The sequence below is a fragment of the Hermetia illucens genome, chromosome 7 (assembly GCF_905115235.1).
Source record: "Hermetia illucens chromosome 7, iHerIll2.2.curated.20191125, whole genome shotgun sequence".
Classification (NCBI taxonomy): Eukaryota; Metazoa; Arthropoda; class Insecta; order Diptera; family Stratiomyidae; genus Hermetia; species Hermetia illucens.
The window spans coordinates 4,973,004-5,033,951 of NC_051855.1; the positions used below are offsets into that span (position 1 = coordinate 4,973,004).

General features: G+C 41.7%; 4 protein-coding genes across 7 annotated transcripts in view; 1 reads left to right on the forward strand and 3 right to left on the reverse strand.

Annotated features, from left to right (window-relative positions):
- LOC119660921 (5'-nucleotidase domain-containing protein 3) overlaps nt 1–13,005 on the reverse strand; it is a 21,584-nt gene extending 8,579 nt beyond the window's left edge. Inside the window, exon 1 of one of the 2 annotated variants that reach the window (XM_038069896.1) lies at nt 12,561–13,005. In XM_038069896.1, the coding sequence (XP_037925824.1) occupies nt 12,561–12,783 (223 nt within the window). In that variant the 5' untranslated portion in view covers nt 12,784–13,005. Of the gene's footprint in view, nt 1–11,702; nt 12,260–12,560 lie in introns of those variants that run through there. The other variant, XM_038069897.1, reaches the window with a different exon arrangement.
- A 28,780-nt stretch (nt 13,006–41,785) lies between these two features.
- LOC119660897 (ubiquitin-conjugating enzyme E2 J2) lies at nt 41,786–43,723 on the forward strand. 2 transcript variants are annotated; one of them, XM_038069831.1, is made up of 4 exons: nt 41,786–42,323; nt 42,386–42,674; nt 42,733–42,803; nt 42,867–43,723. In XM_038069831.1, exons 2-4 carry the CDS (start codon nt 42,395–42,397, stop codon nt 43,239–43,241), a joined length of 726 nt encoding a protein of 241 aa, XP_037925759.1. In that variant the 5' UTR covers nt 41,786–42,323; nt 42,386–42,394; the 3' UTR covers nt 43,242–43,723. The 2 variants fall into 2 exon arrangements, with proteins under 2 accessions (XP_037925759.1, XP_037925760.1); XM_038069832.1 differs by having other exon boundaries at nt 41,786–42,229; nt 42,324–42,674.
- A 633-nt stretch (nt 43,724–44,356) lies between these two features.
- Nucleotides 44,357–47,627, reverse strand: LOC119660715 (26S proteasome non-ATPase regulatory subunit 2). Its single transcript, XM_038069357.1, has 4 exons — nt 47,336–47,627; nt 46,587–47,273; nt 44,882–46,526; nt 44,357–44,815 (listed from the first exon to the last, which is right to left on the reverse strand). The coding sequence occupies exons 1-4, from the start codon at nt 47,417–47,419 to the stop codon at nt 44,514–44,516; spliced, it is 2,718 nt and encodes a 905-aa protein (XP_037925285.1). The 5' UTR covers nt 47,420–47,627; the 3' UTR covers nt 44,357–44,513.
- An 8,020-nt stretch (nt 47,628–55,647) lies between these two features.
- LOC119660721 (hepatoma-derived growth factor-related protein 2-like) lies at nt 55,648–59,093 on the reverse strand. Of its 2 annotated transcripts, XM_038069372.1 has the most exons (4): nt 58,638–59,093; nt 57,536–58,525; nt 57,112–57,202; nt 55,648–57,047 (listed from the first exon to the last, which is right to left on the reverse strand). In XM_038069372.1, exons 2-3 carry the CDS (start codon nt 58,383–58,385, stop codon nt 57,144–57,146), a joined length of 909 nt encoding a protein of 302 aa, XP_037925300.1. In that variant the 5' UTR covers nt 58,386–58,525; nt 58,638–59,093; the 3' UTR covers nt 55,648–57,047; nt 57,112–57,143. The 2 variants fall into 2 exon arrangements, with proteins under 2 accessions (XP_037925300.1, XP_037925298.1); XM_038069370.1 differs by having other exon boundaries at nt 55,648–57,202; nt 58,638–59,091.
- Between the last annotated feature and the right edge of the window lie 1,855 nt (nt 59,094–60,948).

A 60,948-nucleotide genomic window follows, 5' to 3' on the forward strand; every position in this document is an offset into this window, starting at 1 on the left:
AAATCCATCACCAAGAGTGCACAGATGCGTTGCGAACATCATTGGAAACTACCATCTGTCGAATGATATGCCAATCGAAGAATCCTCGAGGTGCTGAAGCAGAAACTTGCGGTATGCTCCAATCGCATCAGTAGGTATCAGAAAAGCTTTCAGCGAAGGACAGACAACACCTTGTTCTTCCAGAACCAACGGGGATTCTACAAAAATCTCACCAGCTCAGATAGGGAAAGTAACCTCGATCTGGATCAGGCAGAAGACTTCTGGAGAAGTGTTTGGAGCGAATCCAGCCGTTGCAATTTAGAAGCAGCGTGGCTCCCACACCTTATGCGTTCATGCGAGGCCCTCCCCGAAATGACCATGCCTGACGTAACTGAAGTCGACGTTGAAGCAGCCAGGCAGGTAACTGGAAGGCGCCAGGAGTTGACAAGATTCACAACTTCTGGCTGAAGCGGTTCAAGAGCACTCACAGGATATTGGCAAATCAATTTAATCAGATGATTGCCGATCCTGATTTAGTTCCACCATTTTTCACCAAGGGGATAACTTTCCTCATCCCCAAGGAACAGGGTGTCTCTTGCCCTTCAAAATGTCGACCAATTACTTGTCTTCCTACCATCTACAAGGTCTTCACTTCGGTTCTGTGCGCGAACATCTTAAAACATCTTGATGTTCATAAATTGATAGCTGAGGAGCAAAAAGGATGCGCAAAAGGCTCCCGAGGCTGCAAAGAACAGCTTATAATCGATACGGTAGCTGTAAAGCAGGCTGTCCACCAAAAACGAAACATCTCGACAGCCTACATCGATTATAAATCAGCCTTTGACTCCATATCACATTCGCGGTTACTACAAGTGTTACGCTTGTATAAAATCAACCCGAATGTCGTTCTTCTACTGAGAACAGTAATGAAGAATTGGAGCACGAAGCTATCGGTATCTTCGCAAACATCAGGAGAGATACCAATCAGGCGTGGCATTTTCCAAGGCGACTCTCTAAGCCCACTGTGGTTTTGTTTGGCTTTGAATCCGCTATCCCATCTTTTGCATGAAAGCAAATACGGGTTCCAAGTCAAGCATGGCATATTGTCGAAATGTACATTAAGCCATTTGATGTGCATTGACGACATCAAATTGTATGCCAAAGACGAGAACCAACTTCGCTCCTTGCTGGACATCACCATCCAGTTCAGCAGGGATATCGGCATGCAGTTGGGTTTGGAGAAATGTCGCATAAAAACAATTGTTCGGGGAAAACACACCGACAACGAAGGATACAGCCAAAATAACATCCGAATTGAGGGCATGGATTCGGACGACGTCTACAAATACCTCGGCATATTGCAAGCAACAACACCTGCTGTGGCAATTATGAAATCTAAGTTGCTGGGGGAATTTGAGCGGCGTCTGGATCTTGTCCTTAAAACTGAGCTGTACGGGAAAAATAAAATCATGGCAATCAACACCTTCGCCATTCCCGTCCTTCTATACACTTTCGGTGTGATACAGTGGAGTAATACTGATTTAGAAGCTGTCAATAGACGGGTAAGGGTAGTTCTTGCAAACAACAACATGCATAATAAAGCTGCCGAAAAATTGAGGATCACTATCCCACGTCATCAGGGAGGAAGGGGGGTACTCGATTTAAAAACGTTGCACTACAATCAATAGCATTCTCTTCGTGAGTTTTTCTATGAGAAACAATCCTCTAGCCAAATACATCAGGCTACCGTCATGGCAGATAATAAATTATCTCTTTTAAACTTGAGAAGCAGAGAATGGGATCCCATGTCGAATGTTACTTCAGTCCAACAGAAGATCGACATGTGGAAAGAGAAACCCATTCACGGAGGTCATATCAAAAATTTGTTGTTGTCAGACATTGACATCGAAGCCTCCAACAAATGGTTGACAAATGGTGTACTTTTCTATGAGACCGAAGCATTCCTAACTTCAATTCAGGATGCTTCGCTCCCAACAAAAAATTATAAACGGTACATTTTTCACGACTCCTCAATCACCAACTCCAGTTGTAGGTTATGCAACTGTGAAGAGGAGACCATCCAGCACATAACATTTGCGTGCAGGATGTTGAGCGGTACCGAGTACACCAATCGTCATAACTCCGTCTGCAAGATTCTCCATCAAAACCTGGCGTTGAAGTATAACTTAGTGGCAACCTACCATCCTTACTATAAGTATACTCCGCAGAGAATCTTGGAAAATGATCGGGTCACACTACTGTGGGATCACACTATTGCCACCGACCACAGTGTTAATCATAACAGACCCGATCTAGTTCTGCTTCTGAAGGAAAAACGAGCGTGTTTTATAATCGATGTAGCCGTACCGTTGGACCGGAACACTGTTGAAAAACAGCACGAAAAAATCCGGAACTACAGCCCCTTGGCAGACGATATGAAGCAGACCTGGAGACTACAAAAGATCGAAGTAGTCCCAGTAGTAATTTCAGCGCAGAACTTACATAAAGCGCTGAAAACGCTCGATCTTAGGACTGGACTATACATGAAGATGCAAAAAGCGGTTATCCTTGCAACCTGTGCTATAGTCCGACGAGTCCTGTTCGGTAACAATCTGACCTAATGGGTTTCAGTCTTGATCCGCACTGTCTTCGATATAAGATCCATGTCTCTGTAGTGTAGAACCTCCGCGTCATTGGCTGAAGTGTTTCCGACAATCGGGATGTAGTAATACATTTTCGCATGGTCGCACACACTTTGCGTTAAAACGCATCATCGCTGTGATGCGGGCCTTTGGATGTTGCCTTCAGCCCATCCTTAGGCTGGTCTCCCCTCGGTCCGGTTGGGCGGGAAGAGGGTCCGTGGGCTTTTTTAACTATATATATATATACACTTAAAATAAAATTGTAGTTTGGAGTAAGCGACTGGTCTATCAATTTTAGATTTAACTACAAATAGAAGACAATATCTAACCTCTTGGAACTTTAATATTTCACTCAGATGTGACTTATTCTCATTAATGATGTCAGCATCTTATTTGCATAGCTTAAGATGCAGTCTTTTTGGTGCGAAATGTCCACGAAACTTGGTAGTATTATGCGCGATAATATCGTCTATGCCACTGCAAAATGGTAGCACTTCTAAAATGAACTAAAAGAGGTTTTCAGTCAATTTGAAAAGGTTGGTAATATACTATTAGTAAGTTTATTTGAGCAAATATCGGAATGAGACATATTTTGAACCCTAGATTTCATATAAGCGCATCAGCCTGATCCCTGTGAATGCGACCTGGAATGCGATTCTTGGGTAGGGTAGTTTCCCAAACTGAGTCCTGTCTCACTTTAAGTGTGCATACTTTGGTTCCTCACTCTCACATTTTGCAATTTATGCCAAAACTCTTATCATTTGCGGAAAGTATCATCATTTGATACCCCATGTGACTATATACGGTGAACAAAAATGTACGTCTACCCTTTGTCTATATGGGGGGCGCTCTTTAATAATAATAATAATCGTTGACGCAACAATCCATATTGAATCAGGGCCTTGAAGTGCGTTAGAGCACTTCGTTCAAGACCGTAACGGTAGACTAGAGCGTACTGTAGGGGGCAATGTGGTCAGCATTGCCCTCGCCCGGGATTATTACCCTGATTTGAGTCAAGTACTCATTTGCAGCTGAGTCGGCATATGACATCCAGTCACAATAACAAATCCCTCTGGATGTAGAGATAGCACTTTTGAATGTTTTTAATTAATTTAAGTAATTTTCTCAAGAAGTGAATTAATCAACCAAAAGGCTAGGAAGATGGTATCAATAGAGTGTACAAATTATATATAAGCAACAAGACCCGATATAAGTTTCCGCGTTAATTATCGAGAATATCAAACATTTAAATTTAACGTACAGTAGTAATATGATAACGATAATTCCATACTAATTGTAACGTTGATAGTGGATAGCAAATCCATAACTGGTTTTGTAATTCGATTATTTGATAATGTACTTTATTGGAGATCGAGAAAACTAAAATCTATAACAAAAGTCTCAACATTTGCAGAATATGTAGCATTGTTTATTTCCGCCACCTCATCTTAATATGTTAGGCATCGATTGGTACTTTTGGAAACTGATCTTATTTTTGGTATTGGGTGAAACATATGGGAGGACGCAAAATATGTGCCCAAAAAGTGTAACAAGTCTCGTTCTCAGAACCTATCCAGCAAAAAAATCTGAAAAACTCAACAATAGTGCACTATATAAAATCTAGGCATCGAAATACATCCCATTCTGATCCTTGCACAAATATAATTAATAATAGCATATTGACATAATTTTGAAGGCAATCCAACTATTACTAACAAAGTTATATATGGTTAAATTTTTCATAATAAGGTGAAATCACATGAACACAGGCGGATTTTTGTTTTCCTTTTTTGGTTCTTTTTAGTTATTTGTATATCAAAGTCAATTATTGATGACAGATGTGCTAATTAGATTTGCTGGTAGTGTCCAATAGGTTAGATATGTGTGTCCGTTAGTACCGGCGGTATTTATTTATGTATATGTATAAAGTTTGTCCTGATGGATATATATATTGGAAATATATCAAGGAATATTTTGAACTTTTAGCTATTTACAAAAGGAAAAACGTGTATAGAAATTTCCTCACATAAAATGAACACAAAACCTGTATCCCTGAAGCGTTCAGCTTCCGGTATTCCGACTTGGTTGTTTACTCTAGATAATTTGACTAAATGAGGGAGGATAGGAGCAACCCTGTAGGTTTCGCAAGTCAGGAAGTTACTGTAGAATTTCAAGTTCGGTCTTCTATGTTTGGAAACACACTTTCGGTATATTGCCCTTTCAAAGCGCAGAACTTCTTCAGCGACAGTGGGGGGAATGGTGGCCCATACAAGGTAGACATAGGTTAAGATAGGTCTAATTAGCGTTTTGTAGAGAAGGGTTTTAGTGGCTGTGAGTACCACTTGCGAGTTCTTTAATGCTGTAGTCGCTTGCTTTGTTAATGGATGATCTCAGGTGGAGGTTAAATTTGAATTTGTTATTGAAGGTGATTCTTACCCATTTTTTATGATTTTTTGATTTAATGATGGCCAAAATGTCTGAGGGGAATTATAGGTTTGTAGTGTATATTTTGGTGGTAAGGTATTAGCCCTTCAAACATCTTTCCCATGTTTGATAGGAATGAAATTGGTTTGATACCTTTGAGGGCACCAGGCAAAGAGCCAGGTTTTGCTATAGGTGTAATGTGAGCGTATTTCCAAGAAAGAGGGAAGTGACCGTTAATTAGGTAATTATTAAAAAGTATTCAGTTTTTCAGCACATAATTTAAAATGCCATCAGGCCCATAGGACTTTTAGTCGAGAATAGGGTTAGCTCTATTTCGCTTTGTGAGGTAAAAAGGGGCAAACGGTCTATTCCGTATTCTATTCGCCGGCACGACCTTTCAGAACTGACTAAGGAAAGATCCTTCCATTCCCGCTCATTTTTCGTTAACTTCCGTTGACATGGTGCTGTTCCCCGCAAGATTATGGGAGAACGTTTCGTGAACAAATTAATGAAGTAGCTAAAATGCGGACATTTTTCTTTCTGGTGAATGAAATTGTAAGTTGTCTATTTTTAGAAGTGAGTAATTGACATTAGGAGTTCTAGGGCCCTGACAGGCGGTTGATTATTTTGAAGACGGGTGGACTAGGTTTAGTTAACTTCAGCAAGATTTTGTAGGATACATTCAAACTTCTCTGCTTGTCGTAATAGGCGTTTAAAAAGTATTGAAATTTGTGGGCTAGCAATTTGCAAATTTCCAAAGTTTGTTGCTACCGAAACGTCAACAACGTCTCGGATAAGGACCGACGTAAGGGCTTAAACCTTTAGCTATCGAAAGCGGACTATGGTTGGTTTCTGGAATTTTCGCACGCTCCTCGATAACAGTACCGAGGGTCCTCAGAATGCTGGCTTTCTCCAACTCGAGCGGGAATCCCAACGATATAAGCTGGACATTATGAGTTTAAGCGAAGTAAGATGGTGGAATTCCGGAAAGTAGTCCTCTCCCTCTTGCCACACTAGCGGCAATGTGCTTTTGTACTCTGGAAAGTCAAGTGGTAGCAAGCGTGAATCCGGTGCAGGGTTGCTTCTGACGGCTGCCACAAGGTGCACTCTCGCCACTAGGAGCCGGTTTCTGACACACTTTTGATTGCAAGATTCCAGTCCAGACTAAGGAGCGTCACAACTGTACAGTGCTACGCACCAACGAAGACTTCCGATATAGTGGAGAAGGATGCTTTCTACGAGCAATTGCACGTAGTTCAGGGGAAGCTTCCTGAAAGCGACATTGCGATCATGATGCGAACGTGGGGGGGGGGGGGGGGGGGGGGAATATGGGATGGGCAAACATGGTCTTGGTAACCGTAGCGATGATGGTGGGAAATTCTCGAATTTCTACAAACTCTGATCCTCGAGCACTGAGTTTGGTTTCAACTGACCGACACTATACGAGCAATCAGCTTGACTACTTCGCGATCAGCATTAAATTTCGAAGTTGTCTTTTAGATATACGTAAAAACAAGCACGTTGACATCGGCCTCGGTAAGGTTCACCATTCGCTTGGGTGTTGCATGCGCCACTTCTCACATTGTTCGGGAGCTGTGACCACCCAAGTCCAATATCGACCGCTGTGTGTGTGTGGTCCAAATGTAGCTTGACAGTGGGGCAGCTATCTTGATGATCGGACGGCAGATACACTGAGTAACCCGCCTGAGAATATCAAGTGAATGAATGCATTGGGCTGACTACTTCGGTTTGGTATTTAAACCACATCACGAAAGAACTTGCATGTGGTCGCAGATCTTTCGATGGTCCTGTGAAGTACGTTCAAGGACGACTTCTCATCCACGATGACGACCAAATGAAGAGGTGGAAAGAACACTTCACCATGGTTCTTAACCGTATCACATCCGGTGAAGTTCCTTCTCTGTGGATAAAATAGCTATTTACCGTAACAACGGACTATTCCTCCAAGCAGAAGAGAGCCAGCAATGCACGCAAAGCGAGTTAAGTCGCTGCGCTTGACGGTATTCCGGCAGATTTGTTTATCGATGCACCTGCAGGTCTTGCAAATCTGCTGCATAGAGAAATCTTGGGAATCCGAGACCTTTCCCAGAGAGTGGATGAAAGGGATAATCTTAACGATTAACGATTCCGTTTTGAGTTTGAAAATTGGAGGGGTTCCTGCATGCGCCCTGCCATTGCAAATATAGTAGCTAAAATAATCCTGGAATGCATCAAAGAACATTTCGAGAGCTTAATCAATAGAGAGCAGGCTGGTTTCCGCTCCGGATCCTGTTATGTAAACGGAACGTTTCCTTCTCTGAACGAGTTTGTTTCTATCGCGCATACGGTGAAATTAGACAACCACCCATATTTAAAATACTTGATCGGCTTTTCGTGTTCGGCTAAGTTAACGCTCCCTTAGTCGCGCCCAGAAAGTAACGCCGATGATCGCGCGGCATCTGAGAGAAATCTTAATGTCATTTTAAAAATAAATACGTTTTTCGTTCAATGGCGGAAAAATAAAACGTATATTAATTTTAAAAATAAGTTTATTTCCATTTTTTTTTTCAAACTCACTGAAACAAAAAGTAGAATTATTAACCTTTGGAGTTCATTGAGCTATAACTAAATAAGCGACTAAATTAATTAAACATTTTATTCAATCTCATTTACTTGGGACTCGGCGCCACAGCTATTTTTGCAAACAAAGCCACAATTTTGAAGACATAAATATTGGCCACAAGATATTCAAGAACACTTGGACAATCTTTTCAGTTTTAAATCCACACAAGGCGCACAGCGCTTGCTGTTACCGGTACAAACTGCTGCAGAGGAATTGTTGACAACTGATTGCTAATTTGCGTATGAAATTTCACGAATTCTAAGGGGAATCAATTGCGGTAATTTGGTAGATACCGACCGCAATTTCAATTAACCGTCTATTAATTCCCTTTCAAGTTGGCGAAGAAATAAGCGACGGCGCAGTACATCATTGCCATTTGTCAAATACATAATTTGTGCATTGATGCCTGCAACATTTATCATTGAGAAAAACACTACCATTGGCCATCGCCTATTTCCGTTTTGAACGTTGTATGACGAGCACATTTTTTCTACCATATCCACTCCGATCTTATATTTATTATAATAAGTATTTATTTCTGGTTTATTTTTGTCTTATTTTTATTGTAATAAGTATTTATTTCTGGTTTATTTTGTCGATATCAAAGAAATATTTTTTTTGGTTTTATTTTTAGGAATGCACGAAACTATTATCCCTTCCCTTCGAAAACCGAATATACCGCTACATACCTTGCAGTTTTTATCCTTCATTTCACTAGGAGTCTGCCACTTGTTTTTTTTAAAGGTCCTACGAAGGACAACCTATATTCCTTTGCCAATTTTTCAACTAGGCTTATATCGCTGAACCAGTTATCCGCCGTTACATTGCACCCAGTATTTCTAATTGGAGCTATCAAACGTTCTATTACATCAGTGCTTTCATTATTTATTTGATATGGTCCCACTGTCGCTGAGGTTGTAAGTGTAGAACATTTTCGAATCTACTAATGCAAATGTAATGCCACATTTAGCCAGTTTTGAAGGGAGAGCTTTTCATCGATTGTTACATCTGCTCCCACAGAATAATTTGGTTGGTAATTTTGAACAAATTCTTAAAAAATATTTCATGTATCATATGTCCACCAAATTTCGTTTGAGTCGACTTAGCCGTTTTGGAAAAAAGTGCATGTGACTGACAGACAGACAGTAAATCAAGTTTAAAAAGTTTTTGTTTTGCACAAAAAACCAAAATACCTTATCTATAAAACTACAGGCATGCACGTTTTAGAATGCACGAAATTCACGAAAAATGGCAAAGTTTCACCCCCTATAAATTTGTTCATAATAGTTGAATTTTCTCCAAACTTGGCCAAATTCTGCACTATGTTATCTCTTACACCCATGCCTGCACTTCTGGGATGGACATAAGGCGGGGTTGCCGGGTAAATTTCTAAAATGTGGAAATATGCTATTAATAACTTTATTTGTGCAGATATCGGAACCGGATGTATTTTGAGGCCTAGGTTTCGTAGAGATGCATTAGTGTGATTTTTTTCAGATTTTTCGGTTGGATAGATTCTGCGAACGAAACCTGTTACACTTTTTGATGGTCATAATTTGAGCTCTTGCTCCTCTATGTTTCACCCGATATCAAATACGAAACCAGTTTCGAAAAGTACTAATTGAGCCTTTTCATTTGATACGCCACGTGGCCACATTTTATGAAAAAAAAATTATGCACCCTCCATTCACATGTGTGGAAACTTTACACAAAATGGCGGCACTTGCTGCATGTAAAGGGAACAACAGATCACACGCTCTTACCAATTTTCGTGACAATCGGTCTAGCCGTTTCCAAATAAATCGGGTGTGACAGACATCGACTCGATTCTAATAAGGTTTGGTGTTTACAGGTTCATGTGGGTACCTTATTGCATCTTATATATATATATTCCACATATCAATGAAGTATATTATAGAAATGACAGCCACGCGTAAAAATTAAGTTGGTTTTGCTCTAACGTCCACAGGAAGGCGTCAGTCCTTCCATTTATATAAGGTCCCCTTCATTATATTGGGGCGAACGTTTACATTTGGGTGGGCCGCAGTAGGCCACCATATCATCTGGCTCCCCATGAAGAGGAAAGGAAGACGGGGGCTATTCGTCGCGTAGATGTCAGTGTCGGCTCAAAGTTGATCCTCCCCCGTCCATTCCGCGCGCGTTAGTTTTTTATGATTTAGTCCACTCCGTTAGTTGGCCGATTAGCAGTTTGGCTCCTTTAGGATTGAAATCTTCAGTGGTATCAATCCGCCTCGAGATTTTACGTCTCTATTAGAGTAGTTTACCCCGAGTGGGTTTAGTTTTATTGACTCTTGAGTCAAGGCACGTAACAAAATCTCCGGCCCTCATCTCACGAACTGCTAGCATTCGGGTTAACTCCAGCACGTGTCGTCCGGTTCCATATATTGTCTCGTGTATTCGGTGTTCACGGCTGGCAAACCTGTTAGGGGAGTTTGGTTGGTTGACAGCCTTGGTTGGTGTCAAGGCGAAGCCACGCTGGACTCTCACCGTAACACTGTGCTTTGGACATAAAATGTTAACACGCGAGCGTAATTAACACTCTTCCCCGACCTATTTGAAGCAATTATGTACAGTGAGCGAAATTGAATACAGCCGAAAGACATACATGGCTGTTAAGAAAGCAATATTGAAACCCGGACACAGCAGAAAATTCGAGAACGCATATATGTGCAGGACAGTGCAATCTGCGGTTTTAATCTTGATTCATATGATCCAGCAGCTAGCGAGTCCATCACAGACGGAAGTATTCATACGATCCTCCAGCTAGCGTGTCCAGCACTGCACGTCTCAGAGACAAAAAAATTGTTCCATACGTTAATTATGAGAAAATTCATATGATTCAGTAGCAGGCGTTCGGGATTCAACACGGAGTGTGTCGGACATGACATCGTAGAAGCCAAGAACACTCGTCTCCCGCCTCGAATTTTATAGCGGAAGAAAGTTATTGGGCATATATGCCGAGCTTTGCATTCCAGTGAGATTTTTTTGTAACTATTTCGTGTTTGAATCAATGAGTTCATCAATACAAACTAATGCAAAATTAATGTATTGCATGTAAAATTATTATCGACAAATGCAACTACCATTCCTGCTAAATAACATTGTAATTATTGGTTTCCTTATCCAAGCTAATGATAAATTCACAGCTAAGATCAAATAGAATTTCGCATTGCATAGAACCACTTTATATTTGCGAAAATTATGCTTCGATGCTTGAGTGGTACATTTTGACATAGATTGGCTTCCGACGAAACAATTCCAAAAACAAAAAACAATTGATACGCACGGCTATGCTTCCTCGCTTCCAACGAAATAGATTTTAAGTTCGGCTGCTGGGACACCTTCCAGCACGGGGGAAAAATATTCTTCGCACGAGTTCTGACCTGTACTGTGTTGTGCAAATCCAGAACGCCTGCTGCTGAATTGTGCATATGAATACTCCCATAGTAAATGTATGAAAACAATTCTTTTGTGAGTATTCTGAGCAAAGATGGATACGCTAGCTACTGGGTTGTATGAATACTTCCGTCTGTGCAGTGCTGAACACGTTCGTGGTGGATCTTAAGAATACTCCCACAGCAAATGTATGGAAGAATTCTTTTGCGTCTATGATGGACACGCTAGCTGCTGGATCGTATGAATAGAACTTTACTCAGATGATAAGTTATAATGCACCAACCATTCCAATTAGCCTGTTTTGCATGTACTCTCACAAACTGCCCCTTTTGTGTTGATTCTGTACGTGAAGTGAAGTAAATAAAAGTTAAAAGGTACTCTTTCAAGAAAAAATGCCATCGGGGTGGCAATTAGTTAACGATCCTAGAAGACATAATTATGAAATGTAAAAATGATAAGATTAAAAATGATGACCACAAAGATATAAAGGAGAAAATAACATCCTACGGCCGGCGCTTTATACAAGAACTGGGGGAAAATTCCCGATTAAGTGCCACTAAATTAGCCAAACACTAGCCACTTTTTGAGTTTTTAATATCATAATTACGATTTTTTACCTCTATCCGAACTTCGATTTTGCCTACGAATATGGAGTTTCTTTTGTAATTCGCCCTCGGTAAAGGTTTTATTTTATTATTTTTCATCGATTTTCTGTGCGTTGTATTCAACAGACTGTAGGTTACGCTCTCATAAAACAAAAAAAAGGCATACATCTTCTTTTACACCCTTTCTGAACACGGTGTCCGGATTTCAATTTTGGTCACTGTACTCCACTTTTGCTGCTCGCTGTACCGGCAAAAGGCGGAAAACGTCAAGGGGAACACAATTAAGATGCGTGTGTTATGCGGACGAGACAAGCTCCGATTCGCACGCGGTTCCAATGTACAATGCAGATTTCAGGTCGGCAAAGTTCGCTCCACGATGGCAAGATTTCAGATACCTCCGGCTCGATTTCAATTTTTATGCAAGCAACATTAATAATTAGCACTTGCAACGCAAATAATCCCTTCCGTAGTTCTCAAAATTTATTCATTCAAATTAATTATATTCGAAAGTAACAGCCGAAAACGAAATGCGCCGCCAAATTGCAACTGGCGTAATCTACGATCCAATGAATTTTTCCGACGTGGAGCGAACTTTGCCGACCTGAAATCCACATCGCACGCATCCTAATTGTGTTTCCCACTTTTGTCTCGTGCGCACTACGCACGCACCTTAACGCAGCATCACAATGCATTCCCACATGCGGGTCGCCTAATTGCAGTTAAATGAGTGATGTTTTGCGTCAGTCGAATTAAAGCAAATCGCTAGTGGATATTTTTAACCCTGACAATGACTTAGCATCACTTAAATATGGAACAAAGACACCAACAATGGCAGCCAGATCAAACGGTACCCATTAGCTGATTACTTACACAAGAACTTCTGTTTCGTTGATTTGTAGATTGCGTCGTAATCGGTAATCGATAATTTCCGCTTCACGCCCGACCGACAAGCGGTGCTTTCATTGCTAGCGATACTCCAAGTCCCGGCATAAGCCCTGAACGCAGCATTTGTCAAGCCTACGCTCCCGCCGGCGGTCGTAGCCCAGCTGGCAATTAAATGCAAACGTCGAAGGAGAAGGGGCCCCAAAACCATTTGTTAAATCAATTTACGGGTAGCGCCAAATTCACAAGCCAATTACGTACAGAACGATGCCTTTGCAGGCTAGATATGCGACGTTGTTACTAGCAAAATTCGCGAAGCGACACAGGGTCTTCACCTCTGGCGTACGAGTATTATTCCTTGCGAATCGCGTTTTCAGGACGGCACAAAATCAATACCCAGCGCTCACGCTATAGCTCAGGCCACCACTGAATGCTTTCCTCCACGAGATTGAAAACAATTGGTGACAGCGCTCGGATGGTTGCGTCACGATCGTTGCGCATCTGTGAGAGTTTCAATTGAAATTAAGCATCACGTTCCTGGCGAGTAAGGGACGTTTTTCTAGTGTTTTAAATCTTAGCTCCACACACGCCAAGCAGATCATCTGTACCAATCGAGCAGAATCCTTAATATTAATAGTACAGGAAATGGCCTTGCATATTTGGGGCGAATTTTAAACCAAGTAATTGCATTCCAAGTTGTAGATTAATATTTACGTATCGCAGCTGCCGAGTTAAAATTGGAAGTATGTGAGAAAAATGATGCTAAAAGTAATTCAGTACCGCTTGGACATTTATAATATTTCTAATTGTGTTCTTGCGGTGTTTCTTGTGATTAAATTAGTAAAAATTATCATTAGTACTTTATTTGTCCATATACCGATATTTCGGGAGCCACTTGTTTCCTTCTTCAGTAAAATCGCCAAGGGACTGACGCTTTGGTATGGTGTATCAGTGGGGCAATGAGGACATGCGCAACGGAATCCCTGGAGGTCCTTCTGGGGTTAAACCTTCTCCGTTTGCACATACAGATGCAGGCAAGGAAGGCAATATTCAGAATGGAGGTAGTATGAGTGAGGCGGGGAGCTGCCTAAATCGAAGGAAAATTGATATTCTTTCTAGGCAGTATCCCGAATTACTGATACCAAGGGATAAGGAAGTTTGAAAAACGTTGGAGTAACAAGGCAAACTGGGAGAGCGTGGCTGCGACATGCGGCTTAAACCAGCAACTGATTACTTGGTACACTGACGGATCTCTCACAGCAGAGGGAGCGAAAGGCTCGGAAAGTGATGCAGCACCTGCAACACAGATAGGAGGAACCCAGACCATACAGCACAGTGCTGTAATTGGGGAAAGAGGCACAGTGGAAACTGCCGAAACTAATAAAATGGTTTCGAATATAAGCCGAGTGGGAGGACTGTCGATTACTCTGGCACAAGCGGAAGAGGAAAGACTTATTAAAAAATGCACAGCAATTGTGAAGCACATGCGATCTTCGACGTTCCTTCAGAAAAACGTCGGTAAGGGAGTGAAAAACGGGCTAATGGAACTGGAAGAGCTCCTGGACAGGATTTCATATTATAGGCGAACATGGAAAGTAAGACAAAATCCGCAGGAAGCAGAAACAACCGCGCTTCCCGAGGAGAACACCACGAGTACCAAACGGATCGCTGACAGCCCATTGCAGAGTGAACTTGGTAAAAAACGAAAGGAGGAAGGGACATCTGAAGGAGACTTCACTCAGGTACTCTCCAGGGCTGGAAAGAAGAAGGCGAAGAGGATCAAAAGACAACAACACGTCGCGCCATCAGAAAAACCTCTGCCTAAAACTAAAGCGGACACGAAGGATGGAGTGTCAAAAGAAAAGGTGGGGAGACGAAGGAGGACTAGACCGCCAGCTTTGCTTATTAAGCCGACGGAAGGCAAGACTTTTGCGGAAGTCCTCAGCGAAATCCGTTACAAAATCAAACCCGAAGACAACGGAGCGGAGGTGTCTTCCATACGTAAAACGAAGGGTGGTGGAGTCTTAGTCGAACTAGGCCCGAAGACTATAAATAAAGTCACGTTCTGTGAAGCAGTCAAGGGGCTTCTAGGAGAAAAAGCTTTGGTTTCTAGCCTGGAACCCACGTGTGCTTTAGAAATACGAGACCTTGACTGTCTCACGGAAAAGAACGAGGTAGAAGAGGCCATCAAACGCGAATGCCCGGAGGTAACCAATGTCCGGATTGGTATCACCTCCGCAAACTCACGAGGCCAAAAACTCGCTGTGGTGGAAGTTGCCGAGCACTACGCGAGGAAGCTTCTAAACAGCGGGAAAATAAGAATTGGTTGGGTAGTGTGTAGGATACGAATTCGGGCCGCCCCAACCAAATGTTACAGATGTTTGGATTATGGGCACACATCTGCAAACTGTCGGGGACCTGACAGAAGGGCAACATGCCGTAAATGCGGTCAGGCAGGCCATAAAGCGAACAGCTGCAATGAAAAGGAAAGCTGCGTTCTATGCAAGGACCGTGGCGCGACTGATGAGAGCATTGCGCACACTGCGGGATCGGGGCGGTGTCCAGTTTTCAGAGCAGAACTGGAAAGAGCTAGGATACGGTCAACATGATTCGCATCCTACAAATCAATATGCACCGGAGTGCAACCGCTCACGAGTTGCTAGCGCAGTTCGCTGCGGAGACCAAAGCTGATTTAGTACTCATCAGTGAGCAGTACCGAAACAAGGGCCCAGTTTCATGGCACCCAGACATATCAGGTACCGCTGCCATCTGGGTTCGGGACGGCACCCTCCTGGGGGTTCTTGCCCAAGGCCGAGGGGACGGCTTTGTTTGGATTCGGTGTTCAGGGATAACGTTTTTTAGTGTCTATCTTACGCCGAATGAGACGATGCCGGACTTTCGTCGGAGGCTTGAGGCATTGGAGGACGCTATCTTAAGCACGGATGGGCGGATCCTGGTCGGAGGTGACTTCAATGCTAGGGCACTTGAATGGGGCATGCCTCACACAGATTCCAGAGGGAAACGAATTTTGGAAATGGCGGCGAGAACAGGACTGGTAGTTCTAAACACCGGATCCACCCCAACCTTCCGGCGCCCGGGCTGCGAAGGAAGCATTCCAGACGTAACCTTCGCATCGGAATCACTGGTGTCGCTGGTGGACGGGTGGCGAGTTCTGGAAGAGTTTTCGGCCAGTGACCACCAATACATTGCTTTCGAAGTGGTGGACACAAACTCTCGGTGTGCGCCACCCCAGCGATCTTTCTGTGTATGGAACGTCGCGAAGGTGAACACCGGGAAGTTTGTCGAAACTCTGGGAACGGGTGGGGCCACGCTGAAGGGTACTCCTGGGGGCGGTGGCGCCGCTGCTGACACTGTCGTAAATTCAGTTATGAACCTGAGCCTCCATGCCCAGGAAGACATCGAGGTGCGGCAAACCTTCCATGTATTGGTGGACAGTGGAAATCGCAGAGCTCCGGAAGGAATGTCACAGGCTCCGCCGCTTAACACAACGTCTAGGCGACCGGGAAGAGGCATGTACCATAATGATGGAGTACAAATCAGCCAAAAGGAGACTCCGCAGCGCAATAAACAAGAGCAAAGCTCGCTGCTGGCAAGATCTGATCGACGAGGTGAACGGGGATCCGTGGGGACTCGGTTACAAACTTGTAACCCGAAAAATTGGGGCTCTGCGGAAACCCTGTTCACTTAAGGCCGAGCAGATGGACCGCATTGTGAGGGCACTCTTCCCTGCACACCCCGTATGGGATGGTGACGTCGGCGCGGAGAGCGCAGAGGACTGTCCACTTTTCTCTGTAAAAGAGTTGGAACAGGCAGTCCTCTCTATGAAAAACAAGAAGGCGCCAGGACCCGATGGTATTCCAGCAGAGGTGTACAAACTGGTATTCCAACACCGGCCAGGCCTACTGCTCGGTGCATTCAACGCTTGCCTGAAAGAGGGCATTTTCCCTGCTCGTTGGAAAGTTGCGAGGCTTGCGCTGATCCCTAAAGGGAAAGGCGATCCCGAACTGCCGTCTTCATACCGCCCGCTATGTATGCTTGATACTGCTGGGAAAGTGCTCGAAAAGCTCATCAGAAGTAGACTCGCTGAAGCGATACGCGCTGCCGGAGATTTATCTCCCCGGCAGTTTGGTTTTAGGGCAGGGAGATCGACAATTGATGCTGTCATGCAGGTCGTGGACGCCGTTCAACGAGCAGAGGCACATAGCCGCCGAACTCGACGGGTGGTGCTCCTCGTAACGCTTGACGTCAGAAACGCCTTCAATTCCGTAAGATGGAAAGACATTCTAGGCACACTAGACAATACCTTCAACGTGCCGAACTATCTCTTACGGATTTTGAGGGACTATCTGAGGAATCGCTCCCTGCTCTATGAAACACTAGAGGGTCAAAGGTGGATGGAGGTCACGTCGGGGGTAGCACAGGGATCCATCCTAGGGCCGGACCTCTGGAACGCTACCTATGACAGTCTGCTTAAACTCGACATGCCAGAAGAATCGCGCCTGGTCGGCTACGCAGATGATGTCACAGCGCTTGTTGCTGGACGCACTGTCGAACAGGCGCAAAGCAGACTCGGCATATTGATGCGACGGGTAAGCGGATGGATGACTACTCATGGTTTCAACCTTGCACTGGAAAAAACCGAAGTAGTCATCCTGACTAAGAAGAGAATTCCGACCCTGTGTCCCATATCGTTCGGCGAGTCGATAATCGAGTCAAAATCAGCGGTAAAGTACCTCGGGTTGACTCTTGACTCAAAGATGAGCTTTTCTGAGCAAATCCAAGCAGCAGCGAACAAGGCTGCGGTTGGAGTTTCGGCGTTAAGTAGGCTAATGGCAAACATTGGGGGTCCTACGTCTAGTAGGCGACGTCTCCTGATGAGCTCAACGCAGTCTGCTCTGCTCTACGGCGCAGAGGTATGGGCTGGCGCTCTTAACAAGGAGGTATATCGTAGACGCCTCGCGCAAGTACAGAGACGGGGAGCTTTACGAGTGGCGTCTGCGTACCGCACAGTCTCTGAACCGGCCGTGATGGTGATCGCGGGAGTTATCCCCGTTGCCCTTCTTGCTAGGGAGCGTCAGGCCATATACAAGCGCAAGGGAGATGAGCCAAGGGAGGTGGTTGCTCGCGAAGAACGGCAACACACTCTAGACGAGTGGCAGCTCTCTTGGCAAAATGAAACTAGAGGCAGATGGACTGCGCGGCTCATCGGCAACCTAGGTGCGTGGCTGAATCGGAAGCATGGTGAGACTGACTATTTCCTTACCCAATTTTTAAGTGGGCATGGAAGTTTTCAGTCTTACCTGCACAAGATTGGAAAGGCGCATTCTCCGGACTGTGTGTTTTGCAATGGAGTTGTGGACGATGCCCACCACACTTTTTTTTCTTGTGGAAGGTGGGATGGGGTTCGTCAGCAGCTCTATTTAAACACAGGGGATCTCTCTCCAGACAACATTGTGGAAGAGATGCTGAGGACTGCTGACAGCTGGAACCGTGTTGCCCATTACGTTCGGGCCCTTCTCGTTGCTAAGAAGATAGAACTCGACCGGTGGAGGAGCCGGATGGCAGGGAGTTCCTTGAACTGACAGTTCCCTTCCTCCTCTCCCCTCCCGTTGGTGAAAGGAATTCCCTGATTTGAAGGCTCCGCAAGGCGGGAGAGATCGGGGGCTGGCCCGAAGTAATGTGACAAACGGTTCCAGGCTAGCTCTCTGACGATGGGGAGGTGTTTAGTTGGTAGTCCGACGATGTACCGAATCGGGAGTCCAACACTGTGTGCGTAAATGCATTCACCTACCCTACCCAAAAAAAAAAAAAAAAAAACAGCAGAGGGAGCGGGTGCCGGTGTCACTGGTCCAGGCGGAAATATACGCCATAGATAAATGTGCCTCCTTTAATCTGCAAAGGAACTATAGGGGGCAGAACATAGCGATTCTCACCGATAGCCAAGCAGCGATCAGGGCACTTAGGTCCAACCAGGGAAACTCTAAACTGTAGTTCCTCGTGAACGTTGCATTTTGGACACTATGGAAAGTTTCTGCTTTATTGTATACGCAACTATGGGTACCCCACAAGGAATGGCATTGTTCCGATAAATCCTTTGCACCCTGTTCGCCACCCTGGCATTACCATTGCTGTTTCGAGTCACCCTAACAATGTCATGCCTGCCTGCCCCAACCATCAAAATCCACCATTTCAATCCGCCTCTCTTTCTTGATATACGTACGAATTCTTTTTTAGGACTGGTTGGTCCTTGCATCGACTCCCCAACCTCTGCCTTCATTCTACGTCGAATTCCTCCTCAACACTATTCAACTTGTCCACATAAAATTTGGACCATTCCGACTATGGATGGTCCCATTTTGAAAGTTTGTAATCAACAGACTAACTTCCTCTTTTGTATTGTTTCTAAATAGATGGTGCTAGTAGCATAATGGGTGGTGCAACACCTAATATTCCAGGCACTACAAATGGTACAACAATCGGTGGACAATTGAAAACAGCTGCTGCACACGATTATTGGTATTTTCGGTTACTTATAATTTAATTAACTTTCCCGATCTCCTATCGGGATTCTACTGTATTTATTTTAACGGTTTTTTACTGAACGGAGATTTCCTTAACTGTCAAATCTATCAAAAGACCATTCGAATATTTAATTCTATTAACAATATTTGCCAATTGTGTTGCCTTAGCCGTCTATACACCGTATCCATTTAGTGATTCAAATACGACAAATGCATATTTAGAGAAAATTGAATACGTTTTTCTAGTGATTTTTATAGCTGAATGCTCTATGAAAATTATTGCATATGGATTTGTATTGCATTCCGGTGCATATTTACGTAATGGTTGGAATATATTAGATTTTTTCATAGTTGTAATAGGGTAAGTATTTATTTTTACTTACTATATAATGTTATTTCATATTTTAAATAATAATTATTTCATATGTATTAACATTAGTATGATTTATTTTTTCAATTTTTTCTTATAATAACATTTTTTCCGAGTTGTCACAATTTTGACAGATGCAATATTTTACCTAATACTAGCACTAAGTGTCAAGCGATTAGGCTCGGACGATCCCACCTACTTAAAGATGCAGCGGCTCTGGCGGTGGTGGCCGGTTGTAAGTTAATGGGAGAACCCCTCGAGAACTCCCCACAACATCGTGCGCGTATGCAGAATAGTGTACCTCTGGATGGGTCGAAACAGACTGTGTGAGAGTCCCAGGACATCAAGGGAAGCCTTACGAGGTTTAGGTACCATACTTGTAGCTAACAATACTATGGGAATTACAACCACCTGCTCGAAACGATCTCCCGAACCAATGGCACATAGTTCACCTTTTTCTCCATGCATTTCCGTTAAACATTGCTATTTTGGAAGACAGCAACATAAATAATATACGCGGAACGACCCGTCTTTTCAAATAACGCACTTTAGGCTTGTTGTTTGGTATATGACAATCAGTTAGAACTTACCGGTCTCAATACATGCTGTAAGCAGAAGTATCAAGTACTGCCTGCGGCTTATATCGGTAAACCGGACCTGTTCCCATGATCAGTCTATGCTTGTATACAAGATTTTGTTGAATCACCTTACATACAGAATTATGCCTGTTGGCGTATTGCACCGGTGCTATTACAATGCAGCTAGAAATGAGATGGTCCAACGTTTTTAATGTCTAGTCACATATTCTGTACTGGTCGTTTCCCACCCGCTCTTTCATTATGTGCTTTTTATAAGCTCGGATGGAGATCATGCCTTCCTGAATGGCACAGATAAAACCCTCCGCCTCGGCCAAGAGCTTCCCAGCAGACAGTCATCTATTCGACAAATGGTTGCTAAATACAATTCGCGTGTTTACCATGCATTGCCTTCGACTTCTACTCACCGATCCGCTCTGGGTCCGACTTCACCCCACTCAGAGGATTGAAAGATTACATACACTCGGCTCGTCCAGCAAGGTCTAGATACTTTGGGTTCCAGGCCATGCTGGGTTGAAAGGCAACGAGGCAGCGGACGAACTAGCCAAGAAGGGAGCAGGGACGCCTTTGCACGGGCCAGAACCCTTCTGTGGAATCGGAAACGGTTTCATGGCTACGAATCTAAGAAATGAAGAAGAACGGTTGAGAGAACTATACTGGGCGGGCCTACCAGGGATGGAGCAGTCCAGGGTACTTATTGGGGGATAGGAACCCATCCGCACAAAGGATTGCTTAAACTTCACCAAAAAGAACCTCCGAATCATAGTGCGAATTCTCACTGGTCATTGTCGGCTGAACTATCACCTAGGGAAGCTAGGGATATCTACGGACACTGCCGGCAGCTTTTGTGAGGAGGATGACGAAACCTTTATACACGTCCTGGGACAGGGTCCCTCACTTATGCAAAGTAGGTCGAGGCATCTGGGAGAACACTTAACACCAGATGCAAAGCTGAAAGATCTGGAAATAGGGAACATACTAAAGTTCCTAACGGTTACAGGCCTGCTTGAGATACTATGATCAATAGGTAAACTATAACCAATAAAAGGGGCACAATAGTTCTTTAAGGACGCGGTGCGACTTTCCCTTAACAGAATAATAATAGTTCTGTAAAAAGCTTCTAATTTAGAAAAACCTATGAAATGCAATCAATATATCAATATTAATATATACATAGTTCTGCTGTGCCATATGTTCACGAAAAACATATCAAATGCTTGCTAGTAGTTTACTGATACCAAAAAAGAATAAAAAGCATGTCGGAACCTTTACAGCACTAAAAATCTAAGTGTGATTGCATTTCCCACTTCTGGTTTGTGTGGGTTGACTGATATTGTCCATTTGTCCAAGAAATGCACCACCTTGTTGAGGATTATTTCAAGTTCCGGGACTAACAAAGAGGATCTCTGGCTATTAGAGAAGAGAATGGTGTCGTCTGCGGGTAGGATCCGCCCAGAGGGAGTCGACATAAAGAAACTATTTGAATGAGGCGCATAGTAGGTCGGCAGCGAGAGATAGTTGCTCCTATGGGCAGAAAGGGATATGTTGTGTAGATATATATTAAATAATTTTGGTCCTAGTATGGAACCCTGGGGACTCCAGCTCGTACCTGATAGTCCGCAGAGCGCTCCCTCGCATATTCTTATTTCGAATTTGGAAATTCGTTAAGTATCCGGAAGATGGGTAGAGGTCAACTGGTTTTGATTAGCTTGTACAGAAAACCTTCGGTCCAGACCGAATTAAAGGCCTTTTCGAGGTTTAGGGAGCAAGCAATGGTACAGTTGCCTGCATTGAGCTGATTTAATACGTGGCCCTGAACTAAAAGGATATCCTGTTCAATAACACATCGTTCAATAAGTCCCGGGACTAACTATGAAAACAACATTTTATCGGCAAAATTCTTTATTATTCATCTACATAATCTCCTTCAAGGGTTATACAATCATTCCAACGCTTCTCTAACTTTTCAATGCCATGTTTGTAGAACGATTTGTCCCTCCTCATTCGAGCCAAATCTTTTTCCCTGCAGCATCTTTTTGAGATCCGCAAAGAGCCAGCAGTCGCTGGGGGCCAGATCCGGCGAGTACGGAGGATGAGGAAGCAGTTGGAAGCCTAATTCGTTGAATTTGATCATCGTTTTGATTGACTTGTGGCACGGTGCGATGTCTTGATGAAAGATTACTTTCTTCTTCTTCATGTGTGGTCGTTTTTTCGCTATTTCGGCCTTCAAACGATCCAATAACACCATGCAGTAGTCGCTATTGATGGTTTTTCCTTTTTCGAGGTAGTCAATGAAAATTATACCATTCGCATCCCAGAATACGGACGCCATCACTTTACCGTTGTTACTGTTACTGTTGTATTTTTGGACGCCTCGGGCGGCTTTTACCGGTCGTACGCCATTCAGCTGACTGCCGACTTGACTCCGGAGTGAAGTGGTGAATCCATGTTTCGTCCACTGTCACATATCGACGCAATCCTGTTTCAATCCTGTTTATTGCGAGTAAACAGTGCCAAACAGCTCTCCGAATCATTGATACGTTGTTGCTTTTGTTCCATTGTGAGCAAACGCGGCAGCCATTTGGATAAAACCTTTTTCATAGCCAATTTTTGGTGCAAAATAGTAAATGCACTACCAGTTGATATGTTCACCATCTTAGCTATCTCGCGCATTTTGATTTTGCGGTCACCCATCACGATTTTCAATACTTGCTTGGTGTTTTCGGGAGTTACTCCCTCATTTGGCCGACCCGAACGTTCCGCATCATTTGTATCAGCACGACCGCGTTTCACGTCGAAAACCACCGACAAATGGTTGTTTTCGACAGAGTAGAGTCCGGATAACGTTTTTCAAGCCATTGCTGAGCTTGAATAGTGTTTTTTCCCCATTAGAAAACAATGTTTTATCAACACACGAAACTCGTTTTGGTCCATTTTTTCACGATTGCAAAGGTAGCGTCAGTTTAACCACTATAACTTTCTTGGTTATTTTTCGAATTACATCAAATTTTGACACATCTTATCTGAAGGTTGGTACTTCTGAACCTTGGTATATAAATGGCATTATTAGCGCCATTTCTACGCTAGTCCCGGGACTTATTGAACGATGTGTTAGACCTGTGATATTCAAAGCCAAACTGTCGGAGGGGAATTATGGGTTTATAGTTTATGTTTAGGTAGTGGAGGATTAGGCTTTCAAACACTTTTCCGATATTTGAAAGGAGTGAAATTGGTATGGTATTTTTGAGGTCTCCCGAACAGACAGGTTTTGGTATAGACACTAAGTGTGCGTTTTTCTACATCAGAGAGAAGTGGCCGTTATTTAGACAGTTATTAAAAAGTATTGAAAGGAACGAACTGATAAACGAGAATGGATTTTTTTAGTACATAATTCGAAATTCCATCCGATCCGTAGGACTTTTTATTCTTTTTCTTCACCCTTTGTCTCGTTCACAAGCGGGGTCGGCTCGTCGTGATCGGTTTCGCCATTTGGCTCTATCGGATGCCTGATCTGGATGCAATCTCGAGGCTTTTAAATCCCCATTCAACGTATCAAGCCTGGTCGCTCTGGTCTGTGTAAATCGCTGCCGCTGACAGTGATTGTGCCTGTTTCATGGGGATCGGTCGTCAAAAATTCAGTTTTGTTTAGATTCAATCTGAGACCGTGTTGCATGAGGCGATCATTCCATTTTTAGGCAATTTGCTCGAGATCATTTTGGCTATTAGATGCTAGGAAAATATCATCTGCATAAAGCAGTGTGTAGGGCGCTGGACGTTGGATGTCCTGTGTGACGATGTCCATAACAAGAACAAAGAGGTGTTTTTTACGATCAAAGTGGGCTCCAGTAGAAAAGATGGGTTATTTGTGGGAAGTACATCTTCTTTTGTAGTAATTTTAAACGTTTGAAACGTTTGTTTATTCTGCATACTTCCATCCAAGGAACGATTATAATTTTGCCTTACAAGATATTAAAATGACAAAATTGTAAAACAAAATCTTTAAAAATCGGGTCAATTTCCCATTGAAAATTCAGATTAAAAATAAAAGATTGTTAATCTTGATTCGCACCAAAACTACGGATGTGTAGAATATTGTGTAAAAATTTCAGCCCGATCGGTTGAACAGAATTTTAGCTGTACTTCCCACCAATTGCAAAAATATGGTTTTGAGCAAAATGCGTATAAAGTTTTCTTCGTTTTGTATGCATGTCAACGTGGCTCGTACACTTCTATTTCCTGTTACTTTGTAAATATTTTGAATTGCATTCTGAAATTTTCGCATATTCTACTTTCAAAATAAATGTAAAATAAAACGATTTATTGAAACCGTCAAATAGGAAAACCACCTTGATTTCAAATTTCGTCCTTCAATGTCAACGTTAGCAGGTTGTTGTGTTAGAGCAAGAAAGAGTTATAGGATTTTTAAGCTTTCTTGCTATATCGCTTGCTCCATCGCTTTCACACTGTGAGCTTTCGTGGTGTCTTTTAGTTGGGAAAGGGCTTTTGGAGGGGAATTGTTCAGGGTAAACGGTTTGTACTTTGGATATATTCGACCTTCTGTGGTGTTTTCAGGGATAAATACTTTTTGGTGTGTATCCTGGGGTTGTTAATCTATTTTAGTATGTTTTTTGGAAATGCGGTGTGTGGCTTGGATGATATCAAGCTGTAGTTTGGAGCGTTTCTGGAATGTGTATTTTTCGGTTGTTTTTGAAATTAGGATCTTTTTCGTGTTTCTTGGGTGTGTCAAGTTGATTTTGGTATCTTCATCGATCTTTCCGGAGTACTTTTTGGGGATTATTACACTATTTTGGTGTGTTTATGGGGTTGCGGAGACAGGCTATGGTGCGGGATTTAGGTGGTAGGCTTAGTTGCAAGTTTGAGGCGGTTGGCTTGACCGGCGCAGATTTTCCAGTTATCATTGTTGATCTAGGTAATGGTATTGAGTTTAAATGAAAAAGTTCCTTGATAAAGATCACATATTTTTTTTACTTATTTATACATACATAATTTTATGTCATTCAATATTCTTTAGAATTTACAATATGTGCACACCTATTTATATACCTTCGCCGGTAGATGTGGTTATACTGGTTAATATTATTTACAATATGTGTACACTTATTTATACACACATATATACATCGATAGATGTGGTTAGACTGGTTAATCTCGGACAATGACTTGCCTTATAATAATAATATAAAATTTTCATATACAAATTATGAAATTCATTACAAATAAGCCTATGATGGCACCTAAAACGCTGAATAATAATCTTATGAAACTATTTCACAATATGATGCGAGATTTCGAATATTACGTTTAATTACAGTGTATAAGATGAATAATTATTATTTTGAACATATTTTATTTTAAAATATTGTGCTCTGAACATCCGCTCCTTCGAAAACGAAATAGTGTTCTTCTATGGCGTTAAACTCATCGATCTGCTTCTAGTTACGAATCCTTTCGGAGATGTGAGGAGTAAAAAACAAAGTTGCTATTACTAAAATGAACCATCATACGTTGTCCAAATTTAGTTTTAACAAACTTGGATTTGATGATGAGAAATTTTTGATCCACCTCGTAGATTGGTAATGTTCCGCTGACATTAAAGGTAAATTTAGATAAATCCGCTTTTCTCAAAAACCAGGTCCAGTTTTTAGGATACATTATATAGGAAAATGGAATACTCCCCAACTCATTAGGAAGATGAAATCTCCATCTAATTTGAAAGACTTAAAATTCTGCCTCGGTATTGCATCCTATTATAGAAAAATGATTAAAGATTTTGAAAAAAAAACTGCAAAGCTTTTAACTAATTTAACCCGTGGTGAAAGCGTACAGGCCAGCGAAACGTAAAAACATTAATCTAAATGGAACGATTCTTCCACATTCGTAATGGTTGATAATCGAGTAAGTGAGATCAATTTTTCTTTCTTCTCACTTAATCGCCACCATTTAATGTGAGGCGGGCCAGTGCGTTCCTGACGCTGTTTAATCGATAGCTTGATTCGCAAGGCGGCAAACAAGGGCCGTTGTTGAGGTGCGATGGTCCCATAGGAAATGGTATCTTATAAGAATACAGTCGATTTGTGTTTTATTATTCCTACTGTCCGGATAGCTGAGTGGTTAGAGCACGAAGCTGTCATACGGAAAGTCGCGAGACTTCAAGGCACCCAATTGGATTGTTGCGCCAATGATTATTTTTATTATTCCCACTATGAAATGTAGGTAGATGAGACAATCGTTTGATAAACCATGTACTGACATGTACATGATCCGCAAAATCGACCACACGCTCGCGACCCTCATTGCGTGCTCCAAAAACTTTCTCCCATGGCACATATTCCCGTCTGCATTTTCATACACATGACAATTAAGGTCTCCTGCAATGATAACATAATCATCAACAAACCCGGTACAGGTCTTTGCATCGAGAAGTTGCCAGAAGGCATCTTTCTCGGTATCAAGTCGACCTGTCTGAAACTGAAACTGATTACTGCGATCTGCTGACATAACGGTGAGCTTCATCAGTCGGTAATCAAATCGTTCGACTTAAGGGTAGATGGCAATACCAAGACCATATTTAGTGTGGGGGCTACAAAAATAAAGAAGTTTATAACCATTTTTACCGCACTCGCGTTGTATTTCGGAGCATTGGGCACCAGACCATCGAGTTTCTTGCAGAGCGCAGATATCACTGCGCCTTTTCCGAAGGACTCTTGCGGGTTCCTCGGTTCACCCAGTGAGAGTGCCAATATTTTTCGTGCAGTATTTGTTTTGCTCGAACTAACTTACATACATCCTGACGCCGTCCATCCGTGAAGAGCCCTTGTTAATTTCTCGACAGGACGGGGGCCCGTCCTGCTGCCTTACCTGAGGTGACCCAGCTAGCATTTCATCGATGCTTAGGGCTCAAGGCGAACATTTTGTTTTTAACGATATTGGATGCATTTTCTTGGTCGGCCTGTCGCGGTACCTTTCATCAGGAGAGATTAGGTAAGATTTGTTATAGTGGAATAACTTCAACTATACTTTGTTTATATCTTTCCCTGTTTTCAGCATTTTATTTTTGTTTTACTGAGGAAAGAAAAAACAATGTCGTTTCCCCAAACCCCCCTCCTTTATCTGGGCTTGGGATCAGCATGCTATGCAAATAGCATGGCGCAGTTTTAAAATTGTCAGCTTATTCAATTGTAAGCGATATTATAAATGAACCGGCAGCTTCCACTTCCTCGCCTACTGTTGTTAGTAATAACGACTCTGACTAAGGTTTTCTAATCAAAATTATCAAGTCGGTTCAGGATTAAAAGAAAAAAGCGAAATAATGTCAAAGGGGTGAAAATGGTTTTCCATCTGAATGAGTTTACAGATCCTGAAGAAAATACTTTGCAAGGTCTTAGAAATACCTTTAACGAAGCCGTAACTAAAATCGTCAGTAACTCTATGGAGGGCAGTAAAATTTAATGTATATTTTATTGCCAAACAAGCCGCGTGGGAAAACTATTTAGTCCAGTTTAAGGCCTTTAAGCGAGCTAAATGGCGAACAGATTCTACCATTAATGTCAAGTATTAGTCAGTCGAATTAAACACTTCTTTCAAACGATATTATGTAGATTAACGCAAATATCGTCAATTTTCCATTTGGGAAAGTTAAAATATATTTTATATTGAAAAAAAAACTAGCGTTGTAGATGTTTTCAAAGAAGGGATGTCCATTATCTTCCAAGGACTGCTGAAAGGAATTACGTGCTAATTGGCTTGATATGTAAGGCACACGATCGGCTTAACCACTTTTTGAGAGAGGGGAGCCATATAGGATTTTTATTTGCACTTTTTTTTTTGCTTTTTATTCGCTTGTAAATTGAATTCATAAGAAAATAAATATTATATTGCAGTTTGATATTAATTCTGCTACTATTATCAGAGTTATGGGGTTAAATTTTTCTTCTTCGTTTGAATATACTGCATTTTGAAAAATCTGAAAATATCAGCACCACTTAGCCAATAGTATCAAATACACTATACCAGATTCCTATATGTATATAGGACAAAGTGTTAAGTTTTTGTGGTTTTTATCCCTTCCTTTATCTAGCCGTTTGACAGTTTAGCTCCTTTGGTGAATAAATTTTCGGTGGTATTAACCCGCTTCTAAACTTCACGTTTCTCTTAGAGTAGTTTAGCCCAGGTGGGTTTTTTTGTCAATTGATTTTAGGCACGTGATTAAGATCTCTGTATCCTGACAGGGAGATGATATTTGTGAACCAAGACCGTCGGTCCTCATCTCGTCGAGCTGCTAGCATTCGGGTTAGCTCCAGCACGTGCCGTACGATTCCATACATTATGTCACGCATTCGGTGTCCACTAATGGCAAACCTGTTAGGAGAGCTTGGTTGGCTGACAGCCTTGATGACCGTGTTGGCGCCAAGGTGATGCAGCGCCTGCCCTCATCGTAAGAGAGTTGACGCCTAACGTGGGGTTCGAAAGGTGGCATTCCTGCTATCTTTCGGGGCTTATACCCCTTTGAGTTGTTTGTATTACGAACAGAGCTTCCGTCGCTTGCGAATATTTTGATGTACAAGAAGTAGAATGGCCCTTGTCCATCTGAAAATTAGAAGTTCAACCTTTTAAATGTTTGCCGAGGAGTTAGCTCAAATTTAGGACTCATCAAAAATTAAAGTTCAATATCACGTTTGTTGACTGTGGGTATCTGGTTTGGATCGTGGATTTGAGTTTTGACCGGACTAGTCGAATTTGGAAGGATGGTCGTGCCTTCACCCCTTCGTAAAACAATCCTGTAAACTGCTGGAAAATTTCTTTAAAACGCTTCCAGCTGAATATCATTTACTAAATGTACTAATTACCAATTACGAGCTAATCCTGCTTCTGAATCGAACAAGGACTAAAAAAGAAGAAGAAAACGATAATTCCCAATTTCATATACACACCGCCGAAGAGTATCAAATTTCCAAAACCACTGAACATTCCTGGATAAAGTGGATTTCTTCAGAGATCACAATGGCAAATGTTAAATGAGGAAGATGAGATCAGAGATAAGAGATGCTGGCTTTTTATGATTTTTTATTAAGGTTTTGTGAAACAAAACAAAATGGGAAGTTTGAAGGGAATTGATGATGAATTTGATAATAGTTCATTATTAACAAAGTTATAGAGGGTGAAAGTTTGGCATTTCACATGAATTGATTACACTCTAAGACGTGTATGAAGTCATCCTCATATAAAGTGGTCTCTTTTGAACAGCAGGAAGCATGTGAATGCCTTACTTTTATCTTTTTATAATTATTTCTATATCAGCAACCATTAGTCGAGTCAGCACACACATATATGTATATGTATATGCTAATAGAATTGTAGGTAGTGCCCAGATATACAAATGTGTACGATAGCATCAGCGGTATTCAATTCAAATTGCGCGAATTAATATTTTCCGGAAGGAATATACATATGATCCAATAATAAAAATACTCAGAAAATGAGTAAACTATATGTAGATATTTTACAAAATGTTTCACCTACCAAGCTAATTCCTTAAAAGATGATTGTCCGAGTCGGACTATTTATACACTTTCCCTATGTATACAATAGCTCTTACATTACAAGGGTCATCGGTAACACAACATTTCAAAGGTCATCAGTAACAACTCTTATCTTATATATCCTTCTTATCTGCATTAATTCCTCTCTTTCTTAAAACAAAGTGTCTTTACTTTATAATGATGGTATAATGTTCATATCCTCTGCTTTAAGAGCCTTAAAATATGTTTTATTTGCTTCTGTTTGTTCTTTATTTCTTCGATACTCGTTATACCTTTTCCAAACTTACATTAAAAGAAATATAATTAAAATTAAGACAAGAGGGTTCTGGAGCCGGAGTCTACCTCTCGAATAAAAACGAGAAGTGGGCTTTTTCTTTGGAACAATATACAACAGTTTTTCAAGCCGAATTTTATGCGATCCTAAGGGCAGCAAACTGGGTGGTTGACGAGCGGTTGAAGGGCAGGCGCATCGCAATCTGCAGTGATAGCCAAGCTGCATTGAGGGCATTGAGTAGTCCTTTGATCACCTCGAAAATCGTTCAGGAATGCAGAAACCGTTTGAACTGTATCTCTAGATTCAATGCGGTGGAACTACTCTGGGTACCTGGTCACTGTAGCGTAGAGGGAAATGAAATCTCGGAAGCTTTAGCGAAAGAGGGGTCAATCTCCCGTATCCCGGGACCGGAGCCATCAATTGGAGTATCAATAGCATTGGCTAAGTCTGTTTTCAAAAACTGGGAACAAGCTTCCCATAATGACAGGTGGCAGAGCCTAAGTGCTGCTCGACACACCAAACTTTTCCTGCCAGAACCGAACATGTGTACCGCAAAGTGTATCCTGTCGAAAAGCAGGAGGACTTGCAGGTGTATTGTGGGCATTCTGACAGACCATAATTCACTAGCAGGGCATATGTTCAGAATAGGAATTACCGAAGATGATACGTGTCCCTCCTGTAATGAGGAAGCGGAATCCACGGAGCATTTCCTATGTGAATGCCCCACCTATGGACCCATCAAGCATTAGATCTTTGGTGCCGATGTTCTCCAATTGCGACGGGTAGCATCACATCCACTAACGGAAATCCTGCGATACGCTAACGAATCCGGGATATTCCGTTAGACGGGGGGGACGAGCACAATGGGCCAACACGGCCTGAGTGCTCAAAAGCTTCTCCCCCACCATACACACACACATACACAAGACAATTATTGCAAATGTAACTATTATGAGACTGATTATGGGATTGAAATGACTAATTTAATTAAACTTTGTATATTCGAAAATTTATATTCTTTATCTGACTCTATACTTTCTAAAATTTGGACTGAACTTCCATCAAATTCATGCAATATTCCCTTCGAAACTTCTTCACAGCAAACGTATTTCTCGTTATCAATGATTATTTCACCATCAACTGTTTTTGAATACACACCAGCTAAAGTTACATTGTTTACACTGTGATTTCCACTTCGCATAATTATTCATCAATCATCGAAAGGTTTATTATTCTCTTGAATTACATTACAGCGTGCATTTTGTTTCATGATTATTGGAATCGTATAATTATCTCGAAGACCGAGTTTACAAATATTCTTACTAACACAGTTCTTACAATTGTTAAGCAACGTATATTTGTTATTTCTTGATCCAACATATGGGTTCCTTTTATATTTTCCATAAACATGCGATAAACTTGCAGCATGTTAAATTTTCAGTTTGAGTTACAACAGGGTGGGTATGCAGAAATTATTATCTACATCATCCTATTTCACAACATGTATTGTAAAATAGTCCAAAATGTTCTCAACTGGAATTTTAATTTTATGATGTTGATATGGTTGATAGAAAATTATTGTTCCGTGCTAAACTTACTGCTTTGATTATGTTTTTTACTTCAATATAAATTATGTTAAGGAGAAAAGAATAATGGGTTTCCGATTTTTAGAAGGTACCAAATCTTTTCTCGAAGTCAGCATTAATAATCTGCTGTTTTTCATTATTTGCGATTAATTTGTTTATTGTGATTTTTATTCCGACTGTATCTTCATGACCTAGATTGCCGAATAAAAATTTATTAATTGACCCTGCAAAATTGATAGCCCTTTTGGATCTACTATACTCATTTACTTGGTGTAAAATATTTTCTATTTTTACTAGTGTGTGTATGGATGATCTTCACTGAGATTGTACAATGATACAAATTTATCAGTTACTTTATTTCTACTATTATTTTTTGTGAAAATTATTGCATCTACCTGAAAAGATTTATAAATTCTTTTTTTAAGGTTTTGTGTGAAACAAAACCTCATTAGAATCGAGTCGATGTCTGTCTGTCACACTTGGTTTATTCGGAAACGGCTAGACCAATTGTCATGAAAATTGGTAGGAATCTGTTGTTCCCTTTACATGCAGCAAGTGACGCCATTTTGCATTAAGTTTAAGGGGAGCTCCCCATACATGTGAATGGAGGGTGTAAAAAATTTTTTTACAAAATGTGGCATATCAAACGAACGGGCTTAATTAGTACTTTTCGAAACTGGTTCCATATTTGATATCGGGTGAAACATAGGCGAGTGAGTGCTCAAAATATGACTATCAAAAAGTGTAACAGGAACCCATCCAACCGAAAAATCTGAGTAGTGTATTTCTACCAAATCTAGGCCTCAAAATACATCCGGTTCCGATATTTGCACAAATAAAGTTAATAATAGCATATTTCCACATTTTAGAAATTTACCCGGCAACCCCCCTTATGTTCATCACAGAGGTACAAAATTTGGCATGAGTGTAATGGATAACACTATTATTAAAAAAGTTATAGGGGGTGAAACGTCATCACATATCAATTCGTTAATACCACACCCAAGGGAGTTCGTATGAATGGGGTCGCAAGGAAATATTTTGTTTTAGTTTTTTAGTCATTTGTATGTAAATATCAATTACTCCAAACAGACGTGTGTGTATGTAAGTATACACTATATATGCGTGATAGATATATTTGTACATTAAACCAGCGGTATTTAATATACGTGCTATATATGTACATATCTACGCTTTTGTGCACGAAGTAAACTGAAAACATGGGTACGATCAATTTACATACGTGCATTCGGAAATAGACAGTTTGTTTGTTTAGGATGAGGATAAGCCAATGAATTGCACGGACTGTTTCTTCTATACATGGTGGTGGCAGTATTTATTCGTCGCCTTCAGTTGGCGGGACCTTCAACTCGCCGATTTTCTGGTTATTCAGTAGTTCATCAAAGTACTCAACCCATCGCTCTAATATACCCATTCTGTCGGAAATCAGATTTCCCTCTTTGCCTCGGTAGGGTGAACATTGAGGTGTGTAAGGCTCCTGCTGACTTATTGGTAAAATTTGCGCACCTGGTGCGGTTGCTCCCTGTACTTTTCAAGTTCACAGACCTGTTGGTTCTCCCAGGCTTCCTTTTTCCGTCTATGAAGTCGTTTCTCCGCTCGCCGGAGTTCGTGATAAGTCTCCGCGAGTGCGCGCGTTCTTTGAGAATGCAGCATTCTTCCGTTCCGTTGCTAGCTTGCATTCATCATCAAATCAGCCGTTCCGACTCCTTTTTTGGCGGGTGTCAAGTATGTTTGTGACCGTATCAATAATAACGTTCTTCAGGTGATTGTGAAGATCATTTGTTGATGCTTCATCTCCAAGATATCTGTTGACTACGGTTATTGCAGCATCCATTTCCTTCTTATAGGTGTTGCGGAGGACTGTGTTGTGGATTGCTTCACTGTTAACTCTCACTTAATTGCCAGAGGGGATTCTGGGTGGTGTTGTTATTCGAGCTCGGAGCACCATGCCAACGAGATAGTGATCCGGGTCTATATGTTCTGACATTCATCAAGGCGGAGAGGTGGCGGCGTTTAATCAACACGTGGTCATTTTGGTTGAAAGTGGACCCGTCTAGAGAGGCCCATGAATGTTTGTTGACCGCTTTCCACACTGGAAGTACCAACAACCATTTCGTGTGACACTGCTAATTGAATGAACCGCAGTCCGTTAACATTTGTATTTTGGTGTAAGCTATGGAAGCCAATATATCGCCTGAATACGGGCTCCTTCCCTACTTGGGTGTTAAAATCCCCCAAGTATAGTTTGACATTATATCTGGGACAGGCTTCGAGGGCCCGCTCAACTGCTTCGTAGAAGGTATCCTTCTCAGACTCTGCAGTCTCCTTTGTAGGGGCGTAAACGTTAATGAGTCTTATATTTCTAAATTTGCCTCGGAAGCGCAGAGTGCATAGCCGTTCGCTTATGTTTTCAAAACTGTTAACAGCAGATTTCATTTTTTGGCTGACTAAGAAACCTACTCCGAGCACATGGTTTACTGGATGGCCACTATAATATATGGTGTAGTGACTCTTCTCCAGAAAACCGGTCCCTGTCCAACGCATCCCCTGTACCGCTGTTACATCAGCCCTATATTGGAACAGGGTATCGCCTAGCTGCTCAGCAGCTTCATCTCTGTGCAGGGAGCGCACGTTCCATGAGAAAATGCGCAAATCGTTATTCGATTGTCGTTGCCGGGTTCGTCGTTGTGTTATCCGTCCAGTTCGAGGCTCCTGTTGTGGCTTCGTAACAAGTTGTTTTCCATGTAGGGTTGTCGGCCCTACCCAACCCCCAACTTGGAGGACCAATTGGTACAATATGTCCCGTTTTTAGCGCCTTCATCCTTCTCTGTCTGCAACTTTTCGTTAAGAAAGAGCTCCCAGCGGTCACCACGTGGAGGTGGAGATAGAGTTTGGTAGTAGAGCTGTTGGTGTTGGTTCAGCAGGCGTTTCCCAGGTTTTATGCTTCATCGTGGGTACCGATTCACGTTTCGCCCTGGGACCTATACTACCCTTTGACCACCAGGCAGTCAACCAACCAAACTCCCCTAGCAAGTTTGCCAGTCGTGATGCCAGCAACTTGCAACATTATTTTTGCATTATTTAGCTGAGTAGATACAATATTGACAAACTCGTATAATGAACAATAACTAGTATGTGTAAGTTTTGTTGCTTCCATGGAATAAATTAATTAAATTGAATTGTTTTGTTTCAGCCTTCTCTCGGGATAGAGTCGCTCCTCCCATTTGATAGGATTCCCCCCGCGGCAGAGCGTGAACGCCACCATGTTATCTAGCCCTCCATGAAGAGGAAAGAAGACAGGGGTCACTCATCGCGTAGATGCCAGAGTCAGCGAATACTAATCTTCGGTGGTATCAATCCGCATCGAGACTTCACGTCTCTATTAGAGTAGTTTACCCGGGTGAGTTTAGTTTTGTTCTCTATTGAGTCACGGCATGCAATAAAATCTCTGTGCCTTGACAGGGAGATAACATGTCTGAACCAAAAACCCCGGCCCACACCTCGCCGAACTGCTAGCACTCGGATTCGCTTCAGCATGTGCCGTCTGGTTCCATATATTATCTCGCGTAGTCGGTGTTCACGACTGACAAACCTGTTAGGGGAGTTTGTTTGGTTGATAGCCTTGGTGACCGTGTTGGTGTAAAGGTGATGCAACTCTCATCGCAACATAGTTGGCGCCCAACGTGGGGCCACAGTGCTGCGTACGTAACAGAGTTGGCGCCCAACGTGCGGCCCAAAAGGTGGAATTCCCCCTTTCTTTTGGGGTTTACGCCCACCGGGCTTGTTCGTATTAGGATTAGAGCTTCCATCGTTCGCGATAGCTGAGTAGTTAGAGCACAAGGCTATCGTACGGGAGGTCGCGGTTCAAATCTCACTGGCGGGAGTGGAAATGGTATCGTGATTTGACGTCGGATACCGGTCGACTCAGCTGTGAATGGGTACCTGTGTCAAATCAGAGTGATAATCTCGGGCGAGCGCAATGCTCACCACATTGCCTCCTACAGTGTGCTGTAGTGTACCGTTGCGGTCTTGAATAAAATGCTCTAACACACTTCAAGGTCCTGATTCAATACGGATTGTTGCGCCAACGATTATTATTATTATTGTTCGCGAATTCTCTGATGCCTAAACGAACATAGGAGGATTTTGCTCACTAGGTGAACATCCTTTTGTAAGCTTGAGGCTCAAAGCAGGGCTCTTCAGCAGATTTATCATTTTAGCCGGCTGAAATTTTTGTCAAGGTGCCTGAGTGGAGGATGTAGTCAAAATGGACCTTGTCCATTCACTTGCCCATCCGAGACTCAGAAGTTCCACCTTTTAATGTTTCCCAAGGAGGTAACTTATATTATTGACTGTACTAAAATTAAAGTTCACTGACACATTTTGTTGACTTTGTCGATGTCTGGTTTGGATCATGGTATTGTGGCGCAGCAGGATTCGCAGCATTCGAAATTTATTTGTATTGCGTGTTGGCGGAGGGCTGGTCCTCTGCCCTGAAATCGACTGTGTAACGAATTGCTAGAATGTTTCGGTCAGCCCGCCTCCGATGGCGATATCCGGAGACTCGAGCGGCCGTTTTCAGGGAGAGGGTGAGATTTTCGACGAGTATTTCCAGGCCATTCTACAGCTACAGAACTGGAATTCCTGGATAGGGAGGAGTGATGGAGGGGAATGTTTGGAACTTCTCGGAGACCGAACCCTTCACTCCATCCCTCCTCTCGACCAGCTTTCAAATTCATCGTAGGTGAGGTCTCCAACGATTCGGAATTTCCACATTCAAGCGTTCTCCACTGTGCTGGAGCTGTCGAGACCCTGGCCATCGCTTGCATATATGTCGGGCACCCAGTAAGGTACTTTGCTGTGGATGCGGCGCCGGATACTTACAAACTGATACTGATTGCACTGTCTGTACATCAAAAAATGGCCAGAGGGGGAGCACCCTACAACTAATAGCTTCCCATCGTCAGGCTGGCGGCAGAACATAGGAGAGCCTGTATCAACTAATTCACAGATTTATCATGTCCGTAGTCCGTCTGTATCACCAAGCATAGTTCCTTCGCAATGTGATGATTCCGAGGTTGAATTTAACGTCTGACAAGTCCATAGTGTTTTCCAACGATAACTTTATAAAAGTGACTGCAAGACCCAATTCGGATTCGTCGATGAGCATTGTAGTCAATAATGGCAATCTAAATAAACAGTCAATTGATTCTAATACACCCGTTAAAATATCGACGCCTAGACTCCGACTCCCGTGCCATATTCGACTACGGGGGTATCAGGAAGATTTCAGATTTATTTATTGAGCAAAGAAAAGAAATACATGTGCGGTACAAAAGGAATAAAGGAATAAAAGCTCAAGCGTGACTAATTAAGTATGTAACGCTAACTTACAACTAAACAAACATAACACAAAATAGTACTCCGTACTGCAAAACGGGAAAAAGGAGTTTTTAGGCACCGGTGGACAGGATTGATCGACGGAATTGGGGTAAAGCGCAGTTCTTTCTCAATGGTGGTAGTATTCTGGGTAAGGGCTACCTTTTACTCGATTTGGACTTGTGCAAGGACAGTGACCCAAGGCAAGGTAGAAGGAGGGACCTTAATTTAGGGAAGAAGTTAATGCTTGGAGGTATTACATATTGTAAAGGCTAAGTAGTGTCTATTGTCTTAATCTGGACTAAGTAAAGAAAAATAATAAAAGGTGATCTACACCTGCGCGGGGATTGACTGCCAGAACATTGGACTTACGCGTTTAGCCTCTGTGAAAGTCCGGGGAGGAGCTTTGATAAAAGGAGGGAGAGGAGGCGTGATGGTTGAGAGGAGAGTTACTGTCCGAGAGGAGAGCCAGCCCTGACACGTAGTACCTCTGCTCGCGTAACAATACATTGCGTTTAGCGAGATTTTTTATCAGCAGGTTAGGGTGAGACAGCCACTTTTTCAGTCTGACGCGCGACAACTTGATCATGTGCGGAATTATGGGGCAAACCCCGGAAAGGTCGTACAGGAGAGAGTTTTTGTGAAATTTTAGGTTTGGCCTTCTGTATTTGGCCGTGCATTTCCTGAGTATTGTCCTTTCAAAGCGTTGGAGGGCTTCTGCTACGTTCGGTGACATGGTAGCCCATGCTGGGAAACCGTAGGTCAGGATTGGAGGAATAAGAGTTTTGTATAAAAGGGTTTTGATGGCAGGGAACAGGGCCCGGGATGAGAGGAGGTTTTTTAAGGCAGCTGAGGCCTTAGAGGCATTCACAATAGCGGATCTGACGTGAGGGTTGGATTTGAGTTTCTTGTTGAGGGAGATTCCCAGGTATTTAATGTTTGATTTCGGCTTGAGAGTGTGGTTAACAATGCGTAAATACAGGTTTTTGCTCTTTGGCACTGTGCGCCAGTGGCATTTCCTACTAGGGTTTCTGAAGCAAATAACCTCAGACTTAAGGGAATTAACGGTAAGGGTCCACCGGTTGAAATAAGCAATGACCCTATTGGTTAGGATATTGAAAGAGAGGGAGGCTATTGAGGGCCTGGGACCACTCGTATATAGGATGGTGTCATCCGCGAAGAGGATCCCTCCTGACGCGGGAGGACCATCATTGTTGGGGGAAGAGGGCGGGAGAGGGGCTGCCTGAAATGTTAAAAAGTTTGGGGCCTAGAAGAGATCCCGGAGGGACTCCTGAGTTTACCGGGAAGTCGATGGAGCGTAGTCCATCGAAGCGCACGTGTCAAGTTCTGTTGGAGATGAAGTCTGCGAGGATTCTGAATAAGAGGAGGGGGCAATTGGACTGGATTAGTTTGTAGAGCAATCCCTCTTTCCAAACTGAATCAAATGCCTTTTCGAGGTCTAAGGCGCAGGCTACGGTGCAATGCCTGTTTTCCAGTTGATTGAGGATATAGGCTTGAAGGTACAGGATTGCCTGCTCGGTGGATCCGAGGTTTTCGAAGCCGAATTGATTAAGTGGAATTATGGTGGAGTAGTGTCTATTGAGGTGACTTAGTAAGATACATTCGAAGATTTTTCCAATATTGGAGAGAAGAGAGATAGGCCTCATATGTTTGAGATCGCCCGAGCACCCCTTCTCAGGGATAGGTATGAGGAGGGCTGATTTCCAAGGTACCGGGAAGTGGCCGTTGTTTAGGCAGTTGTTGAAGAGGATGACGAGATGTGCACTGATGGTAAGCGCACACTTCCGCAGAATAAAATTAGGGATGCCATCGGGGCCCAAAAATTTTTTATTGTTGCACCGGGAGATTGCAAGTTCAACTTCTTCTAGGGAGGTAAAGAAGGAGGCGAACGGGCCTGTTCGGGTATAAGGAAGCTCGAGAGCGAATCCTAGGCATCTCGGAGCTGCATCAAACCAACCCGCTCAAGCGCTCTACTCTGCGCGTCCACTCGTACTGGGCTCCCTTGGTCATTTCGTGACAGGACCGGGGCCCGTCCTGCCGCGTCGATCGACGTGGACGCCCTAGAATTTTTCCAAGGCTTGTTAGTCGATCCAATCATCTTGTTCCTGACGACATTGGATGCATTTTCTTGGTCGGCCTATCGCGGGACCTGTTACCAAGTCCAACTATACTTTATTTATTTTTTTCCCTGGTCTCAGCATTTTATTTTTGTTTTACTGAGAACGTTGCCTGGGCTTGGGACTAGCATACTATTAGCATGGCGGAGACTTAGAGTGAGTTCGAGTACTTTGGAGGTTTCTTGAACTGAATTCGTTAATTAGGCCATGCAATGGCATTATCTTTATGACAAATAAGATAATACATGATACAGTGAATTCATGTATTATTGTTTGTGCACAATTATTAAAATAATTATTGATTATTGCGTATTGATGCACTACAACTGCTTACTTAATGTTTTAGTGAGAAAGAGGACTCATTTTTGAGGTTTTGTGTAAACACAAAACCTTATTAAAATCGGTTTACTGTCTGTCTTTTTTTTTTTTTTTTTGAGGAGCTGGAAATCTTGACAAGACACTGGTCTGAACACACCAGCGTGTGGGATTTTTACCCACTAAAACCACCCCTGACTCCCTCCCTGCCCCGCGGAACCACCACAAGGTATTACATCACGGGGCAGAGTCAGCTCACTCTAGCTTAATCCCATTTCTTCTATACGCGGCGCACGTGACCGCGCTTTTCTCCTTTCCTCTGCCTTTCGCAATTTATCTTGAATAGATGCGACCATGGAGTTGACCGCATTCCAATTCTCTTGATGTGCTAGCATTTTCGGCACCAGATTTTCTGGTACCAGCACCTCTCCTAGAGTCTCCTCTAGGTTCCTCCTTTCTTCCACAAATCTCGGACGGTGGAAGAATACATGTTCTGGGTTCTCTGGGACTCCATCACAATTTGGACAGTCGGGTGAGGTCTCCAATTTAAACCTTTGAAGGTATTGGAGATATCCTCCATGTCCCGTGAGAAATTGGGTGAGATTATAATTAATCTCACCGTGTCGTCTCTCCAACCACTTCTTGATGGCAGGAATGAGCCTGTGAGTCCACCGACCCTTTCCCGAGCGTTCCCACCGCTCTTGCCATCTATTTATGGATCTCTCCCTCTCAGCGTTTTTCGTCTGCGATAAGGGAGAGATTGGCTTCGTATGGTATATATTCGCCATCTCATCTGCCAAGATGTCAATCGGCATCATTCCAGAGATGACGAATGCTGCATCATCTGAGACAGTCCTAAAGGCAGAGCATACCCTCAGAGCTGTCCTCCTGTAGACTGCATTCAGTTTGCTAGTGTTAACTGACATCCGCAATGCCTCGCTCCAAACTGGGGTCGCATAGAGCATGATTGAGGTCACCACCCTGGCTATAAGCAACCTAGAGGTATGTCGTGGCCCTCCCACATTCGGCATCATGTCTGTCTGTCCGTCACACGCATTTTTCTCGGAGACGGTTATAGCAATTGACACCAAATTTGGTAGAAAGGTGGGAACTGTGAACGCTCACGCATACAGTGAATTACATCCTTTTACGTCGATTTTAAGGGGGCGTCCCCATACATGCAAAAGGGGGGTGTAAAATTTTTTTTCATCAAATATAGTCATGTGGGGTATCAAATTAAAGGCCTCGATTAGTACTTTTCGAAGCCGATCTTAGTTTTGGCATTCGTTGGAAGGGTGGGGAGTGTGGGGAGTTGAAAGTGATCACTTCTTTAAGGGGCCATTCTCAGAAACTACCAAACCGAAAAATCTGAAAAAAATCAGGAGGCTGCCACTATATGGTGCCTGGGCTCCGAAATACCTTCCATGCCGATATCTGTTTAAATATAGTTAATAATAGTATATTACTACAATTTTTTGTAATTGGTTAGAAACCCCCCTTAAGTTCATCCTATTACCATGAAATTTTGCAGTGGTATAGGCTATAATATAGAGCATGACCTTACCAAGTTTGGTGGAAATCGCACTATTACTAACAAAGTTATAATACCTCAAATTTGTTGCTTCTTTGAAAATTAAAGACTATGAATGTCAATATCACCCGAAAGTGGATACTCTCACATAATATATGGATATATTACGTGCTACGTACTAAGAAATACACAAAACCTTTGGCACCTGAAGCGTCCAGCTTCCGGTTTCCCGACTTGTTAATTTTTATTTTTCGAGATTTTCATAAAAAAAATTTTGGAAAAACAAGGAATGTGCGCTCTTTTTGTTATTAAATATGTTTTGTCTCGGCTTCATATCATTTCTACATAAAACGCATGGGTTTCGAATTATTTGCCAAAAAAACATTTAAAAACCGACATCTTTTCGATGAGAAAACGACATATTTGAGCATGAATAACTCGAAAACTAGTACTTATACGAAAAATTTTCATTAGATAGTTTTTGCTTGGAATCCACCATTTAATCGATTTAGTTATTTTTAAAAAAATTCCACCCCGGAGGGGATGCCACAGTATAGTTTAGCTGCTGTTCCGCGCTGAGAGGGTAGACGGAGAAATCCGGAACATGACCAAGCAGACACAACAAAGCCTGATCCTGTTCCTGATCCAAGATTTTTACTTAAGCATTATTGATGGATGCATTCTTTAACGGGAAACTTACCTATGTTGCACACAAAAATTAAAAAGACATGTTCAGCAAATTGAGATTGCAAAACAAAAATACGGTCATCTTCAAATCAAATTCAAATTTGCTTCCTCCGGCAGGTATTTAGCCGATGCAACATGATACTATGATAGATTCGTTTACAATCTTGGCGATTTAATGATTCACGGCGAATTCATAAATAGGGCGAATATGTCAAATGTTCTAAACGTCGGGCTGTAAGTACACGTACTGTGCAATTGCTTTGACGTCTGGTTGCAGGCTGTGCTTCGGTGGTTTCTTCGGAAAATAATTGTGGGGATTATCGACTGAATTTTCTGCATTCACCGCACACCCATAAAACCCTGCTACCTATCATCATTTCCATTTCTTTCCATATAAACGGCAACGAGCGTAACTTCTACAACAGAAAACGGCGTAATTCTCTCCTAGCGGAGTGTAAACTCGTGGATACTGCGGTCATTCGGTACACTTCTAATATTTCAGTTTTTCCGTGCACTCGGACTGTGGAGTAATTCTGGGAAACTTGTTTATAAACGCAGACAAACAGTGGTGGGTGGGATACAACGTTTTCAAAGGAAGCTTCGCGTGGAATCATCGAATGACCAGGCTGTGATGGAAACGGGGAGCAATCAACGCGATGTGAGTGCATAAAGTTGGTCAAAACGTTTGTTTTGTTTGTTTTGATTTCGTGTCTATTGGTGGCGACATTATATTCCTGGTTGGCTTGCGTCAGGTTTGTGAAATTCTGAACGGGGCAGTGTGGAGCGCGCTAGAATCATTGCAATTACTTATTAGTGACTGATTATGACGAATAGAAAGCCAACTGCGACGTCTAGACTCCGGCAGGACTATCTACGGCTGAAGAGGGATCCTGTTCCGTATATCACGGCCGAACCACTACCTTCCAATATACTTGAATGGCACTATGTCGTCAAGGGACCCGAGGATTCACCCTATTACGGCGGCTACTACCACGGAACGTTGCTATTCCCTCGGGAATTTCCATTCAAGCCACCTTCAATAATGATGCTCACTCCAAATGGTCGGTTCAAAACAAATACGAGGCTTTGTTTAAGCATATCAGGTTAGTATCTATAGCCATTCGCCCGCCGAATCCAAGCTAATTTTTTGCTTTGTTAAAGATTTTCATCCGGACACCTGGAATCCTGCCTGGTCCGTAGCCACAATTCTCACTGGCCTGCTTAGTTTCATGGTAAGCCGTTATTTATACCTCACTAATTCTAAACCTTTCCTAACTAAAAGCAAATCCTTTCAGCTGGAAAATACACCGACACTAGGTTCAATGGAAACCACCGCCTACGAGAAAAAACAACTGGCCAAAAAGTCGCTAGCCTTCAATCTGAAAAATTCACATTTCCGCGACCTTTTTCCTGATATTTGTGAAGAGATCAATTCCCGGCAACAGCAAACGCATCAAAATGGCAACGCATACGGCGATCCCTCAAGTAACGGTGATCTACTCGCAAACGGTGGAGTTGGTTTCGCTGATGATAAGAACACACCAATGCAACATAATTCCAATAACGATAGCAACTGGCAATCAATCTGTTCAAATTTAATTGTTGTCATTAGTTTCGCAATATTCGCACTTATTGTTAATTATATTATTAAGAGTTTAAATTATGATTGAGACTTCTAGGAGGGAGAGGCAGTACGGGATGGAAGAAATGCGCGCAAGAATGCAAGCAAATCCGAATGTACATATATTTACAATAAAATGGATTTAACATAGCCGAAAGCAAAATGATAAAATCGTATAAACATCTGCTAATCGTTTGTGGTTCGTGTAAATAGTTAAATGTTTTGCCCGGAAATTAAAAATTTTTTGTTGCTATATCATCGCAAAATTCAGGCAACGCTGAGAAGTATTTTCCTTTCACACAATTTTCCACTAAGAATTAACAATTGTTCATGAGAGCGTCGCGCGTTAAGCCGGGAGCTGGGGTAGGCCACCTTTTACATGTGTACAGAATACGACAAACGGCGGCTGAGAAGTATAAATCATTGATTTAACATATTACCACGATCCCACTAACATCAAACAAATAAATGCATTGTGATTATAGTTAAAATAAAAGTAAAAAAAAATCGACGGGATATTATTTAATAGAACTTTTGGCGTTTTATTTAGAAAGGAATTTCAGTGTTGAAGGTTACCCTCTCAATTTCATTACCCCTGGTTCGAATCCCAATTGTAATGGAGGTTTGTCACGCTGCTATTGGTTAATCATTACCACTTACCTACAAAGGAGTGAAAGGGAGGTACAGCAATTCGAATTGGAGACTGGTGAAGGATATTAATTAAGAAGCATCGTTTGAGGAACAGATCAGAGACCAAAATTCGTTAGTTTCATGGTAGCTTTAGCAGCTAACGGAGGATTCAAGTATGCCTAAAAAGAGCAGTATTCTATATTTCCTTCGAAGCCTGGGGTCGCCAACTTTTCCCCGTCTATGGTTTGCTTTTTTTTGCAGCAATATTATCATTTGAATTTCCCGTCGTATTTCCATAACTAATGAATTTCGCTTTTCCAAAATGCGGCCTATTTACAGGGTTTCATCAAGAATTTTGTATTGGACTTGGGGCATCTCTTGCATAGAATAATGTAACCTATACGTTGTGGAAAAATATTCCAAGACTGAAACTGCTTATAACATCTAATGGTATTCTTGCAGACATCCGTTTGCTGTTCATTTCCAATCCATTTTCTCCAAACCAAAGTATATTTACAAGAAGAAAGCCAGAAATTACATTTCGCAAATGATTATATTTAAGGACATTTTCGATACAATCGTTTTATTTCATTCAAACAGGCTTTACTCGATAAGATCTAACATACGAAGCACAATTATCTATTCTACTTCTTATAAAGCAGACTCTGCTACTTCGATTTTCAAGCAGCTCTTACTTGACGTAATTGGGATTTTTCTTCAAAATAACAAAACCTTCCATCACTTCCGTCAACGAAATATACTCATCGGTAGCTAGCTCAGCACGTTCACCCATTCCCAACAGGACAGGCGTTGTATGCGTTTGGAATCCGGTAATTGTCTTGGGTTTGCCTGCCTGGCCAACAACATCCACCGCCATACCAACACGAACGGGCACCTGCAGCTGATGGAGATTTTCGTCAAATGTGATGAGCATCCTGGCTTGCATTGCCGGCACAAGCGTATATAGGAGATAATGAGAACGCCCAAGAATTACTGCAGAGAAAGTATAGGGTTAAAATAGAGTCCAGACCGCAGAAAACACGTCAATTCAATACTTACTATTCTTAACATCAAGAAATGCGACCAATGTAGCCAATAGCCCGGCAACCGCAACCGGATTCATCAGCTGTCTATCATTGTGGAACGGGCTTAATGTTAGCGTACCTTTACCCAGATGAGTCAAGCCCTGTGCAATGCGCACCATAAACAAATTATTAGGATCTTTAGCATGATATTGCGCCAATTGTCGTAACATCGCAGCAAGTCGCGCATTATTTGTTCCGGCTCCAACCAATCCCATCGCAAATACCGCATTGTGTGCGACCTCGACATCACTGTCATGTGAAAACTTACTAAGCGTATCTAGAATATTCAGCTTTGGATTCGAAACGGAAATTAAACCGAGAGCGAGCGGTACCGCACGTCGTATACACGGTTCACAGTATCGTAGCAAGTTGCCGAATGATCGATAAGCCATCTCGGCACCAATCTCTTCACCCATAGCGATAAGCGCAATGCCAAGCACGGCCATTGCCTGTGTAGCTGATAAGTCCTTCTCCTTGTCTGTTTTCTCTTTAGAGTCCTTGTTTGAACTGGCATTAATTTGTGATGAGGACTTGCTTGATTTCTCCTCCGATTCAGAACTCGGTGAGTCATAATGTTCAGAGCAAATGTGTAGAAAATGTTGTATTTTAAGTACGTTACCGGTTCCCGCATACGCACAAATTTCTACAATAATTCTAGCCATTGAGTTGAATGGTTCCGCCAGCTTATCCTTAAGTGTGTTGATCACATCCTCCGTTGCATCCTGACGGCCTAAATACAGCAGGCCCAAACCGAGGATAAGGAAGCGGGTGTATGTATCGCGCAATTCACTTTCGCTCCGGGTCAATATCGCGTTGAGTAATATTTCACTGACCTCAGCATTGCACGATCCAACCGATATAAATCCTAATGCTAGCGCCGTAATACCCATTACTTCGCAATTTGCACTGTTTTTCCTGTCTGAGCTGAAAACCGTACGCAGCGAATCAATGACTATCGATCGATTGGAGCCGGCATATGCTATTCCCAGCCCCAAAATAGCGCCGATTCGCATGGACGTATTCTGGTGATGGATGTAATCTGATAGAAGGGCATGAGCCGGATCGACTTCATTGCGTATTCCACAGTTGACGATTCCGCAGGCGAGTAGAGCGCCGGATTTAATGTGATCCTCGGTCGAGTAGAGATATTTGTCGATCGACGTCAAACCGCCATCGACATCCCACAATAATATCACGCCCAACGACGCAGTTGCGCTAAGCATGCCGTGCTCTTTGTTCTTATACAACCACTTATTCCCGTCCTCAGTGAGTAGTTTATCCACACCGAAGCCAGCATTCACGAAACCATTCACAAAGCTTGCAGCCAAATTCTGTCGTGCCGAATCCACCTGAGTCTGAGCAAATGGAGTCCTTGTGTTGTCCAAGTGCGATTTGTAGACGTCCTCCGGGGTTTTAGGTTCCATGATATCCAACTCCCGCGCTAAATTCAAAAAGTAGTTGTTCAAATGCGCGTTGGACATGATTTCCATGAGGTCATCATAGTCTTCATAATCTGGAATCGATTGTAGATCGATCCACTTGTGCTGCCGTGCCAACATGAACGCCAACTGCTTCCGGATCGCTGAGTCAGGACACTCCAAGAACACTTTCTCGATGGTCTACATGGAAGAAATAAACGGGATATTACTCGGCAAAAATTTGGTTTTGAGCATACCAACCTCTTGATTGTTCAACATTAAGGCAAGACGCATCGCTTGGGTGTATCTATTGAACTTCCTCGACAAGTTGAGTGCTACTTTTGGAATGGTAAGATCCTCTGGATCAGGAACGTACGGTATGCAACTCTGCAGATAGAGACAGACCCGAGGAAACGCACTTTCGTCAACATATTCCTCCAGCAAATCAAGCTTTTCCGTCTCCATCAGCAAATCGCAAGCGTCTGCCTCGGCATTGTGCTCCATGTTGTACGGAATAATCTGCTTCACCAGGTCAATAAGCCGCCCACGGAAATTGCCAGAGGTCTCAGGCCAATGGACGGCAATTTCCCCGGCCAAGTGCCGAACGTATTCATGGCCCCAGTCTCCAATTTGCTGATTTGAATCACACAGGAAACGGTACACCAGGCACTCCTTTCCGCTGCCCATTGTCATGGCAAGCACTGAAATTATGTCCGCACAAACCTGGCGAATCTCTTGGCCGTGAAGCTTTTTGTACACTTCCTTCATTGTCTCGTAGTGTGGCCGCATAAATTTCAGCGGTTTTGGCACCGATGTCATGCTAGTTGTGGACGCTCGAATCAATTTCCGCATACTTTCCAGAGCCGCCATGGCTATCTCCTCGGAAGAGTTCTGCAGACGGGCCACCAACATGGCGAGATCGTCTTGAAGCTGTTGGTCCTCATCCGACTAGAACAAAAATGGGATATTTTCGAAACTGTACTCGTCCCTAGAGGCGTAGTCATCCTCACCATTTCCTGCTGCTCCTCCTTATTGTCCTTTTTCTCGATCGGCTTTGTTGTTGTCGTGTCCATCTTCGATTCTTTCGTAGCCATCGCTGGAACTTTCGATAAATTCACTCCCAACAGAAATCGTTATCGATCACAGTTGCTATTTCAAACGGCGAATATAATGATTTCATTCAATGTACACTTCTTTCATAAACAAACTGCTCCCCGTTTAATACTACTTCTTAGGTTAACATTTGATTCGCAAACTACCAAATCATTCACCGCTCGAGCAAACGTCACAATAATATACTTGCATGTCATTGCTGTTATACAAGTATAGTTCAGTGGATTTCAACGGCAACGCCACCTCACGTGAATTCTCTTTACTTTAAACCGGCCCCGACATGAACTAGCAAGGACGTGAACCACATTTTTAAGGGGGTGATCCCGTGTGTCGAATTTGCCGAATCGAATTTTTTTTGGCATCAATTGTATCTAGATATAGTGTAGAATATATGGGCAAAGTGATTTTTTGATATTCGGAGTCGTTCCGAAATTATAGTGTTAAACACGTGATAAGTCATATGCCAGATTTATGTCGATCGCCGTAATCAAGCTTGTATTTATCGGTCCGAATGACGTTCGAATAAGTTCGCTAAAAGCATAAGAATTGAAGCTAAGGCTGCACATGTGCTTCTTCAAGAAATCTAAGGTTTATGGACTAGGTATAGCAGATAATTCTCAGTTAAGGTTTATGGCTAAAAATTCCATTCCACTTTTTAAATGCGTTTTTCTCAAAACTACATGTTGCAAATCAGCTGCCACTATAGCCCAAAATCTACCCAACGAAATTCTTTGAAATTTTTTCGACTTAGAATATATTTCTACGTCCGCAAACTAGGATAATTGCGGTTCATTCAATAGTTTTTGATTTTTTCACCAAATATTTATTGATATCTCTAGTATATGTAATAAATTTTTCAGCTCGATATCGTAGCAAATTTTCGGAATACGTGTCAATTTATGCACCCATCTCCAAAAAAAGGTGTTTTTCTACTGCCACGCTGGAGTGCGCTGTGTTTATCTGAAGAAAAAAAACTAAACGGCATTTTAATGTGGACAATATTCCAAGGTCCGCAAACTAGGATAATTAGAAAATATTAAAAGGTAAATATTTGGTGGGCTTTTAAACTTAATTTTTTGGATTTTGATGTTTTTTTACGGCTTCTTTTATGAATAAAAAAAACACGACCTCTCCGATTGCAATTATCCTAGTTTGCGGACCGTAGAAAAATGTATTAAAGAAGTCATGAAAATGTCAAAGAATTTGGTTGGATAGATTTTGAGCTATGGTGGCAGCCGATTTTCAAGATGCAGTTTCGAGAAAAACGCATTTGAAAATTTAAATGTGATTATCAACAGTAAAATTTTAACTCACCATTACTCTGCTATACCTGGTCCATAGAGAGCACCCTCCGTTTCTTGAAAGGCCGATTGTTGCTCTCTGGTTTCAATTCGGGTTCTTTTAGCGAGGTCAGTCGTTCGGCGTTCGGATCGCCAAATTCGCGCTTCATTACGGCTGGCGACATAAACCTGACATATGTGACCAGCTTGACATCCCATTCTCACTAGGATTTTGAAAATGCCATTGTATCCTTCATTGAAAATAATTACAGCCAGAAAAGTGGCTATTTCTACGACCTTGGCCCCATAATGAAGGTGTTTAGGAGCGAAAGTCCAGATCAATGCATTTAACGACTCAGTGTTATTCTGGGCCTCTGCTCCTAAACATCTGTTGAAAAGATCATCTCGTGACAAATCTTTGTAGATTGGTTTGATGACTGTTTGAACTTTTTCAGTCAAAGGTGCCTTCTCGTGGTGCAAAGTATCCAGTTCTCCTTTAGCTTCCGCTTTGCGCCATTTGCACCAACTGTCCTCGCCTGCTCGACAATTTTGATGCTGAGGATTTTCGTCTGTAGAACATTTATGGAAGAAAGTTGCCCAAATTTCTTGCTTCATTGCTTCTATCGAATTTGCGTGTCAACGAATAGCTATCCCAAAAAATGTAGTGAGGTCGTTAATAACCTTATCAGTAAGTTTTCCAGCCCCTTTTCCACCAGTGCCTTTGTGATTCTTCTTTGCATTTCTAAGCCGCGTTCTCATTCTTTCCTCGACATGTCCTACGCATTCCTTTTTTACAACTACGTATATTTTATTATTTGCAGAAATACTGGAGAAAACTCCAGCAAAATCCAATATACAATTTACAAAACTTGTCGCAATTGGACCATCCATGTTCATGCTTGCTAAAAGTTTCTTTGCTGATGTTGATGCGAAGTCCTTTTCCTTCTCTGATAAGTATCGATTCCCATGAAATGCTCGTCTTTTAGTGCGATCATGACGTTGAATCTTAAACTGATCTCCCTTCGTACGATCCGTTTAAAGAAATCACTGAACACACAAACAGTACAATACTTACAACAAAATATAACTGAGTATAGCTTGAAAGCCTTTCAGTGCGCACTCTAGACTGGATTATCCTTTTATTCCCAATAGCAAATAAGTTTAGACAATTGATTGGTTTTCCATCTTTTTATATTTATACCTGTGTTCAAATTTATAAGGCTCAGGTAAAAAACTAACAGGTAAAAAAAGATTCGATGCTCTTTCTCATCGAGTACTCTAGCCGCGGCTACAAACTTCTTACCTGTTTAACACTGTAATCTCTGAACGCTTCGGAATATCGGAAAATCCCTTTGCCCACATATATAGATACAATCCATGCAAAAAAAAATCGATTTCTCCAACCCGACACACGGGATGACCCCCTTAAGTCTGTACGTTACAATGCCGTTTACTTTTTTCTTTATGATGACCGCAGCGATCTCTAGCTTGGAAAAGGAAAACACCTTTTTCGGAGATGGGTGTATAAATTGCTCTGTATTTCAATAACGAACTATGCTACCGGGCTGGACAAATTCGTATTTGTATCTTTACCCAGTTCTTCATAAAAAATTTCTAAAAAAAAGCCAACAAACGGGATGGCCTCCTTAAGAAGCTTCAACCACAAACAAATTTTTATTTAGCGCTCCAACGTAAAAAATGTTCTCTAAGCTATCTCAGCCGTCTTCGACGCATTCATAATGACGTCATTGTTTTCGCTGGAGGGTTGTTTTTAATAATAATAATAATAATAATAATCGTTGGCGCAACAATCCATATTGGATCAGGGCCTTGAAGTGTGTTAAAAGCACTTCATTCAAGACCGTAACGGTACACTAGGAGGCAATGTGATCAGCATTGCACTCGCCCGAGATTATTACCCTGATTTGACTTAGGTACTCTCATTCACAGCTGAGTCGAATGGTATCCGATGTCAAATCACGATACAAATCTCACTGCCACCAGTGAGATTCGAACCGCGACCTTCCGTATGACAGCCTTGTGCTCTAACCATGTAGCTATCCGGACACAAGGGTTGTTTCTAGGTATGTATAATTCAAACGCAGCCTTTGCAGATTAATTAACCGGATAACAATGGGCACAGATCTTGTGTGTAATTCATCGTTATTATCTGACCTTACATGATCAGTGTGTTATCAGTATGGCGTCAATCTGAATGACAAAGTTATGGCAAACTGATCATCTAGGGTATTTCTGTGGCAATGATTGATGAAAATTTAAATTTTTAAATAAAATCTGTCAGTCTGGATGGGCTACTGAAAAATTGTGGATTGTGCAGTTGTCATTGTGTTGTTAATCGAAACATTGTTCGGATCTTTAAGGTATAACCGCGTCGATGCGACCCGACAACATATTCAGCACAACATGCCCATATTGCACTAGCGCGGCAACAAGTAGAAACAACTGACAATTTAGTAACTGCTTTGTAGTTAACTTTTTCCAAATTTCACTTATTTCTCGCAATTTGAGTGGTTCAGAAGAGGAGGCATTTCTTTTTGGTCTTCTATGCGGGCAACAGGGAAAAAGATGAAACGCGGAGTTAGGGAGATATTACTCTATCTCGCGGGAGAAAGGATGAATCCATGCCTTAATCCCAAATTTAATGTGACCCTGTGCGTTTGAAGACACACTTTCGGATAAACAATGAACAGCATTTCGAGTTGCTCAATATTATGGAGGCGCATATAACAAAACGAAATACAAATTCATCGATGTAACAATCGATGAATTTTCTGGCCCGCATTCGGAGTTTGAAAATTCAAATTTGATACATTACATTACACATTTCCGCATCTAGACAAATTCGCAAGCTCTGAATCACGGTCACACTTCTAGACTTCGCGATCCGGTCAATGCTTTATCTCAGCAAGGTTAATCGTAAGAAGTGTTTGCGCCGGTAGTATCGACTCCGCGTCAGAGCAAGTATTTTTCCGTTTGATTGTCCGCACGACCGGTCGGGACTGAGGTTCGAATGCTAACCCGGAGCGGCTTGTAAGGATGACTTGTAATCATGCGTTGAACTGAGGTTGTTTTTCCTCTAATAGGGCCCATACACTGTCAAACAAATTGCGCAACGTAGCGTGTGCAATTGCATTTCCCATACACTTAGTGAAATTTTGTTCAAACATTAGTTACAAGTTGGAGACGTTATGAGTAACATGCCATTAAAAGGGTATTGCATCTATCTGTATTGTTATCGGGAGGGGTAGGAGGGTAAGGGGGTAGAGTCCTCTCTAGCCTCCCTTCCACACGAAACTAGCCCTTTTTCGAGGTGCTGTAACTTTAAGAGGAATGGAAAGGAGGAATCTTTTTTTCCTTCTATATATTCCGTCCTCCTCGCGGGTTAACCTTGAAAATTCAACTTGGTCAGGCTGATGTCAAAGGAACCCAACTTTGAATGGCCATAACTTTGAAAGGGCGCTGGGCGCATCGAGTTCCTTTTCCTCTTTTCCACTTCCTGCGGGATTGAGGTTGAAATTCTACCTTTATGAAAATTATATTTCAGCGGTCCGCTGAAAAATATTGCCGAAAGAAGCACAATATGCCCATACACAACACATCTCTTCTTCGTTGCGCAAAAGATTTCAAACATGTTTGAAATCCGTCAAACATTTGCGCAACGCGTCAAACGCGCCCATCCATTAGCAAATTATTGCGCAACCGCCTGCGTTGCGCAATTTGTTTGATAGTGTATGGGCCCTATAACTCTCTTCCAAGAGGCAACAGTCTTCCTATGTGTATAGGATCCACCCGGTATATTTGAAACGGCAGTGGGCAAACAATTAGATTGGCTTGAGTCGTCGCAGAACCACCATGTCGTAATAATTTTGAAGTGGCAGGATATAAGTTTAGTTTCGCAAGGTCATTATGTCTAGGAAAAGTTTTAGTACTATCTCGAGATACTGGGTCATTATAGAAGTCTGTACCCAGCAAACTGTAGATTTTAGGAAGATAACAGAAATAGAGTTTTTTTTAAATAAGAAACTGCAGACGGAGAAGGATGAAGGGAAGGAAAATTTACCATTGCGACGGAGTTCCAAGTGGAAGAGGAGAAAGAAAAGGGAGAAGGAATGGTTAGTGTGTCCGAGGTGCGTGTGTTTTCCATGCGATTTGACGGTCATTCTGTTCTAGCTATCGTAGTTCTTAAGTTATTATGATTTTAGTGGTATCCCGATAAGGAAAACTTTAATCTTATGAACATTTATTACTTTTCTAAAAATGGGACACCGACTTTAATCAGAACTTTTATACAAGGGTGATCCATCAATCCCTACATCCAAAATAATAGTCCCAATTTGCGTGCAAACACGCATCTGCCCTTGGACTATCCGATCGTTCTGTGAGAAGAATTCTTCGTGATGATCTCCATTTTCATCCCTATAAGATGGCGATGGTGCAGGAACTTTCAGAACGTGCCTTCAATTCTCGGCTGAACGCGTGTGAGCTTCTTCTTGATGTCGTTCCCGAGGGTGCTATTGTTTTTTTTAACGATGAAGCCCATTTTCATTTGTATGGGTCGGTTAACAAACAAAAAATGCGCTACTGGGCTGACACCAACCCTCGAGAATTGCATCAAAAGCCTTTGCATTCACCCAAAGTCACAGTGTGGTGTGCAATTTCCTCAACTGGAATTATTGGTCCCTGGTTTTTGAGAAAAATGAGGTTACAGTGACAGTGAATTCGGACCAGTATGTAAACATGCTACAGAATTTTTTTCCCACGGCTAGAAAATTTGGATTTGGGGGACACTTGATTCCAACAAGACGGTGCAACAGCACACACTTCAAGAGCATCGATGGCTGTTTTGAGGGAACACTTTCCAGAGCGCCTTATTTCAATTAGAGGCGATTTGGAATGGCCGGCACGCTCTCCCGATCTGTCCCCTTGTGATTTTTTTCTACAAGGTTTTTTGAAATCCCGTGTTTATGTGAACCGTCCAAGAACCCTACAAGATTTGAAGACCAACATCCAAGAAGAAATTGCCAACATAACACCTGCTATGCTAACAAGAGTCATGACAAACGCCAGAAATCGGTTTACGCAATGTATGGAGAATGGGGGACGTCACCTAACAGATTTGATCTTCAAAACAATGTAAATAAAAACTTTAGACATGTACCTACATTATAAAAAATAAATAAATATTTTCCGATGCATACAATAGTTTTTATTGAGTTTTGAAGAAAGGAAGTTATGCTGCCGCACCCTGTATAAATTTTCTGAGCAAAAAATCTTCAAAAGCTTATCAAAGGGATCTTTTTAAGGCCAATATTTTAAGTGCCACTTTTCAAATTTATCTCTCAATGAAATTCTTCACTTTCTTTCATTAGTGGAATTTCTTCTATAAGCATTGCATTGCCGCTGATATTAACATCATTGTTGTTTGTACCTAGCACATTAATTCCTCCATCATCTTCACTAGGAAAGGTGCTTTAAGAATGCACACGCGAATTGATTCAGCAAAGGAACGTTCAAAATGGATTATGCGGGCTGAAGCATGGATCAGAAAAACATTATTATTTTCCTGGAAAAAATTGATAGTTTTTGCATGTGTAGCATATACCCCAAAATCCAATTCATTACACACTGCATTACATTACATACCCGTTCTTTAAAATAAACTAACGACAAATTAATTCTATAATTCATTACCTAGCTAAGACATTTATTGGAACGAATTAGGAGCATAGTCAACTGGGGTAAACGGGAAATACAATTAAGATGCGTGCGTGGTGCGCACGAGACAAAGGCAAAAGTATCCTTGCACTGATGAGGAGGGTAAGTCGCTCCTGAAACATATATTTACATTTAAAACTAAAAATTGTAGTTTGGAGGATCTATCAATTTTAGACTAGACTACAAGTAGCAGACAAAAATCTAATCTCTTAATTAGGATGACAACCCAAACCCAGGATGTGATTAGTCGTATGCTCATCGAAAAATATTACATGGCTTTGATCAATGGGTCCGTGACTATGAGATTTTGGGCAGGACAAAATTTGCACGCCTGCTGAAAGGCAAGTCAAGTTGAATCGACACCACTATATGGAAACGATTGTAAGATAATATTAAAAGTAAAAACTGACATGTTTCATGTTTCCTTTGTGGAGCGTGCAGTTTCCATGCCGTTTCAAGGTTCAACCACATTGTGTTTAAGTTTCATTATCATCACATTTAATGCTGTACAGCAGCGTCCCTCAAAATTTTGACCATGTTTGCTTCCAGTAACCAAGTACGCTATCCCTTCTTGCATCCGACTTATATAAAAGTATCGCCGTTTGCAAACCATCCCATTTAAACAAACAATTTTAACTAGAAAAATTTGATTTATTTACTTGCAAAAAATATTTATTGTCTACAAAGTACGCCTTACCTTTATATTCATTTCTTCTGTATTCTTTATCTTAAATGTAACATATACACATATATATATTATATATAGTGACGGACATAGAAATGTTAACAGACGCTCTAATTGCACTTGGACGACCATAAAAAATTTACACTGAGTATTTGCTACCTAATTCGAATCAAAAAATGACTCAAAGTGATAAGATGGAAATCGTTATTTTCCAATCAGAAAACTTAAGTTTGAGTGATATCGGTAGCGGAGCTGGGTTTAGTAGAGTTATAGTGAGCAGGTTTTTAACGACTAATGAGTCTGTTGGATCGACTGATAAAAGAAGAGGTCCAGAAGGGTCTGAGAACCCAGCGCTGGTGAAAATCGCTTGGAGGGATCGGCTCCAAACTGGGGAGCACATTAGAAGGGTGTTTGTGGAAGAAGACGGAATAGAATGGCGTACTATTCCACGAAGGCTCCAGGATGGTAGCTTATGCACTCGAAAACCTGTGAAAAAGCCACTTCCGAATAGAATTGCGTTACAAGAACCCTTAGGGAGGGAGGCAGCTGAATAGTTTGTGAGTGCTTTACCTACCATGTTGTTAAACAGTTGCCACTGACAGGACCATCGGTAAGCCGGAATGCTTTGAAAAACATGATTTGATCAAGAGTAGGGTCCTATTTCCCAGAAAATGACCCATTTTCGGACATGATTCCTGGTCGTGTCACCGCTCCAAACTGGTCAGTGTACTTCTAATTTTTACTTCATACTTTATCAAGTTATCAAAACTCAATTTTGCATTTAATAGGTAGAGGATTATTAGGAAACGGCATTTCTACCCTAAACGAGCTTGAAAAAAGCCCTCATATGTACCCTTATTGAGATCCTTTTGTATATGATAGAAAAACAAGTAATGAAGTGGAAACCCAAATGTCTTGACGAATTACACAATGAAGCGGAAGTCGGACGGTACAATAAATAAAATTTGGACATTTTTTTTTGTACTGATGCCATTTAAACACGTTTTTTACATGTTTTCAACAGTAATTATATATTTCTACTAATTTCCTTACAAAAAAAAAAAAAAAAACGCTTTCGTTGGAGGAATTACAGAGCAATATTAGAACATTTTTATGTTCGCCACTGTCTACATATATATCTTGATTAATTAATTTTGAAATTCAAAATAATGATTCTAAAGACGCAATGTCAAAAATAAAATAAACACAAAATACATTGTTTCTAAAAACGAAGCAAACTAGGAAATTACTTCTCAAATTGTTTCTAACTAAAGGAATAACGAGACAAATGTACATTTACTTTAGCATTTCAGAGAAGGAAGCAATGATAACTCTTCCTCTTCAGTTGATATATTTTCCTTAACTCATTTCCTGTTGTATTTAGATAGATTTTCCTCTGTATCATTGTTCCCCTTCCTAAACCTTTTCCAATTTTCCTGCGGCTTCTGATAATCAACTAAATGCTTAAAACATAGTAAATAGTTCCTTACGACTAAATTCAAATTCACACGATTTTCTTTATCAAATTATTACGAAATAATCGAAAAGCACCGACATGTCTTGTTTTTCTTACTTAATATTTTTTTTCTTATATCGTTTTCTTATCCAGTTTTACGTTTTGTCTGCCGCTTTAGCTTACCCAAAAAAAAGTTAAATATTTCGTGTGCAGTGCTACATTTATGTATAAAAGATCGGTTGTTGATTTCAATTCTTTTCTTGACACATTTTGCGCTCACACTCCATTGATTGCATAACCATTTTCTATTTGTTTCTTTTTTTTTCTAACTTTCACTTTGAAAATTATTTTTTCTTGACTTCTGGAAGACACAAGTAGTAGCGCGCCCAAATTGGGGCTTGTATATTGAAGACTGCATCGCAGACATCCCCCTTACGAGTTCTTTCTTCCGTCTATAAAAGGTGATTTACTTACAGATTGTTTTATTTGCTTCAGTTTTTTTCATAGTAAACATACAAGCTAGCATATTCATGGATTTACTATGGTTTTTACTCTTTACGAGCTTTCTTCTTTCCTTTCTTGGGAGTTTTGGCCTCAGTCCAAGTGTCTAGAAACGCATTCGAGAAAAATGAAGAAACGAAAAAAAAAAGAAAAATGAATTCATAAAAATAACAAAGTGGGAAATAAAAGAAAAGGACAAAAATCGGGGAAACTTAATCAGAAAAGGGAAGTGATGAATATTTATAACAAATATTAAATTTGGGAAAGGAACTGGAAGCGGCGCTTGTCACAAAACCATTTCGAAACTGGCCAAAGTCAACCTTAATGTCACAAGCACGGAATGTATAAAATTAGTTCCATGGCTCGCGCCAAAAGATCTTACACCCTATTTCATAAAAAACCACCTAAAAGCGGGCACTTTAACGCCTATATCACCTACCTGCCATTTCATCAAATATAACTCCACCGCCTGAAACGGGTTTGCTGTCGTCCGATTTCTCAACAGCGATATCGGCAGCTTGATCGATGTGCTCTTTACGCACAATTATCTCGTTGCTATCATTCTTCTTCAATTCATTTACCAAATGTTCAATGGTATCAACAACTTTGTTGTTAACTTGCTCATTATGAATGTTATCGGCGGCATTTTTCTTGTTTTTTCTATTGATTTCGGCGGCTTCCTTCTTGGACTTATTTACCTGGTCTTTGAGTTGTTTGACATTCTTGGTCGTCTTGGCGTCGGCTTTACTGCCGGTCGATTTCTTAGATTGGGATAGAGCGGAATCAAGGACTTGCGATAGTAGCAAGTCCTCCTGCTTCTTTTTCTTATCAGTACGCGACTGCACCGTGGTCCAGCCACTGTCGTCAAAATCGGCAGGTTTGCGCACCTTCTCGGGTTTCGGTGTTTTCTCCTTCTTGGCAACGGGATGCGCTGCTGGTTTTTTCGGGACAGAAGGCTCCTTGCGCTTGGGAGTCACTTGCGGTTGTTGATTTTCCTTCTTGGGAGCTGCAGAGGTGGTTTTTTTGTCCACTGCGGTAGACGCTGAGGACTTTAAATTGCCATTCAACGAGCTCGACTTTGTGGAGCTGGTCTGCTGTTTTTCTTTTCTCCTTGTCTTTTTCGAGCTACTCTCCACGGAAGCGGCGATTTTGCGGAACTGTGGCTCTTTCGGTTTCCGTACCCCGCATAAGAACACTAAGACGGCGCTGAGTATAACCACAACGACAGGTACGACCAGGGTTGCACTGAGTTGTGCGCTACCGAACAGATCACTAAATAACGAGTCCATGTTGAAAATTAACGCCTGAGTATTTACGAACTTCGCAGTTTTATAATCTGCAGGAAATCACCTAACTGACGCAGTTTTGCGCTTAATGTTCGCGTAGTGAAATCCCAATGCTGCGCCCTAAACCTAAACAGCACTAGAAACTACAAAGGAGAAACATCCAATTAGAAATGGCAAGCATTAGGTTCCAGCAAATTGTTAAATCCTTCTCCAAAACGAAGGGCAATGCCACAGACGGAACACATCAATCCTTACCTAAAGCGCATTCTACTTTCCGGAACACTGTCCACGCAGACCCAATTGTAACGTGTCCCCAGCCAGCAGGACTATTGGCGACCGCGTCTTATTCACTATTCCTGTGATTATAATTCAGAGTAAAGAAGTTTTCCACGCGATTAAAATTGCTCCAGACACGCAACTCGGTCCTAATATGCGAACGCAATCTACCACAAAATACGAAAAACTTCGTCAGCACACTAAAGTGGGATCACTAGCATTCCCGGCGGCGAAAACAAAAGTTAAAAACGCGTATCAAGTTACAGCGATCCAATCCCTTGAATTAGGAAATAGAAAATGTGGTTTCTATGTCAATGCGACGGCATTCGACACAGAAATCAGTGAAGCCGTCTCTTAAAAAAGTTTGTGTTGGCAAATCAAAGTGCCACCTCGTCAACTGCAATTGTGCGTCTCGTTCTAATTATTATACTATTTCGCTTAGTTGGACTAGCTGTCAATAGCCGTGTTAACCTAGGCGCTCACAAAGGCCACGACCATGCTGAATGCCGTTCCATTTGACTTCGAGTTTTTTGAGTCGAAATGTCACTCCGGGCTACACTGCCATGGGATATTCAAATGATATAAGCGAACTCAATTAATTGCAACAGCAAAACTTTGGGAATCTCTGAAATTACAATAACTTCTATGATTCCGTGTTTGTCAGAATCAGGTAGCGTGTAATTTTCATTGAACGTTTTTGTTCTACTTCCATGACAGTGTACACGCTGTCAGGCGAATTATCAAATTGACAAACGATGACGTATGACGTTCGTGAGCCTCGCGAAGCTCACGATAAAAGACCGGGATGTATATCGTTTCCTTTGACTTCTTAGCATTTAACCGTCAAAACGAGATTCTCAGGAGATGATTATTCCGGAAACATGTAATTGTATGTATTGCATACAATGTGATTTGATGGAATATTCTCCTTGTTCCTTAATTGATTTGACATTTCACAACAACCTTTTTAAGTCACAACACGAAGGTGATCGAAACCTGACATAACGGTCGCGGTTAGATGCCAACCTTAAGTAGAACACTTCGCGAGGCTCGCGAGCGTTGATAACGCCAAGCGAGACTGAACGACATGTGGTCGTCTCTTCCGGCCGTAGTGGGCGCTTAAATCGCGAGGCTTATATAAGTTAAAGAACCATCAACGATTTTATTTAAAAAAATTTAATTATTATTCGAGATGTGTAATCTACAATATACTGCTAAAAACTAACTACGAAAATTCTTACTACTAAACATGAAAAGTAGCACGAATTATTGCAATTTGCAAATTATGCATTTGTTTTGATTTCACCTGTATCGATGACCGCTGACTCAGGTGATACTGCGCGTGTTGTTTTTCCGGTCGATATCGATGTCTATGCTGAAGTTAATATGCTGACGTTAACTCTTCCCCCTCTAGCTTCCTGATGTCCTCATCAGGATCAAAAGAATGGACTACTGTAGATTTTTGGCGTACTCGAAGGTGGCGGAATACTGATGGTTGCCGGATGTTCATGTCGCGTCTTATCGGTTTCTGCGTTTTGCGTGATACTGATTGTTGATCGATTTGCTCCTAGGAATTTGTTAATTAGGAAGACGATCACGATGATAATTATAACCATGGCGAAACCGCAGTTGGTAAGTTTGACGATCTTATTTTCGGTTTTCATTAGCTCAATCTCGTGGAAATTGTTAATATGGAGTTCTTTGATTGACTCCAATGAAAGTATCTTTTTGTACTGCTTCTCTCGTGGTGTTGGCTGGAAAATTGCAGGTAGAGGCTGTAAGTATGAAGCATCATTAGATGAGAATGACTGGCCATTCAGATTGATCGTTGCGTTTTCGAATTTTATGATAAAAGTGCCATTTAGCTCACGGGAAGTTTCATCGATATTTACGGGTCCCTCATAATCATTTACGAGAAGTATGCCGGATGTAATTTCTTCCAATGTCGGTACTTGCTGTCCGCTAATTTTATTGCAACTGCAATCAAAGCTCAATAATAATCTAGGAATACAAGAAGTGTTACTGATATCTATTAAGTTCATTTGATTACATATTGACAACCTGTTTACATTGTTACATTCTTTTACAATGCTATAAATTTTCTTTTCATTTTTCAGAATAAACTTACTAAAGATTTCTATTATTGCATTTCCTTTCTTGACCGGTTTTACTAAAATTTTGGCAAATGTTTCTTCAGAAGTTATCGGAACATTAACAATGTACAATAAAGTCAGATCATTGGAAATAACCTTCACCTTAGAAAATGCTAAAGCTTCCTCCGGTGTAGAGT

Coding starts and splice junctions, on each gene's coding strand:
- LOC119660897 (XM_038069831.1), top strand. CDS start 42,395: ATGACGAATAGAAAGCCAACTGCGACGTCTAGACTCCGGCAGGACTAT. Junction 42,675..42,732: donor GCTTTGTTTAAGCATATCAG/GTTAGTATCTAT, acceptor GCTTTGTTAAAG/ATTTTCATCCGGACACCTGG. Junction 42,804..42,866: donor CTGGCCTGCTTAGTTTCATG/GTAAGCCGTTAT, acceptor AAATCCTTTCAG/CTGGAAAATACACCGACACT.
- LOC119660715 (XM_038069357.1), bottom strand. CDS start 47,419: ATGGCTACGAAAGAATCGAAGATGGACACGACAACAACAAAGCCGATC. Junction 47,274..47,335: donor AGGAGGAGCAGCAGGAAATG/GTGAGGATGACT, acceptor TTTTTGTTCTAG/TCGGATGAGGACCAACAGCT. Junction 44,816..44,881: donor ATTTCTTGATGTTAAGAATA/GTAAGTATTGAA, acceptor CTTTCTCTGCAG/TAATTCTTGGGCGTTCTCAT.
- LOC119660721 (XM_038069372.1), bottom strand. CDS start 58,385: ATGGACTCGTTATTTAGTGATCTGTTCGGTAGCGCACAACTCAGTGCA. Junction 57,203..57,535: donor TATATTTGATGAAATGGCAG/GTAGGTGATATA, acceptor ATGCGTTTCTAG/ACACTTGGACTGAGGCCAAA.